The sequence below is a fragment of the Harpia harpyja genome, chromosome 23 (genome assembly GCF_026419915.1).
Source record: "Harpia harpyja isolate bHarHar1 chromosome 23, bHarHar1 primary haplotype, whole genome shotgun sequence".
Classification (NCBI taxonomy): Eukaryota; Metazoa; Chordata; class Aves; order Accipitriformes; family Accipitridae; genus Harpia; species Harpia harpyja.
In genome coordinates this window covers 1,663,981-1,724,467 of record NC_068962.1, presented here as the reverse complement: position 1 = coordinate 1,724,467, position 60,487 = coordinate 1,663,981, and the positions used below count along the sequence as shown (strand labels likewise).

Sequence of the window (60,487 nt, the reverse complement as noted above, 5' to 3'; positions counted from 1 at the left end):
GTCTGAAGATACCTTTGGTATTTTCCGAGAGCCGTTTTGGCTTTAGAGCCCGGACATGTGTTAGCATGTTGACGGCCGATTGGCCGGAGAGGAGGTGGAACGTTATTTCAGTTTGTCTTTGCCCAGCGTGCTTTGGCGTATTTATGAAGAGTGGTTTGTCAAGGCTGTAATGCCTAGCTAGCCGTCTCCTTGTGTTTGAAGAGGTGGGGACTGGGCCAGGTGGACCTCCCTAGCTGGCAGCTCCCACTGCTGCCCAGCCAGACTGGGAGTGTGATGGTTCTTTCCTAGTTCCAGCTCTCAAACTGGGGGCTGGAAGTCAACTAAGTCGACGTCGGCTAACTCGACGGCCGTTCTTCGCTGGTGGCATCACACCTCACGCCATGGCTGGGCGTCTGAGAAGGTCGTTGCCGTCTTTGTGCCCGGAGATGCTGGGTACAGTCTGCCGTCGTCTTTTGTCTGCTACGTGTAGCCCGAGGGAGACCACGGTTACAGCCGAGACGCGGTCAGACTCTGGCAAAAAGCTCACTGAAGCAGGCGGGAGGTCTGGCCGAAGCAAACGGGGCCCGCAGCGCGACATCCCCAGAGCGCCGAAAGCACGAGCGTCGTCGCGGCGGGAAGGGGCCTCGTCTCGTCTCCCCCCCCCCCCGCCCTGCTCAAAGCAGGGTCAGCCAGGGCCACGTCCAGGCGGGAGCGTCTCCAAGCACAGAGACCCTACAACCTCTCTGTGGCACAAAAAAGCCACCGGTGGGCTGAGCTGGAGCCTCCGGCCTCACCCCGGGGGCCTCCGGCGCGGGAGGCCCCCCGAGGCGGAGGCGGAGGCCTGCAGGCCCTGCCCGAGCTCCGTCATGGCGTCCCCGTCTCCAGCTCGGTCTCTCCCGGCCACGGACCCCAGCCCGCCGGCCGCCTCCCCGTGGCCCTGCTTGGCCACCACCGGGCTGTCTCCGACCCCACTGGCCGCCACCGGGCCTGAGCCCCGGCCCGGCCTGGCCCGGCTTCTCGGTTCGCCCTCGGCGCCGCCGCCTCCCCAGGCGCTCGTTCGTCCCTGCGGGCTCTCGGCTGCCTTCCCCGGGGACGGCCCCGCTCCCCTCGCTCGTGCGGGCCGAGGCTGGGTCTGCCCCGCTGGCTGCGGGGACCCCCTTCGGCTCCCCGTCCCTGAGGGAGCAGCGTGCCCGCGCTGCTCCCTGACAGCGGTCCCTGGCCGCCCTCGCAGGAGGAAAGGTTTTTCCTCGGGTCGAGGTGGGTTTCTCCCTGCTGCGGCTCGTGCCCGCTGCTTCCCGCCTTTCCCCTCGGCAGGCTGCAAATCCGCCAGGTCCCGGTGGGATCTGCAAAGCGTCCGTGGCTACCGGGAGCTCGCCCACCCCCTTCTGCCCAGACCGGCGGGAGGGTTGCTCTAGAAAGGAGTCTGGCGACCGATGATGAGCAGTCGCTCAGCGCTGGTCCCTGGTCTGAGCACCGCCACGGTTCAAGCCTCCGCAGAGGGAAAGGACACGGACGCGTGCTCCCCGTCGGAGATGTCTGCAGGACTGGGGGTCGTTCCGAGCGAGGGCAGGGAGAGGTGTGCTGACTGCCTGCGTGGGAAGGGAGCCTGAGCGAGCCTTCAGGAACAGGACTCTCCTCGTCCGGACGCGCTAGGTCCGAAGAGCTCCGGTTGTGCAGCAAAACTAAGACCCGTACGAGGTGGCAGAGTTTATTAAATACCAAACTGCGACAGAACACTTGTAATTAGGGGGGGGCGGGGAGGGGGTGGGGTGGGTGCACAGGGTGGAAGGCAAAGGTTTCCAGGCTTCACGCATCTCCCCTGGGAGCACTCTTTTCTGGCACTGGCACTTCCTCCGCTCTTTGTGCATCTTCTCATCGTTAACCGCGTTGGAGGTTCAGCTGTGACTGGAAATCCGTAAGGTGGGGGGCCATCGAGACTGCATTCGTCACCTGCAGACAGAGTATTGAAATGTATTAAAATCTCAGTGTGTGGTGACCAGCTCCGCTGTTCTTGCTCAGGGCCCCCGGCACTGCATGCTGGTCAGTGAGGCCATTGCTGGGACTCCTGGCTCGTGGTTTTTACCCATCACGACAACTACATCTGTGTTCATCAACATCATCATCATCTACTGCCACAACAGGAGCAGGAGCATCAAGAGCAGTCAATCACTTGCAAAATACAGCCAAGAGATAATTAGCAGCGCGGAAAAAAAGTATAGGAAAAGAATCACACGGGTTCTAGCAGAAAAGAATAATCGCCTCAAATCCACCAACCAAACCAGAGCTCAGCTTTCTTCTTAGTTTACCAATTTAGTTAGTCAATTCGGAACAACTTACTTCATCTCTCGCCAGAAACTGAGCTGGGACTTTCTCCTTCGCGCTGCAGACGCAGTCAGGGTTGTCGAAGACATCTGCAGAAGCATCTTCAACCTGCACAGCAAATTAGTAAGGAAAGCGTGAAGCAAAGCAGCAGTCGGCCTTTTGCACACACTCTTACCTAAGCAGCACAGCCCCGGATGGCTTGCTTCATCTGTAATGTGCTTGACAAGCCAGGAATTACTGAGAGCAGCCAGCTCCCCAGCACCACCCAACACTTGGAGGGCCCCAAATTTCTCTGAACAGAAGAGGACAAGACTTCCTTCCCACCCAGGAGAAGTGCAGGCAGCCTGCATTTGCAAGGCCTTTTGCAGCTTTTTAAAACCATAGGCTCATGCACAGAAGCACCTGGCAAGATCGAATGCGAGGCTTGAATTTGCTCGCAAACGGTTATGCACATGCTTTTACACTAGGGTTCAGTAAAGCTTGACTTCTCCTCAGTGTGTATTTCTTTAAAGCACTAAAAAGCCATGCCTGGTCTGTTCTTCCTCCAGCGCGGCGTTTCTTTTCCACGCTTCATCCGGAAGCGCTTCCGATCGGCATTGCGTCTTGCCCAGCTTCTTTACTTCCTTGCTTTCACTGCCACGCTTTCAAAATAGAAAAGATGCATCACACACAGAGCACAGGAACAGGATCCACACGCAGAATGTGCAGCCAGCCTTCTCCACAAAGGAGAAAACATGTATCTCCCAAGTCCAGTCTCCTCTCACAGCTCTCACCCACAGCTGTCCCTCCTGTCCACAGCACACAGCCTACCCATCAAAGGAATCGTGCTGATGAACGCAAGTGCCCGCATGTTGTCTACCGAGCAGATGCAAAACACAGTAGCACCAGGGGAATGAGGAAACGTATAGACTTTTCCCCTGAGGGTGTCCTGCCCAAAAACCTGGGGGATTCCCCGCAGCCCACCTGACCTTTTCATAAATTACCTGCCCACGAGAAATTCAAAGACTAAAACCAGTCGTTCCCAGAAGCTGTTCATATACCTGCCGACGTCGGTGTTCCTTTGCAGTCCGTGTTGTCCGAAAGCCGGTTACCGAGTCCTCCAGGCCATTATGAGACTACAGCAGCATTAAAAGAAGAAAAAAGAAGTCACACTAGGACTTCCCTGGCTGAAGGTCATACCTCACGGCAGCGCCAACCAAGCATACAAAATATGGCCTATGGAGGTGTCATTCCCTTATTAGTTGCAGCCTTTCATCTTTGGAGGTCTTCTCGTTGCATTACAGACCTACACCTTCTGGCCAAGGAATCCATGGCCACTAACATGGGAAGGTGCCCAGAGTACAGGCCACGGAAGAATTCCTGTCCCAGTCTGATGATGCCAGTCAGGCCTCCAGGACTACGTGCTCACCACCACCAGAGCCCAAGGAGTGTCCGCAACCGAAGGCACCAAACCCCTCTACCGCAGGACTGTCTGAAGTGCTGCCTGAGGTCTCAAGCTCACGACTGGTCTAAAGCAGAAAATACTTAAGCCAGTGCATTGCTGTCAAGTCCTTAACAAAGATGGCATTAAGAAGGACTTGCTATAGTCTCACGGAACAACTCTCAAAGCCAGAAAGCTGGGGGAATGGGCCAGCAGGACTTTCAGAGCAGCCTGTAGTCAGTAGAACAGAGAAACTGATCTCTCCTAGGCTCTCCAGGAAAACCTCATCTTAAAATTTCCCACACAGATACAGAACTAGGCTCTGTAGCTCACGAAAAGGGAAGGCTGTGAGTAGCTTACTAAGGCACAGGCTTGCAGTTTTTTCCAAAGGGCTTCGATGGTCTTTGCTTGTTGCTGGACTGTGGTTTCCAGCCTGGCCTTTTCACCTTGGAGCCTGGAAAAGAAGGACAGGCCTTATCACAGGAGGCCACAAGAGCACAAATCCCCAAAGAAGAATGTGAAAGAACCTCATCTAAAACAAAAGCGTCTTTGAAAATCGTGTATTATTATCTTGCTGGGATGCAAGAAGACAGTCCTGTTGTTTTCGCACAATCGCAGAAAGCGAAGCCTTGCTCCACTCTGTTACTTCCTTACCATCGTATGTGGTCTTCCAGCTCTGGGATAGCTGCAGTTCCAGAAGAAGTGGTCAGAAGGTCCTGCAGGTTCCTGGAAGTTAGTTCCCTCTCGTTCCTCCTGATGGCATCCTTCAGGTACTCGGCATAACGCTCAGTCCGGGTATGCCGTTCTTTTAATTCCTGCAGCTGTCAAACCACAAGAAGAATCGCCGGTAGTCAACTTAGGTTTGATAAAAAGGAGTGGACTGCTCTGACTCTCATGTCGACTCTCAAAACCCACGTTACTTCATCTTTTACACTGGCCCCTCTCCTACGTCTAAAATGATTTCCTAAAGCGTTTCCTAAACGCTGCCACAACGCTCCTCCTCCTCTCTCAAGGACTCCAAACACTCTTTGTAGCCGCTTGTTGGCTACTCCAACACGGTTAGCAGCTCCTCCTGCTCCTAAAGTGACTTTGCAGCTCCATAACAATGATGACGTGATGAGGAACTGCAAAAAAGCGTGAGCACAACACTCCAGCATGCCTACTCTTTCTCTGTCAGCACACACTCCGCTTTGCCGAGCCAAAGAGAAGCAGCAAATACACGTGATCCGTGAACCTTGAGAAGCAGCTGTTTGAAAGGAATACCCCCCCCCTTCTCCAATCAAGGACAAAGTGACTTCACGGTTAGTGGCCTTACTAATTGTAGGCGCCAGGCTTATAAAACAAGGCGAGTCAATTACATGTCACTCGGTCTGCTCCTGTTGCAAAGGTGTCTAGCGTACTAAGACCACCTCAGTGCAGCCCTCCGCTCTTACTTCAAGTGGTGCAAACAGGCAGGCACCCAAGGCAGCAGTGCTGTTCCCTCCCATCCCGCTCATCACAGCGAACCGCACACTGAACCACCCTGGGTTACACAAAACCCCCAAGAAAGGATCAGGTCCCCGCTCTGGTTTGCTACAAAAAAGGCCTGGGCCCCTGCCAAGAGACAAGAGACAGGCTTTCTCCATACCTTAGCTTTGGAACGGTACAGTTTCTTCTGCAACTGCAGTTTCTGTTCCTGCAGGTACACGCTGTAGCACTTCACAGCTTCAGGTGAAGCTTCTGTGAGGGAGCTCCTTTTGAGAGGGTTGGCGAGCTCCTGCCACGGCTGCTTGACCCATGTCTAAAGAAATGGTGTTCCATGAGCATGGAGAAATCAGTGAGAAGATGACAACACGAGAGATGCTTTTACTCATGGGATGATATCATTAGCTCGGCCTTCAGGGTGGCCAGCAGGTCGAGGGAGGTGATTCTGCCCGTCTACTCTGCTCTCATGAGACCCCACCTGGAGTAATGCATCCAGCTCTGGGGTCCCCAGCACAAGGAGGACATGGACCTGCTCAAGCAGGTCCAGAGGAGGGCCACAACAATGATCAGAGGGCTGGAACACCTCTCCCGTGAAGAAAGGCTGAGAGAGTTGGGGTTGTTCAGCCTGGGGAAAAGCGAGCTCTGGGGAGACCTTACTGCGGCCTTTCAAAATAGAAAGAGAGAGAGAGACTTTTTACTAAGGCCTGAAGTGACAGGACAAGGGGCAACTGTTTTAAACTGAAAGAGGGTAGATTTAGAGTGGGCATAAGGAAGACATTTTTTGCAATGAGGGTGGTGGGACACTGGACCAGGTTGCCCAGAGAAATTGTGGCTGCCCCATCTCTGGAAGTGTTCAGGCTGGATGGGGCTTTGAGCAAGCTGATCTAGTGGAAGGTGTCCCTGCCCATGGCAGGGGGGGTTGCACTAGATGATCTTTAAAGGACTCTTCCAACTCAAACCATTCTATGCTTCTGTGACTCAGTGAATTCAAACATAAGAGATTTTGGCCGCCACCAGCAGGCAACTGTCTCAGCTGAGCATATCTACAGGATCGCCAGCTCTTCGTGAGGCTTTCTCTTTCCTAATACACAGAAAAGGCTAAATATTCTTCTCCTTGGAATAGAGGATGAGAGTCTGCGCACGTGCTTTCGTCCAACCCACTGTTTTCCCTCTTTATGCAGCCCTTCGGCTTCACAAAGGGAACAAAATGAGGTGCGAAATACACCTCAGGTCCGGATTCAGTCACCTCCTCTCAGCAGCGTTCCAAAATGAACACAGTAGCAAGAACAGATCTCTGTACACTGACTGGTTCTATTTATGGATATCTGCATCAGCCTCTACTAGAGTCACCTGTCTGTCGCCTTGAAGGTCGGTTTGACATGAAGCATCCTTCTTTAGCTGAAGCTCTTCTCTCTCCGGTGCAGAAACCTGAGCAAGTGAGAACACGGACAGACAGACCGTGGGGAAAGGAATCCCCAGCAAGACTGCAGCATCGCACTGCATTGCAGCACCGGGGATACGGGAGCGTGACTTCGGCATTACCTCTGGAAAACAAAGTAACTTGCTCTCAGAAGAGTCAAAACCTCCCTCTTACCTGTGCTCCTGCTGCTGGGAAGACACCTACAAAGGAGGCAAGAAGCGAGACGCTGCTGTGAGTGCTTATTTCACTCTGCTTCTCCCCATCTGCTTCACCGCAGAGAAGCTTACAAAGGTAACCATTTAGTGCGTCAGGAAATTACCGTTGCCGCTCTCCTCTGCAACACGCTGCACCCATGCTTCACGTCTGCATACAGGTGGAAGCTGCACGACGGCCGACGCTTTCGCTGGAGCTTCGCAATCCGACTGCGTAATTGAAAAGACGTGCGTGAGAACTGGCACAGACTCCTCCTCAACCCGTTTCCACGCACAAAGCTCCCGCTTCAGCCAACACCCGTAACGTGGTATCAGATGATGGAAAGAACGGAAAGGGCAAACACCACCGGCGTGTTAGGCATCTCTGTTGAGCAGGGCTTTCAAAAGGGGCCGATGTACACCTGCCCAAGGCAGAGAGGACCTAGGCAGAAGCAGCTAAGCGTCTAGAGTGTAGGCCCTATGGGCAACCATTTGACACTGACTCTATGATTCTGTGAATCTACCTGTCACCATCCCTGGGGGTATTTAGCAGAGGTGTAGATGTGGCGCTGGGGTACACGGTTTAGGGCTGGGCTTGGCAGTGTTGGGTTTACGGTTGGACTTTTAAGGGTCTTTTCCAACCTAAACGACTCTATGAATCTACCTCAGAATCAAAAGGGGAGTCATCATCTAGCTGCTGTGCTCCTGCTGCTGGGAAGACACCTACAAAGGAGGCAAGAAGCGAGATGCTGCTGTGAGTGCTTATTTCACTCTGCTTTTCCCCATGTGCTTCACTGCAGAGAAGCTTACAAAGGTAACCATTTAGTGCGTCAGGAAATTACCGTTGCCGCTCTCCTCTGCAACGGGCTGCGCGCACGCTCCCTTTCCATCTGCAGCAGGAGGCAGCTCGTCGGCCGACGCTTTTGTTGGAGCTTCACAATCCGACTGCGTAATTGAAAAGACGTGCGTGAGAACTGGCACAGACTCCTCCTCAACCCGTTTCCACGCACAAAGCTCCCACTTCAGCCAACACCCGTAACGTGGTATCAGATGATGGAAAGAACGGAAAGGGCAAACACCACCGGCGTGTTAGGCATCTCTGTTGAGCAGGGCTTTCAAAAGGGGCCGATGTACACCTGCCCAAGGCAGAGAGGACCTAGGCAGAAGCAGCTAAGCGTCTAGAGTGTAGGCCCTATGGGCAACCATTTGACACTGACTCTATGATTCTGTGAATCTACCTGTCACCATCCCTGGGGGTATTTAGCAGAGGTGTAGATGTGGCGCTGGGGTACACGGTTTAGGGCTGGGCTTGGCAGTGTTGGGTTTACGGTTGGACTTTTAAGGGTCTTTTCCAACCTAAACGACTCTATGAATCTACCTCAGAATCAAAAGGGGAGTCATCATCTAGCTGCTGTGCTCCTGCTGCTGGGAAGACACCTACAAAGGAGGCAAGAAGCGAGACGCTGCTGTGAGTGCTTATTTCACTCTGCTTTTCCCCATGTGCTTCACTGCAGAGAAGCTTACAAAGGTAACCATTTAGTGCGTCAGGAAATTACCGTTGCCGCTCTCCTCTGCAACGGGCTGCACCCATGCTCCAAGTTTGTGTGCAGGTGGAATCCACACGCCGGCCGTCACATTCATTGGAGCTTCACAATCCGACTGTGTAATTGAAAAGACGTGCGTGAGAACTGGCACAGACTCCTCCTCAACCCGTTTCCACGCACAAAGCTCCTGCTTCAGCCAACACCCGTAACGTGGTATCAGATGATGGAAAGAACGGAAAGGGCAAACACCACCGGCGTGTTAGGCATCTCTGTTGAGCAGGGCTTTCAAAAGGGGCCGACTTACCCCTGCCCAAGGCAGAGAGGACCTAGGCAGAAGCAGCTAAGCGCCTAGAGTGTAGGCCCTATGGGCCACCATTTGACACTGACTCTATGATTCTATGAATCTACCTGTCACCATCCCTGGGGGTATTTAGCAGAGGTGTAGATGTGGCGTTCGGGGACACGGTTTAGGGGTGGGCTTGGCAGTGTTGGGTTTACGGTTGGACTTTTAAGGGTCTTTTCCCACCTAAACGACTCTATGATTCTATGAATCTACCTCAGAATCAAAAGGGGAGTCATCATCTAGCTGCTGTGCTCCTGCTGCTGGGAAGACACCTACAAAGGAGGCAAGAAGCGAGACGCTGCTGTGAGTGCTTATTTCACTCTGCTTTTCCCCATGTGCTTCACTGCAGAGAAGCTTACAAAGGTAACCATTTAGTGCGTCAGGAAATTACCGTTGCCGCTCTCCTCTGCAACGGGCTGCGCGCACGCTCCCTTTCCATCTGCAGCAGGAGGCAGCTCGTCGGCCGACGCTTTTCTTGGAGCTTCACAATCCGACTGCGTAATTGAAAAGACGTGCGTGAGAACTGGCACAGACTCCTCCTCAACCCGTTTCCACGCACAAAGCTCCCACTTCAGCCAACACCCGTAACGTGGTATCAGATGATGGAAAGAACGGAAAGGGCAAACACCACCGGCGTGTTAGGCATCTCTGTTGAGCAGGGCTTTCAAAAGGGGCCGATGTACACCTGCCCAAGGCAGAGAGGACCTAGGCAGAAGCAGCTAAGCGCCTAGAGTGTAGGCCCTATGGGCAACCATTTGACACTGACTCTATGATTCTATGAATGTACCTCAGAATCAAAAGAGGAGTCGTAATCTTCCTCTTCTTGTCCTCCTGCTGCTGGCAAGACACCTACAAAGGAGGTAAGATGTGAGACTCTGCTGTGAGTGCTTATTTCACTCTGCCTTTCCCCATCCCTCAAGCCCTGCATCCAATCAAGAGGTTATCATTCTTCTACAGGCCAGTGATTTGTCTTCATCACCTCCTCCACGGTGAAGGATCCTACCTGCTCCGGTCAGTGTAGGGGTGCCCAAGGGAGAGTCAGCAGTCTTCCCAGAGCAAGAGCTGTCAAGCACTGCTGGGCCTTCTGTGCCTCCTGCAGAACATTCTCCCCTCATTTCACAGCCGGTGTTTTGCTCCAGTTGCTTCTGAATACTATATACAGAAAGGAAGGAAATGCATTTGTTAAAAATACCCCCCCGCTTGCATACACTCTCTACTGGAAGAGCAACAGCCATTCATGAGCCATCCGAGCCATATTCATAGCCAGCTGGTAAAGGGTAACACCCACACCCAGCGACACCTTGCTGCACGACTACTGGAGGCTGAAATACTCACTACAGGCATGTTCGTGCTGCAGGTGCTTATTCTTGTCTATGGAGTATCTCAGCCCCACTGGTTACAGTCTCATCCGACAAACCCCCTCTCCATTTTGAGGGCCATTGAGATTAAGACAACCCTTGGCAGACTGACATCTCACTACAAGGCTTCTACCTCAGTGGGATGCTACACTAATGCTGCAGCTACTCTTCCCGTGAAGCTGGGGTAACGTCTCCTCAAACCCAGTCCTGACTTTGAAGGGCTTAAGAAATTCCCATGGTCAGCCAGAGGACCGGAGAGTTTAGAGAGCTCCTAGTTGGGATATCAAGAGGCCAACAAAGATTGTGGTTGCATGGCAAGCACTGCAGGCGCTAATACATTGTAGAGGTGTTATCTTCTAACAACCTTGGCTGAGGGTCAGGTGGGGCTCTGGAGAGAGACCACTTTCAGGTTTGCTGCATAAGCAGAACTAAAACCAAAAAAAACCCCCCAAACAAGAAAAGAAAATACTAGAAACGTGCTCCAGACCAAGGCTGCTATGCAAAGTGGTGCATTAGCACAACAGGGATGCTGTGCCAGAAGCCGGGAGGGAAGGAACGAGCATCTTGTTTTGCTAGAGCAATCCTCAGACGTGCTTTACTCCTAAAGGGGTTTTTACTCCACAGTTTACCCAGGCACCCTTCTCTCCTGCTTCCCATCGATCCAGGCTGACAGAAGGGGCAGGGGGAGAAGAAATGAAGTCAAGACCCAGTGACAAGAGGTCACGGGCAGCTGTTTTTGGCTAGAGAAGGCATGCTCGTAGGAAGAATGCCGTTCATTCACCCATCACTAGGCTACCGTCACTAGGAAAGTGGGCTCTTTCCTTCAGCCTAGCTGTTAAGCACACATAGCCACCTTAGTGAAGGAACGGCCAGTGGTGCAAAGCTACCCACGAGAGAAGGAAAACCGCTGAAGAGTTTACCTCAGGGGATATCAGTTAGATCCCCTCTGAAACAAAAGGCAAGTAGTTGCTAGTCAGTTGAGTGGAGTGGAGCTTGGCAGCACACAGGTGAATTCTCAGAGGGAACTGTGGGGGGAAGTTTTCCTCAACTTCCAAATCCAGTCTTGACACGGAAAGAGATGCATCAGAAGACATCACGGAGCCCAGCTTCAACAAAGGTCTCAATGCCTCACTAAACCCCAGCGATGTTACCAAAAAGGGCCGTACATCAGCACGCACATTCTGAGAACGCGGCCGCTCTAACGAGGATGTAAAACACTTACACAGCATGCTGAGACAGTCTGGCATAATGTAGAACTGTGCAGCCACACAGGTCTTCCTGAGAAAGATCAGCACCATACTGCAGGAGAATTTGTATTATATTCATATCCCCAGCAAGAGCAGCAACCATAAGGGTGGTCCTAAAGCATCCAAGAGAAGAAAGGAAATACATCAGCTTCTGCGGACATTGCATTGCCATTACTTCAGTCCCTCTTTGCTCCCCAAAGAATTCATTTCCCTTCTCCTACAGGCAGAGTGAAAGCACAGCCAAATACGTGGAAGCGTTGGAGAATTCAGGTTGGCAGGACCTCAGGAGGTCTCCAGGCCAACCACCTGCCCAGAGCAGGCTCGGGGCATGTGTGTGTGTGCGCGCGCGTGCGGCACCACAGCCAACACTTTCTTGCAGTCCTCAGGGCAGAAACTGTCCCCTGAGGTAAGAAAGCAGCCGAGTGTGGGTCTGCTTTCACAAGTCACACAGAAGGAGCTCCTTCTGGGCAGCTGCTGGTTCTTTTTCAAAGCTCATTCCTATGCCTCCCCCCGGTCCAACTTGAAGAATGCTAAAGGCGTCCCACGCGCACTTTTGACAAACCCTTCACCTTTTATGCTTATCTCGAGCATGCACGTCAGCTCCTTTTTGAAGAAGGAACTCCACCAACTCTTCAGAGCACTTGGTGATCGCAACAGTAAGCGGAGTGTATCCCAACTGAAAGGGGAAATCATCTCCCTTAGAATAACACAGAAAAGTCAAGCAAGTTTTGGGAAGAGGAACCTTACCCAAAGTCCAAGCTAACCTTATTCTGAGCTTCAATATCGGCTTTGTGCTCCAGTAACAGCTCGACTAGGGGTTTGCTAGCAGTGATGGCAGCCAGGTGAAGCGCAGTGTTGCCGCTAGCATCTCTGAGGTTAGGGTTGGCACCATGCTCCAGCAGAATAGCCACACAGTCTTTGTGCTGGTGCTCTACTGCCTGGAAATAAGACACAAAGGAGGAATAACTTCCAACATCTACATTTCTCACTGTCAGAACTCCCGCACCTTCCCAACAGTGGGAAGTATAAGCGCCTTCAAAGATTAGGCAACATACGCCCCTTCCCCGCTGACTGCAACATACCTGTTTCTACGCAGGCCTACGTAAAGAATCACGCAAGGTCCGTATCGTTCAGCGCATAATCGATAATCCCAACGCGCAACAGCATAACATATTCCACATACCTTCATCAGTGGTGATTTCTTAAAGCGGTCACGAGGGTTTAGCTGGCATTTCTCTCTTGCTAGGAATCGGACGACATCTGCCCGGCCTTTCGCACAAGCCAGATGCAGAGGCGTCCTAGAAACGAAACATATTCAGTCAACACGGACAGCTGAAGACACCGTTTCAGGCTGCGGTGCCCGCCGCGCGGGGCCACACGCCTCAACTGGCAAAAACCAAGCTGAAAGCAAGCTTCCGCGGTCCGGAGCTGGTGGCAGCAGTGGCACACCCGAAGCCTGGGGCTGGCCAGGAAAAATCCCCAGCACATCCCTGGAGTCGGGAGGCATTTCCTCAGCCGTGTCAATGAACCTGCGCCCGCACGGACGGACTCCTGTGCCCAGGCACTGGTCCCTGCCTCCAGCAGGACTGCCCAGCCACCCAGCCCAGCGAAGGAGACCGCATCTTGGCAGTCCGGAGGCTGCGGAGAGTGTGGAGTCTGCGGAAGCCCTGGGTTCCCCCCCCCACCCCCGAGCAGTCCCACGCCAGGCGTGTCCCAGAGACGGAGGGCACGGGGTTTCTAGCAGCGGCGGGACGGCCGTGCCCTGTCTTTCTGCGAGTCCATGCCCCCGCTCAAGCAAGCCGCTCCGTCGGGCAACAGGCAAGCAGCCGTCTCTGCTTGGACGAAGGGCTGCTGAGCTCCGCAGAAGACTCACTGCAGGGGCCGGGCCGGCGGGGGAGGGCAGGGGGGACGGGCAGGGGGTCGCCGCCTCCCGCCCCAGCCGGGGCAGGCCCCCGGTAAGGCCGGCGCCGCGGAGCCGGCCCGGCTCCTCAGGGCGCTTGCCACCGGGCTGGGCTCCGCCGGGGTGGCCGGCCGGAGGCTTTTGCTCCGGGCGCCGCCCGCCCCTTACTGCTTCTCCGCGTCCCGCCTGTTGATGCGGAATCTCTTCCTCCACCAGTGCCGCTGCAGCCGCGCCAGGTCACCTCCGGCGGCCGCGCCGTGCAGCCCGCCCCGGGGCTTCTCCCGGACCTCGGAGGGCTCGGCGGCGCAGGGTCCGGCATCGCCGTCGGAGGGCGGCGGCCGCCGCACCCTCCCCAGGCAGCACGAGAAGAGCCGCTGCATGCCGCCGCGGGGATGGCGCCCGGCGGGCTCTGCCGAGCCCCGGGCGGTCTCCCCGAGGCCCAACCGAGCGAAGCAGGGGCGAGAAGAGCCGAGCCCCGAGCGCCGGCCGCCGCTCGGCAGCTCCGGTCGCTCCCGCTCCGCACAGGACGCCGTCTGCGCCGGCAGGGGGCAGCCTAGCAACGGGGCGTCACACAGGGGGCGCGGCGGCCGGGGAGGAGGGGGCGGTTCCAAGGGGGGATTCCACGGGGGGCGGGCCCAAGGGGGGCGGCTCCCGGGGCGGCCCCGCCCCGCCCCGCCCCGCCCCGCCCGGCGCGGGCAATGGCGGCGGGCGGCAGGCGGCGGGTGCTGCCGGCCTGGCTGGAGGCGGCGGGGGACGAGCGGGTGGTCGCGGCGGGGACCCCCCCCGCCAAGGGCGGGCAGCGGCGGCGGCGGCAGGCGGCGGCAGGCGGCGGGTCCCAGGTAGCGCCGCTGGGGCGGGCGAGGCCGGGCCCGGTTCGCCCTGAGCGTCTTCCCCGTGCGGTTGGCAGGGCGGCGGTGTACTGCATGACCGAGGCGGAGCTGGTGGATGTGGCCCTGGCGGTCCTGGCGGAGGTGAGCGCGGACCCCCCGGGGCGGGGGCGGGGGCGGGGGCGGGGGACACACACACGCACACGGTCCTGGCAGCGGGGAGGGCTCGGGGGAGCGGGCAGGGAGCGCTGCCGGCGGCGGCGGCGGCTCCCTGGGGCCTGGCCGGGGGTGTCCCGCGGTGGGGGGGGCGGGCGGGCTGCTCCTTCTGCCCCTCGGGGTGCAATTCGCGCCCAGCCGGCTCTGGTTGTTTTTCCCTTTGGCTAGAACCTGCAGCGCGAGGAAGGTGAGGAGAAGGCCCGGTCCGGGAGCCGGGAGGAGCAGGAGCTCCAGCCGACGCCAAAGGAGGCTCCGGGAAGCACGGCCAGCAGCGGGGGAGGCAGCGGCCGCAGCCCGGCTCTCCCGTCCCCTGCCGGTGGCGCCGCGGGGAGGCCAGGCTGGGAGGACTCTGAGGACGATGCTCTGAAATACGTCAGGGAGATCTTTTTCAGCTGACGTTGCCTGCTCCGCCGCTGCCCAGGAGCCAAGGGGACACCCAGGACGGTGGGAGGAGGACCTGGAGCGGGCTGTGGAGCTGCTGTGTTGGTAGCCTGCGGAGCTGGTAGGAGGCCCGCGAAAGCCATGGGGGAGAGGAAGGGGGCACTGGCTTCTCCCGGTGTGTGCTGGCTTCAGCGGGCTTTGGCTCCGGGTTAGGTTGTGTTCAGTTTTGCTCGGCATCTCGGAGCACGGAGAGATGAAAGAGGAGGTGTGGGTTCCCGTGAGCGTCCCTTTGGTGGGTCGGTGTCGGGGCTCGAGGGGAGCAGGGAGTTGCTGGCCCTGGCAGGCTTTTGCTGGCTCTGCGGAGCCGAATAGTCGCGGTCCAGCCTTGGGGCTCCCTTGTCCTTGCGGTCCCTCCGTGACAGCTGCCGTGGGGCCTGGCAGGCTGTCCCCGTTGGGCCTGACGCTGGATTTGCCCGCAGGCTCGGGCAGGCCTCCCGTAGCTGGGGAGGACACGGGTGGGAGCAGACTGGCAGGGGCAGGGACCGTTCTGAGGGGGCTGACCCCATGGCAGGGTGCGCGGGGGTCTAGGGAGGGATAAGGATGGCTCAGTGGCAAGAGCCAGTCTGAAGCGGGGATGAACAAACCACACGAAGCCAGGGCAGGTGCGAGAGCCTTTCATGAAACGCAGAATCAGTCACAGCAGCGTCACCAGCCACACCCCCACCACGAGGGCAGCAGGGGAGAAAACGGCCCCTGGTGTCCCGAAGGGGATGGGGGGAAAGCAGGCGCTGCTTTGTGCGAGGTTAAGGGGATGGGGGGGGGAAGCAGGCGCTGCTTTGTGCGAGGTTACAGACGTGGCACGGAGCGGTGCTGTGCACCGCCGCTAAGGCGGAGAGACCCCATCCAGTGCGCTGGCTGCGATGGCCCAGCTGGGGCACTGCACCCCAGCCTTCGGCAGCCCTTGCGCTGCTCCCCGAGCACACGCTTGCACGGGGCGTGCGTTGGTGTGGGCTAGCTTTGCGGTGACCTGCCCTCGCGCAGAACCCGTTCTCCTGGAGTCTCAAAGGCTGCTGGACTGCTGGGCTCAGCCCCGTAATGTCAGTGGGGACAAACCTGGGGCTCTGCACCAAAATCCTCTGCTTCCTTGTGGAAACCCTCCTCCTCCTCAGAGCTGTGTTCAGTGCTCAGCAAGTTGTTGGGCTGCCCCTGCAGGGGCTCTGCTGCTGCTTGGGGTTGGATGTGGGCCACTTCACCCGAATGAACTAAAGCAGAGTCACTCCAGGTGTTATTCCAGCAGGTGAAGTACAGGTGCTCCTGCTGAAGAGTATTTCCAGTGCCCCTCTGGGGCTGCCACTGCTGTGGTGGCAGTGTGAAGCCACAGCTCCTCAAGTTGCTTCGAAGGCGTCCCTGGTTAGTTCGGGAGGTGGAGAAGGAGCAGAGTCTCTTTGGGCAACGCCAAGAAAGGAAGCCTGCTTGCTTCTCTGCCTGCTTATACTTAGGCTAGATATGGCCAGAGGGTTGTGTCCGCTGTGTGCTGGTTCTGATCCGTCCCCTTCGCTCTCCTCTGGGTCAGGGCCAGAAATGCTGTCGCTTATGATGCTGTGCCCCAGGCCGAGGGGCGTGTTGCACGCTGCTGTTCCCAGAAAGCTTCCACGCCGTGCTGCGGGTGTTGGTGTCTGCTGCCTGCTTGCTGCAGGAGCACTGCACGCAGCCGTTTGCCAGAGGCTGGAGATGGGCCTTTGGACTAAGGATCAAATTCCTACCAGTGACTAAAGCTGTAGCGGGATTACTGTTTTAAAGCATGTTATCAATAGCGCTTGCATCTTCTTCGCCCTCAAATGCCGACGGGCAGGGCCCCGTCAGGAAAAGGGCTTTGACCCGGGTGTGTGTTGCTTGGCCCAGCTGAGGTACATAGTGGCAGTGAGAATCTGGAGCAGTAGCAGAGCCTGAGTCCCAAGCAATGCCAGGAAGCCCCCAGTGAAATCAGAGAGGTGAATCCACTGCGAGGTTTGGAAAAGAAACGTACCCAGGCCTCCAGAGAGGATTATCATCTTGATGATGAGTATGATGAGGATCGCCTTCCAGCCCTCCCTCTCCTCTCTGCACTGCACGTGTGCAACAAAAACGGGGTAGAAGATGCTGAAGACCAGGCAGGCGTACACACAAACCCTGGCTAGCACCATTCCTGGTAGGCTGATGCCCATCACCTGCAGATGCTTGTACTCCAGGCACTGCAGCTCCCCAGCTGTCGCGTTCCACAGGCAGAAGTTGTAAAAGCCAATGCGTTTGTCAGGGCGGTCGACCAGGTTCCCGGCTTCCCACAGCAGCGCGTAGAGCATCAGGGCCAAGTTTCCAGCAGCCTCAAGGAAGGTCAGTGCACACAGCAGGTGCCCGGTGCACCGCTGCTGCAGCAGCAGACCCATCCTGGCGCCTGCGTGCTCTCTTGATACCGTGGTACAGCCTGCTGTGGGGACGCCTGCTGCCAAACACGAAGGGGGGGAACCCACTGGTGGTTGCGTCTCATGGCACCCTTCCCAAGGTGTGCTCTGAGCCTGTGGCCCTGAGGTCTCGGGACTCCCCTTGCAAGTAGAGCAGGAGCGTCTCTGACTGTGCTGTGCCTGTGTTACTGGGTGGGGGGGTGTGCATTTTTGGTCACAGCAAAGGTGGCTTTAATGATGTCCTGTGTGTGGACCATCACTGGGAGGACAGTATGGCTCCCTTAGCCCCACACGGGCCCTTTGCACCACGGCCTCATGTTGGACTGTCCGGGTTTCGGCTGGGATAGAGTTAACTGTCTTCCTAGTAGCTGGTACCGTGCTCCGTGCTCCGTTTTGAGTTCAGTATGCGAAGAATGTTGATAACACTGATGTTTTCAGTTGTTGCTCAGTAGTGTTCAGTCTAAAGTCAAGGATTTTTCAGCTTCTCCTGCCCAGCCAGCGAGAAAGCTGGAGGGGCACAAGAAGTCGGCACAGGACACAGCCAGGGCAGCTGACCCAAACTGGCCAAGGGTGTATTCCGTACCACGGGACGTCCCATCTAGTATAGGAACTGGGAAGGGGGCGCGGGGAACTGCCGCTCGGGGACTAGCTGGGTGTTGGTTGGCGGGTGGTGAGCAATTGCACTGCGCATCATTTGTACATTCCAATCCTTTCGTTGTTGCTGTTGTCATTTTATGAGTGTTATCATTATTAGTTTCTTCTTTTCTGTTCTATTAAACCGTTCGTATCTCAACCCACGGGTTTTGCTTCTTTTCCCGATTTTCTCCCCCATCCCACTGGGTGGGGGGGAGTGAGTGAGCGGCTGCGTGGTGTTTAGTTGCTGGCTGGGGTTAAACCACGACAAATATTCACAAAAGTGGCTTGAAGGTGCCTGAGTACGATCTTCCCAGCGAAGCTACGGGTCCTTTTGTTCTGTCCGGGTACAGTGGCTACAAGCAAGTCCAGTTCCCACGAGGGAGGCTTTTTGCTTTTGACTCTGAGGGCAACTATATGTTGACGTGTTCTTCTACTGGGGGAGTCCTTTTTAAGGTAAGTCTGAGAAGTGACGGGGAGTACTCTTACACATCCATACAAGCTCTTGTTGTTACAAGGCTGCAACAGCAGCTGCTGAAGTTCTCGAGCAGCACCTACCCATCCGTGCTCTGTGCAAGTTGCTGCTCAGTTTCATACAGCGTGCGTTTTAGCAGCGTGTGGTGCTTAGCAAGTGTTTGAACCCTCTGTAAGCGTTTGACTCTCTGTATGTAGCTAGAGTACGTGTGCTCCGTGTTCTTAAAGCTTAGCTGCAGCAGTTTTCCTTAGTACCCAAGTGCCTAGGACAAAGTTTTAAATTATTCTTTTTTAATATATTGATGCATGCCAGTTCAACGCAAAATGCGCGATTGTTGCCTGATGCTCGTCTTTAATCTGCCTTGTGTGCTTGCTCGTGCTATGTTAGTCCCAGCCTGATTCCCTCCTCTTGCTGTGTACTGAAATGGAATGAAGGGTAAGGCTGAATGGTTCCAAGCACCCCAATTTCTGTGCCGCAGTAACAAGCGGTTACTGATCGCTTGCCCCTTGCCTGCCTCCTCTTGAGTCAATACGCATCAGTATAAGCCATTGCAAGGCAGATTGGATGGAATTTTTACTTTGCATCTGGGGCATTCGGAGCACCCGCACTAACATGAGCTATAGGTTAGGCTTACGTGCTCTTCATCAGCGTGTGCTTTTAGCCTGCCCTGTTCAATTACTGCAGCTCAGCTGGTAGCAGACGCTGAGCTGCTTGAGACTGCGTGCTTCTGTTGTGAGACTGGAAATTTGCTTCCTCATGCGTGCTACGTACATCTCGACATGTCTCTGATTTTTCCGCTTAATTATGTATGCTGATGGGGATACGGAGTCTGTAGCAGGCTTTGGCTTCTCCTGTGGGTGCGCTGCCCCCACTGCAGAACCTTGCCTCCTTAAAACCTTATGCTTTCCTTCTTTCAGTTGAACGGTGAGGAAAAGGTTCTGGAGAGCTGCCTTTCCCTGGGAGGACACAGAGCTCCCGTTGTCACAGTGGATTGGAGCACGGCCATGGACTGCGGGACCTGCCTCACCGCCTCTATGGATGGGAAGATTAAATTAACAACCTTACTGGCTCGGAAGTCTTAACCTGGACGGTGCCGAAGGGAAAGAGCAAAAGACTTGACAAAACCAGCGTTAACTCCACAGGAACAAACTGCATGGGAGAGAAGGCAAACCACAGTCCCTCTTCTCATTGTAGCTTTTGCCTCTTGAGAAAAGTTAAATACGTTTGCCAAACCACTGTGCAGTAGAATGCTGGTATGGGACCGGATCAGTGGCAGCACTGAAAACTAAGTCTTCACTGATCCATAGTGGCAGCTGGACCCGCTCTGTTAGGGAGTCTTGAGTAGCATGTGGCTAGAAGGCTGCTGGGATCACGTCAGGGGTTCTGCAGAAGAAGGTGAGGTTGGGGGAGGCATGCATGAGGCAGCACAGTGCACGGTGGTAAGATGACTCAAACTGGAAAGGCCAGTGCAAAAGCAGAGTATTCTTTCAGTATAGCATTTGTTGTTGTGCTTTTATTTTTTTTGTTTGTGTGTGTGTTTGTTCGTTTGTTTTTTTCCCCCATAAAAAGAAAATACTCCCTTGCACTTGATTCCTGTGCTCTGTTCAGTTGTTGCTGCAAAACATGGGGAGGGTGGCTGGGGCAGGGATGTGCTAGGAAAGTCTCCTGCACGGCGAAAAGACCCTTGGGCTTTCACCAGGTGCTTCCAGCACTGACACCCACACACGGGGGGGAAGCGGTGCAAGACATCCAGGAACAAAAATAATTGCGTGCGTTTGGATGTATGGTGTTGCCTTGGGATAGATGCCTGCTACCAACTAGAGGAGAGATCCCTAGTCAGACTTTTTGAAAGGCTTGTGTCGGAGTTCAGAAGCTCCGTAAATGCCTGGCAGCTACCTGATGGTGGATAGGAGGAGGGGGGGCCAGAACCAGTCTGGTCATGTACAGTGCTCTCTGTCACTGGAGCTGTCTGTCCCCCTGCACCCCCCCAACATCAGGGGAGGTGCTGTGCTCGGGTGTTGCATAGTCTTTGAGTGGACGGCTAAGCAGCCAGCTCTCATCTGCTTGCCCATTGCCGTCGAGCTCACCGCTGCTTACGTTCTTGGCCTTTCTTGGGAGTCTGCGGTACTGTTGTTCCTCGGCAGAGCTCTCACTCTCGATTATGTGGAGAACGGGTCCAATTTGCCGTCTGAAGATACCTTTGGTATTTTCCGAGAGCCGTTTTGGCTTTAGAGCCCGGACATGTGTTAGCATGTTGACGGCCGATTGGCCGGAGAGGAGGTGGAACGTTATTTCAGTTTGTCTTTGCCCAGCGTGCTTTGGCGTATTTATGAAGAGTGGTTTGTCAAGGCTGTAATGCCTAGCTAGCCGTCTCCTTGTGTTTGAAGAGGTGGGGACTGGGCCAGGTGGACCTCCCTAGCTGGCAGCTCCCACTGCTGCCCAGCCAGACTGGGAGTGTGATGGTTCTTTCCTAGTTCCAGCTCTCAAACTGGGGGCTGGAAGTCAACTAAGTCGACGTCGGCTAACTCGACGGCCGTTCTTCGCTGGTGGCATCACACCTCACGCCATGGCTGGGCGTCTGAGAAGGTCGTTGCCGTCTTTGTGCCCGGAGATGCTGGGTACAGTCTGCCGTCGTCTTTTGTACGCGGTCAGACTCTGGCAAAAAGCTCACTGAAGCAGGCGGGAGGTCTGGCCGAAGCAAACGGGGCCCGCAGCGCGACATCCCCAGAGCGCCGAAAGCACGAGCGTCGTCGCGGCGGGAAGGGGCCTCGTCTCGTCTCCCCCCCCCCCGCCCTGCTCAAAGCAGGGTCAGCCAGGGCCACGTCCAGGCGGGAGCGTCTCCAAGCACAGAGACCCTACAACCTCTCTGTGGCACAAAAAAGCCACCGGTGGGCTGAGCTGGAGCCTCCGGCCTCACCCCGGGGGCCTCCGGCGCGGGAGGCCCCCCGAGGCGGAGGCGGAGGCCTGCAGGCCCTGCCCGAGCTCCGTCATGGCGTCCCCGTCTCCAGCTCGGTCTCTCCCGGCCACGGACCCCAGCCCGCCGGCCGCCTCCCCGTGGCCCTGCTTGGCCACCACCGGGCTGTCTCCGACCCCGCTGGCCGCCACCGGGCCTGAGCCCCGGCCCGGCCTGGCCCGGCTTCTCGGTTCGCCCTCGGCGCCGCCGCCTCCCCAGGCGCTCGTTCGTCCCTGCGGGCTCTCGGCTGCCTTCCCCGGGGACGGCCCCGCTCCCCTCGCTCGTGCGGGCCGAGGCTGGGTCTGCCCCGCTGGCTGCGGGGACCCCCTTCGGCTCCCCGTCCCTGAGGGAGCAGCGTGCCCGCGCTGCTCCCTGACAGCGGTCCCTGGCCGCCCTCGCAGGAGGAAAGGTTTTTCCTCGGGTCGAGGTGGGTTTCTCCCTGCTGCGGCTCGTGCCCGCTGCTTCCCGCCTTTCCCCTCGGCAGGCTGCAAATCCGCCAGGTCCCGGTGGGATCTGCAAAGCGTCCGTGGCTACCGGGAGCTCGCCCACCCCCTTCTGCCCAGACCGGCGGGAGGGTTGCTCTAGAAAGGAGTCTGGCGACCGATGATGAGCAGTCGCTCAGCGCTGGTCCCTGGTCTGAGCACCGCCACGGTTCAAGCCTCCGCAGAGGGAAAGGACACGGACGCGTGCTCCCCGTCGGAGATGTCTGCAGGACTGGGGGTCGTTCCGAGCGAGGGCAGGGAGAGGTGTGCTGACTGCCTGCGTGGGAAGGGAGCCTGAGCGAGCCTTCAGGAACAGGACTCTCCTCGTCCGGACGCGCTAGGTCCGAAGAGCTCCGGCTGTGCAGCAAAACTAAGACCCGTACGAGGTGGCAGAGTTTATTAAATACCAAACTGCGACAGAACACTTGTAATTAGGGGTGGGCGGGGAGGGGGTGGGGTGGGTGCACAGGGTGGAAGGCAAAGGTTTCCAGGCTTCACGCATCTCCCCTGGGAGCACTCTTTTCTGGCACTGGCACTTCCTCCGCTCTTTGTGCATCTTCTCATCGTTAACCGCGTTGGAGGTTCAGCTGTGACTGGAAATCCGTAAGGTGGGGGGCCATCGAGACTGCATTCGTCACCTGCAGACAGAGTATTGAAATGTATTAAAATCTCAGTGTGTGGTGACCAGCTCCGCTGTTCTTGCTCAGGGCCCCCGGCACTGCATGCTGGTCAGTGAGGCCATTGCTGGGACTCCTGGCTCGTGGTTTTTACCCATCACGACAACTACATCTGTGTTCATCAACATCATCATCATCTACTGCCACAACAGGAGCAGGAGCATCAAGAGCAGTCAATCACTTGCAAAATACAGCCAAGAGATAATTAGCAGCGCGGAAAAAAAGTATAGGAAAAGAATCACACGGGTTCTAGCAGAAAAGAATAATCGCCTCAAATCCACCAACCAAACCAGAGCTCAGCTTTCTTCTTAGTTTACCAATTTAGTTAGTCAATTCGGAACAACTTACTTCATCTCTCGCCAGAAACTGAGCTGGGACTTTCTCCTTCGCGCTGCAGACGCAGTCAGGGTTGTCGAAGACATCTGCAGAAGCATCTTCAACCTGCACAGCAAATTAGTAAGGAAAGCGTGAAGCAAAGCAGCAGTCGGCCTTTTGCACACACTCTTACCTAAGCAGCACAGCCCCGGATGGCTTGCTTCATCTGTAATGTGCTTGACAAGCCAGGAATTACTGAGAGCAGCCAGCTCCCCAGCACCACCCAACACTTGGAGGGCCCCAAATTTCTCTGAACAGAAGAGGACAAGACTTCCTTCCCACCCAGGAGAAGTGCAGGCAGCCTGCATTTGCAAGGCCTTTTGCAGCTTTTTAAAACCATAGGCTCATGCACAGAAGCACCTGGCAAGATCGAATGCGAGGCTTGAATTTGCTCGCAAACGGTTATGCACATGCTTTTACACTAGGGTTCAGTAAAGCTTGACTTCTCCTCAGTGTGTATTTCTTTAAAGCACTAAAAAGCCATGCCTGGTCTGTTCTTCCTCCAGCGCGGCGTTTCTTTTCCACGCTTCATCCGGAAGCGCTTCCGATCGGCATTGCGTCTTGCCCAGCTTCTTTACTTCCTTGCTTTCACTGCCACGCTTTCAAAATAGAAAAGATGCATCACACACAGAGCACAGGAACAGGATCCACACGCAGAATGTGCAGCCAGCCTTCTCCACAAAGGAGAAAACATGTATCTCCCAAGTCCAGTCTCCTCTCACAGCTCTCACCCACAGCTGTCCCTCCTGTCCACAGCACACAGCCTACCCATCAAAGGAATCGTGCTGATGAACGCAAGTGCCCGCATGTTGTCTACCGAGCAGATGCAAAACACAGTAGCACCAGGGGAATGAGGAAACGTATAGACTTTTCCCCTGAGGGTGTCCTGCCCAAAAACCTGGGGGATTCCCCGCAGCCCACCTGACCTTTTCATAAATTACCTGCCCACGAGAAATTCAAAGACTAAAACCAGTCGTTCCCAGAAGCTGTTCATATACCTGCCGACGTCGGTGTTCCTTTGCAGTCCGTGTTGTCCGAAAGCCGGTTACCGAGTCCTCCAGGCCATTATGAGACTACAGCAGCATTAAAAGAAGAAAAAAGAAGTCACACTAGGACTTCCCTGGCTGAAGGTCATACCTCACGGCAGCGCCAACCAAGCATACAAAATATGGCCTATGGAGGTGTCATTCCCTTATTAGTTGCAGCCTTTCATCTTTGGAGGTCTTCTCGTTGCATTACAGACCTACACCTTCTGGCCAAGGAATCCATGGCCACTAACATGGGAAGGTGCCCAGAGTACAGGCCACGGAAGAATTCCTGTCCCAGTCTGATGATGCCAGTCAGGCCTCCAGGACTACGTGCTCACCACCACCAGAGCCCAAGGAGTGTCCGCAACCGAAGGCACCAAACCCCTCTACCGCAGGACTGTCTGAAGTGCTGCCTGAGGTCTCAAGCTCACGACTGGTCTAAAGCAGAAAATACTTAAGCCAGTGCATTGCTGTCAAGTCCTTAACAACGATGGCATTAAGAAGGACTTGCTATAGTCTCACGGAACAACTCTCAAAGCCAGAAAGCTGGGGGAATGGGCCAGCAGGACTTTCAGAGCAGCCTGTAGTCAGTAGAACAGAGAAACTGATCTCTCCTAGGCTCTCCAGGAAAACCTCATCTTAAAATTTCCCACACAGATACAGAACTAGGCTCTGTAGCTCACGAAAAGGGAAGGCTGTGAGTAGCTTACTAAGGCACAGGCTTGCAGTTTTTTCCAAAGGGCTTCGATGGTCTTTGCTTGTTGCTGGACTGTGGTTTCCAGCCTGGCCTTTTCACCTTGGAGCCTGGAAAAGAAGGACAGGCCTTATCACAGGAGGCCACAAGAGCACAAATCCCCAAAGAAGAATGTGAAAGAACCTCATCTAAAACAAAAGCGTCTTTGAAAATCGTGTATTATTATCTTGCTGGGATGCAAGAAGACAGTCCTGTTGTTTTCGCACAATCGCAGAAAGCGAAGCCTTGCTCCACTCTGTTACTTCCTTACCGTCGTATGTGGTCTTCCAGCTCTGGGATAGCTGCAGTTCCAGAAGATGTGGTCAGAAGGTCCTGCAGGTTCCTGGAAGTTAGTTCCCTCTCGTTCCTCCTGATGGCATCCTTCAGGTACTCGGCATAACACTCAGTCCAGATATGCTGTTCTTTTAATTCCTGCAGCTGTCAAACCACAAGAAGAATCGCCGGTAGTCAACTTAGGTTTGATAAAAAGGAGTGGACTGCTCTGACTCTCATGTCGACTCTCAAAACCCATGTTACTTCATCTTTTACACTGGCCCCTCTCCTACGTCTAAAATGATTTCCTAAAGCGTTTCCTAAACGCTGCCACAACGCTCCTCCTCCTCTCTCAAGGACTCCAAACACTCTTTGTAGCCGCTTGTTGGCTACTCCAACACGGTTAGCAGCTCCTCCTGCTCCTAAAGTGACTTTGCAGCTCCATAACAATGATGACGTGATGAGGAACTGCAAAAAAGCGTGAGCACAACACTCCAGCATGCCTACTCTTTCTCTGTCAGCACACACTCCGCTTTGCCGAGCCAAAGAGAAGCAGCAAATACACGTGATCCGTGAACCTTGAGAAGCAGCTGTTTGAAAGGAATACCCCCCCCCTTCTCCAATCAAGGACAAAGTGACTTCACGGTTAGTGGCCTTACTAATTGTAGGCGCCAGGCTTATAAAACAAGGCGAGTCAATTACATGTCACTCGGTCTGCTCCTGTTGCAAAGGTGTCTAGCGTACTAAGACCACCTCAGTGCAGCCCTCCGCTCTTACTTCAAGTGGTGCAAACAGGCAGGCACCCAAGGCAGCAGTGCTGTTCCCTCCCATCCCGCTCATCACAGCGAACCGCACACTGAACCACCCTGGGTTACACAAAACCCCCAAGAAAGGATCAGGTCCCCGCTCTGGTTTGCTACAAAAAAGGCCTGGGCCCCTGCCAAGAGACAAGAGACAGGCTTTCTCCATACCTTAGCTTTGGAACGGTACAGTTTCTTCTGCAACTGCAGTTTCTGTTCCTGCAGGTACACGCTGTAGCACTTCACAGCTTCAGGTGAAGCTTCTGTGAGGGAGCTCCTTTTGAGAGGGTTGGCGAGCTCCTGCCACGGCTGCTTGACCCATGTCTAAAGAAATGGTGTTCCATGAGCATGGAGAAATCAGTGAGAAGATGACAACACGAGAGATGCTTTTACTCATGGGATGATATCATTAGCTCGGCCTTCAGGGTGGCCAGCAGGTCGAGGGAGGTGATTCTGCCCGTCTACTCTGCTCTCATGAGACCCCACCTGGAGTAATGCATCCAGCTCTGGGGTCCCCAGCACAAGGAGGACATGGACCTGCTCAAGCAGGTCCAGAGGAGGGCCACAACAATGATCAGAGGGCTGGAACACCTCTCCCGTGAAGAAAGGCTGAGAGAGTTGGGGTTGTTCAGCCTGGGGAAAAGCGAGCTCTGGGGAGACCTTACTGCGGCCTTTCAAAATAGAAAGAGAGAGAGAGACTTTTTACTAAGGCCTGAAGTGACAGGACAAGGGGCAACTGTTTTAAACTGAAAGAGGGTAGATTTAGAGTGGGCATAAGGAAGACATTTTTTGCAATGAGGGTGGTGGGACACTGGACCAGGTTGCCCAGAGAAATTGTGGCTGCCCCATCTCTGGAAGTGTTCAGGCTGGATGGGGCTTTGAGCAACCTGATCTAGTGGAAGGTGTCCCTGCCCATGGCAGGGGGGGTTGCACTAGATGATCTTTAAAGGACTCTTCCAACTCAAACCATTCTATGCTTCTGTGACTCAGTGAATTCAAACATAAGAGATTTTGGCCGCCACCAGCAGGCAACTGTCTCAGCTGAGCATATCTACAGGATCGCCAGCTCTTCGTGAGGCTTTCTCTTTCCTAATACACAGAAAAGGCTAAATATTCTTCTCCTTGGAATAGAGGATGAGAGTCTGCGCACGTGCTTTCGTCCAACCCACTGTTTTCCCTCTTTATGCAGCCCTTCGGCTTCACAAAGGGAACAAAATGAGGTGCGAAATACACCTCAGGTCCGGATTCAGTCACCTCCTCTCAGCAGCGTTCCAAAATGAACACAGTAGCAAGAACAGATCTCTGTACACTGACTGGTTCTATTTATGGATATCTGCATCAGCCTCTACTAGAGTCACCTGTCTGTCGCCTTGAAGGTCGGTTTGACATGAAGCATCCTTCTTTAGCTGAAGCTCTTCTCTCTCCGGTGCAGAAACCTGAGCAAGTGAGAACACGGACAGACAGATCGTGGGGAAAGGAATCCCCAGCAAGACTGCAGCATCGCACTGCATTGCAGCACCGGGGATACGGGAGCGTGACTTCGGCATTACCTCTGGAAAACAAAGTAACTTGCTCTCAGAAGAGTCAAAACCTCCCTCTTACCTGTGCTCCTGCTGCTGGGAAGACACCTACAAAGGAGGCAAGAAGCGAGACGCTGCTGTGAGTGCTTATTTCACTCTGCTTCTCCCCATCTGCTTCACCGCAGAAAAGCTTACAAAGGTAACCATTTAGTGCGTCAGGAAATTACCGTTGCCGCTCTCCTCTGCAACGGGCTGCACCCATGCTTCACGTCTGCATACAGGTGGAAGCTGCACGACGGCCGACGCTTTCGCTGGAGCTTCGCAATCCGACTGCGTAATTGAAAAGACATGCGTGAGAACTGGCACAGACTCCTCCTCAACCCGTTTCCACGCACAAAGCTCCAGCTTCAGGCAACACGCATAACGTGGTATCAGATGATGGAAAGAACGGAAAGGGCAAACACCACCGGCGTGTTAGGCATCTCTGTTGAGCAGGGCTTTCAAAAGGGGCCGACGTACCCCTGCCCAAGGCAGAGAGGACCTAGGCAGAAGCAGCTAAGCGTCTAGAGTGTAGGCCCTATGGGCAACCATTTGACACTGACTCTATGGTTCTGTGAATCTACCTGTCACCAACCCTGGGGGTATTTAGCAGAGGTGTAGATGTGGCATTCGGGGACACGGTTTAGGGGTGGGCTTGGCAGTGTTGGGTTTACGGTTGGACTTTTAAGGGTCTTTTCCAACCTAAACGACTCTATGATTCTATGAATCTACCTCAGAATCAAAAGGGGAGTCATCATCTTGCTGCTGTGCTCCTGCTGCTGGGAAGACACCTACAAAGGAGGCAAGAAGCGAGACGCTGCTGTGAGTGCTTATTTCACTCTGCTTTTCCCCATCTGCTTCACTGCAGAGAAGCTTACAAAGGTAACCATTTAGTGCGTCAGGAAATTACCGTTGCCGCTCTCCTCTGCAACGGGCTGCGCGCACGCTCCCTTTCCATCTGCAGCAGGAGGCAGCTCGTCGGCCGACGCTTTAGTTGGAGCTTCACAATCCGACTGCGTAATTGAAAAGACGTGCGTGAGAACTGGCACAGACTCCTCCTCAACCCGTTTCCACGCACAAAGCTCCCGCTTCAGGCAACACGCGTAACGTGGTATCAGATGATGGAAAGAACGGAAAGGGCAAACACCACCGGCGTGTTAGGCATCTCTGTTGAGCAGGGCTTTCAAAAGGGGCTGACGTACCCCTGCCCAAGGCAGAGAGGTCCTAGGCAGAAGCAGCTAAGCATCTAGAGTGTAGGCCCTATGGGCAACCATTTGACACTGACTCTATGATTCTATGAATCTACCTGTCACCATCCCTGGGGGTATTTAGAAGAGGTGTAGATGTGGCGTTCGGGGACACGGTTTAGGGGTGGGCTTGGCAGTGTTGGGTTTACGGTTGGACTTTTAAGGGTCTTTTCCAACCTAAACGACTCTATGAATCTACCTCAGAATCAAAAGGGGAGTCATCATCTTGCTGCTGTGCTCCTGCTGCTGGGAAGACACCTACAAAGGAGGCAAGAAGCGAGACGCTGCTGTGAGTGCTTATTTCACTCTGCTTTTCCCCATCTGCTTCACTGCAGAGAAGCTTACAAAGGTAACCATTTAGTGCGTCAGGAAATTACCGTTGCCGCTCTCCTCTGCAACGGGCTGCGCCCATGCTCCAAGTTTGTGTGCAGGTGGAATCCACACGCCGGCCGTCACATTCATTGGAGCTTCACAATCCGACTGCGTAATTGAAAAGACGTGCGTGAGAACTGGCACAGACTCCTCCTCAACCCGTTTCCACGCACAAAGCTCCCGCTTCAGGCAACACGCGTAACGTGGTATCAGATGATGGAAAGAACGGAAAGGGCAAACACCACCGGCGTGTTAGGCATCTCTGTTGAGCACGGATTTCAAAAGGGGCCGATGTACACCTGCCCAAGGCAGAGAGGACCTAGGCAGAAGCAGCTAAGCGCCTAGAGTGTAGGCCCTATGGGCAACCATTTGACATTGACTCTATGATTCTATGAATCTACCTGTCACCATCCCTGGGGGTATTTAGCAGAGGTGTAGATGTGGCGTTCAGGGACACGGTTTAGGGGTGGGTTTGGCAGTGTTGGGTTTACGGTTGGACTCGATGATCCTAAGGGTCTTTTCCAACCTAAACGACTCTATGAATCTACCTCAGAATCAAAAGGGGAGTCATCATCTTGCTCGTGTGCTCCTGCTGCTGGGAAGACACCTACAAAGGAGGCAAGAAGCGAGACGCTGCTGTGAGTGCTTATTTCACTCTGCTTTTCCCCACGTGCTTCACTGCAGAGAAGCTTACAAAGGTAACCATTTAGTGCGTCAGGAAATTACCGTTGCCACTCTCCTCTGCAACGGGCTGCGCGCACGCTCCCTTTCCATCTGCAGCAGGAGGCAGCTCGTCGGCCGACGCTTTAGTTGGAGCTTCACAATCCGACTGCGTAATTGAAAAGACGTGCGTGAGAACTGGCACAGACTCCTTCTCAACTTCTTTCCACGCACAAAGCTCCCGCTTCAGCCAACACCCGTAACGTGGCATCAGATGATGGAAAGAACGGAAAGGGCAAACACCACCGGCGTGTTAGGCATCTCTGTTGAGCAGGGCTTTCAAAGGGGCCGATGTACACCTGCCCAAGGCAGAGAGGACCTAGGCAGAAGCAGCTAAGCGTCTAGAGTGTAGGCCCTATGGGCAACCATTTGACACTGACTCTATGATTCTATGAATCTACCTGTCACCAACCCTGGGGGTATTTAGCAGAGGTGTAGATGTGGCGCTGGGGTACACGGTTTAGGGGTGGGCTTGGCAGTGTTGGGTTTACGGTTGGACTTTTAAGGGTCTTTTCCAACCTAAACGACTCTATGAATCTACCTCAGAATCAAAAGGGGAGTCATCATCTTGCTGCTGTGCTCCTGCTGCTGGGAAGACACCTACAAAGGAGGCAAGAAGCGAGATGCTGCTGTGAGTGCTTATTTCACTCTGCTTTTCCCCATGTGCTTCACTGCAGAGAAGCTTACAAAGGTAACCATTTAGTGCGTCAGGAAATTACCGTTGCCGCTCTCCTCTGCAACGGGCTGCGCCCATGCTCCAAGTTTGTGTGCAGGTGGAATCCACACGCCGGCCGTCACATTCATTGGAGCTTCACAATCCGACTGTGTAATTGAAAAGACATGTGTGAGAACTGGCACAGACTCCTCCTCAACCCGTTTCCACGCACAAAGCTCCCGCTTCAGGCAACACGCGTAACGTGGTATCAGATGATGGAAAGAACGGAAAGGGCAAACACCACCGGCGTGTTAGGCATCTCTGTTGAGCAGGGCTTTCAAAAGGGGCCGATGTACACCTGCCCAAGGCAGAGAGGACCTAGGCAGAAGCAGCTAAGCGTCTAGAGTGTAGGCCCTATGGGCAACCATTTGACACTGACTCTATGATTCTGTGAATCTACCTGTCACCATCCCTGGGGGTATTTAGCAGAGGTGTAGATGTGGCGCTGGGGTACACGGTTTAGGGGTGGGCTTGGCAGTGTTGGGTTTACGGTTGGACTTTTAAGGGTCTTTTCCCACCTAAACGAATCTATGAATCTACCTCAGAATCAAAAGGGGAGTCATCATCTTGCTGCTGTGCTCCTGCTGCTGGGAAGACACCTACAAAGGAGGCAAGAAGCGAGACGCTGCTGTGAGTGCTTATTTCACTCTGCTTTTCCCCATGTGCTTCACCGCAGAGAAGCTTACAAAGGTAACCATTTAGTGCGTCTGGAAATTACCGTTGCCGCTCTCCTCTGCAACGGGCTGCGCGCACGCTCCCTTTCCATCTGCAGCAGGAGGCAGCTCGTCGGCCGACGCTTTAGTTGGAGCTTCACAATCCGACTGCGTAATTGAAAAGACGTGCGTGAGAACTGGCACAGACTCCTCCTCAACCCGTTTCCACGCACAAAGCTCCCGCTTCAGCCAACACGCGTAACGTGGTATCAGATGATGGAAAGAACGGAAAGGGCAAACACCACCGGCGTGTTAGGCATCTCTGTTGAGCACGGATTTCAAAGGGGCCGACGTACACCTGCCCAAGGCAGAGAGGACCTAGGCAGAAGCAGCTAAGCGCCTAGAGTGTAGGCCCTAGGGGCAACCATTTGACACTGACTCTATGATTCTATGAATGTACCTCAGAATCAAAAGAGGAGTCGTAATCTTCCTCTTCTTGTCCTCCTGCTGCTGGCAAGACACCTACAAAGGAGGTAAGATGTGAGACTCTGCTGTGAGTGCTTATTTCACTCTGCCTTTCCCCATCCCTCAAGCCCTGCATCCAATCAAGAGGTTATCATTCTTCTACAGGCCAGTGATTTGTCTTCATCACCTCCTCCACGGTGAAGGATCCTACCTGCTCCGGTCAGTGTAGGGGTGCCCAAGGGAGAGTCAGCAGTCTTCCCAGAGCAAGAGCTGTCAAGCACTGCTGGGCCTTCTGTGCCTCCTGCAGAACATTCTCCCCTCATTTCACAGCCGGTGTTTTGCTCCAGTTGCTTCTGAATACTATATACAGAAAGGAAGGAAATGCATTTGTTAAAAATACCCCCCCGCTTGCATACACTCTCTACTGGAAGAGCAACAGCCATTCATGAGCCATCCGAGCCATATTCATAGCCAGCTGGTAAAGGGTAACACCCACACCCAGCGACACCTTGCTGCACGACTACTGGAGGCTGAAATACTCACTACAGGCATGTTCGTGCTGCAGGTGCTTATTCTTGTCTATGGAGTATCTCAGCCCCACTGGTTACAGTCTCATCCGACAAACCCCCTCTCCATTTTGAGGGCCATTGAGATTAAGACAACCCTTGGCAGACTGACATCTCACTACAAGGCTTCTACCTCAGTGGGATGCTACACTAATGCTGCAGCTACTCTTCCCGTGAAGCTGGGGTAACGTCTCCTCAAACCCAGTCCTGACTTTGAAGGGCTTAAGAAATTCCCATGGTCAGCCAGAGGACCGGAGAGTTTAGAGAGCTCCTAGTTGGGATATCAAGAGGCCAACAAAGATTGTGGTTGCATGGCAAGCACTGCAGGCGCTAATACATTGTAGAGGTGTTATCTTCTAACAACCTTGGCTGAGGGTCAGGTGGGGCTCTGGAGAGAGACCACTTTCAGGTTTGCTGCATAAGCAGAACTAAAACCAAAAAAAACCCCCCAAACAAGAAAAGAAAATACTAGAAACGTGCTCCAGACCAAGGCTGCTATGCAAAGTGGTGCATTAGCACAACAGGGATGCTGTGCCAGAAGCCGGGAGGGAAGGAACGAGCATCTTGTTTTGCTAGAGCAATCCTCAGACGTGCTTTACTCCTAAAGGGGTTTTTACTCCACAGTTTACCCAGGCACCCTTCTCTCCTGCTTCCCATCGATACAAGGGCGCTTGCCACCGGGCTGGGCTCCGCCGGGGTGGCCGGCCGGAGGCTTTTGCTCCGGGCGCCGCCCGCCCCTTACTGCTTCTCCGCGTCCCGCCTGTTGATGCGGAATCTCTTCCTCCACCAGTGCCGCTGCAGCCGCGCCAGGTCACCTCCGGCGGCCGCGCCGTGCAGCCCGCCCCGGGGCTTCTCCCGGACCTCGGAGGGCTCGGCGGCGCAGGGTCCGGCATCGCCGTCGGAGGGCGGCGGCCGCCGCACCCTCCCCAGGCAGCACGAGAAGAGCCGCTGCATGCCGCCGCGGGGATGGCGCCCGGCGGGCTCTGCCGAGCCCCGGGCGGTCTCCCCGAGGCCCAACCGAGCGAAGCAGGGGCGAGAAGAGCCGAGCCCCGAGCGCCGGCCGCCGCTCGGCAGCTCCGGTCGCTCCCGCTCCGCACAGGACGCCGTCTGCGCCGGCAGGGGGCAGCCTAGCAACGGGGCGTCACACAGGGGGCGCGGCGGCCGGGGAGGAGGGGGCGGTTCCAAGGGGGGATTCCACGGGGGGCGGGCCCAAGGGGGGCGGCTCCCGGGGCGGCCCCGCCCCGCCCCGCCCCGCCCCGCCCGGCGCGGGCAATGGCGGCGGGCGGCAGGCGGCGGGTGCTGCCGCCCTGGCTGGAGGCGGCGGGGGACGAGCGGGTGGTCGCGGCGGGGACCCCCCCCGCCAAGGGCGGGCAGCGGCGGCGGCGGCAGGCGGCGGCAGGCGGCGGGTCCCAGGTAGCGCCGCTGGGGCGGGCGAGGCCGGGCCCGGTTCGCCCTGAGCGTCTTCCCCGTGCGGTTGGCAGGGCGGCGGTGTACTGCATGACCGAGGCGGAGCTGGTGGATGTGGCCCTGGCGGTCCTGGCGGAGGTGAGCGCGGACCCCCCGGGGCGGGGGCGGGGGCGGGGGCGGGGGACACACACACGCACACGGTCCTGGCAGCGGGGAGGGCTCGGGGGAGCGGGCAGGGAGCGCTGCCGGCGGCGGCGGCGGCTCCCTGGGGCCTGGCCGGGGGTGTCCCGCGGTGGGGGGGGGCGGGCGGGCTGCTCCTTCTGCCCCTCGGGGTGCAATTCGCGCCCAGCCGGCTCTGGTTGTTTTTCCCTTTGGCTAGAACCTGCAGCGCGAGGAAGGTGAGGAGAAGGCCCGGTCCGGGAGCCGGGAGGAGCAGGAGCTCCAGCCGACGCCAAAGGAGGCTCCGGGAAGCACGGCCAGCAGCGGGGGAGGCAGCGGCCGCAGCCCGGCTCTCCCGTCCCCTGCCGGTGGCGCCGCGGGGAGGCCAGGCTGGGAGGACTCTGAGGACGATGCTCTGAAATACGTCAGGGAGATCTTTTTCAGCTGACGTTGCCTGCTCCGCCGCTGCCCAGGAGCCAAGGGGACACCCAGGACGGTGGGAGGAGGACCTGGAGCGGGCTGTGGAGCTGCTGTGTTGGTAGCCTGCGGAGCTGGTAGGAGGCCCGCGAAAGCCATGGGGGAGAGGAAGGGGGCACTGGCTTCTCCCGGTGTGTGCTGGCTTCAGCGGGCTTTGGCTCCGGGTTAGGTTGTGTTCAGTTTTGCTCGGCATCTCGGAGCACGGAGAGATGAAAGAGGAGGTGTGGGTTCCCGTGAGCGTCCCTTTGGTGGGTCGGTGTCGGGGCTCGAGGGGAGCAGGGAGTTGCTGGCCCTGGCAGGCTTTTGCTGGCTCTGCGGAGCCGAATAGTCGCGGTCCAGCCTTGGGGCTCCCTTGTCCTTGCGGTCCCTCCGTGACAGCTGCCGTGGGGCCTGGCAGGCTGTCCCCGTTGGGCCTGACGCTGGATTTGCCCGCAGGCTCGGGCAGGCCTCCCGTAGCTGGGGAGGACACGGGTGGGAGCAGACTGGCAGGGGCAGGGACCGTTCTGAGGGGGCTGACCCCATGGCAGGGTGCGCGGGGGTCTAGGGAGGGATAAGGATGGCTCAGTGGCAAGAGCCAGTCTGAAGCGGGGATGAACAAACCACACGAAGCCAGGGCAGGTGCGAGAGCCTTTCATGAAACGCAGAATCAGTCACAGCAGCGTCACCAGCCACACCCCCACCACGAGGGCAGCAGGGGAGAAAACGGCCCCTGGTGTCCCGAAGGGGATGGGGGGAAAGCAGGCGCTGCTTTGTGCGAGGTTAAGGGGATGGGGGGGGGAAGCAGGCGCTGCTTTGTGCGAGGTTACAGACGTGGCACGGAGCGGTGCTGTGCACCGCCGCTAAGGCGGAGAGACCCCATCCAGTGCGCTGGCTGCGATGGCCCAGCTGGGGCACTGCACCCCAGCCTTCGGCAGCCCTTGCGCTGCTCCCCGAGCACACGCTTGCACGGGGCGTGCGTTGGTGTGGGCTAGCTTTGCGGTGACCTGCCCTCGCGCAGAACCCGTTCTCCTGGAGTCTCAAAGGCTGCTGGACTGCTGGGCTCAGCCCCGTAATGTCAGTGGGGACAAACCTGGGGCTCTGCACCAAAATCCTCTGCTTCCTCGTGGAAACCCTCCTCCTCCTCAGAGCTGTGTTCAGTGCTCAGCAAGTTGTTGGGCTGCCCCTGCAGGGGCTCTGCTGCTGCTTGGGGTTGGATGTGGGCCACTTCACCCGAATGAACTAAAGCAGAGTCACTCCAGGTGTTATTCCAGCAGGTGAAGTACAGGTGCTCCTGCTGAAGAGTATTTCCAGTGCCCCTCTGGGGCTGCCACTGCTGTGGTGGCAGTGTGAAGCCACAGCTCCTCAAGTTGCTTCGAAGGCGTCCCTGGTTAGTTCGGGAGGTGGAGAAGGAGCAGAGTCTCTTTGGGCAACGCCAAGAAAGGAAGCCTGCTTGCTTCTCTGCCTGCTTATACTTAGGCTAGATATGGCCAGAGGGTTGTGTCCGCTGTGTGCTGGTTCTGATCCGTCCCCTTCGCTCTCCTCTGGGTCAGGGCCAGAAATGCTGTCGCTTATGATGCTGTGCCCCAGGCCGAGGGGCGTGTTGCACGCTGCTGTTCCCAGAAAGCTTCCACGCCGTGCTGCGGGTGTTGGTGTCTGCTGCCTGCTTGCTGCAGGAGCACTGCACGCAGCCGTTTGCCAGAGGCTGGAGATGGGCCTTTGGACTAAGGATCAAATTCCTACCAGTGACTAAAGCTGTAGCGGGATTACTGTTTTAAAGCATGTTATCAATAGCGCTTGCATCTTCTTCGCCCTCAAATCCCGACGGGCAGGGCCCCGTCAGGAAAAGGGCTTTGACCCGGGTGTGTGTTGCTTGGCCCAGCTGAGGTACATAAGTGGCAGTGAGAATCTGGAGCAGTAGCAGAGCCTGAGTCCCAAGCAATGCCAGGAAGCCCCCAGTGAAATCAGAGAGGTGAATCCACTGCGAGGTTTGGAAAAGAAACGTACCCAGGCCTCCAGAGAGGATTATCATCTTGATGATGAGTATGATGAGGATCGCCTTCCAGCCCTCCCTCTCCTCTCTGCACTGCACGTGTGCAACAAAAACGGGGTAGAAGATGCTGAAGACCAGGCAGGCGTACACACAAACCCTGGCTAGCACCATTCCTGGTAGGCTGATGCCCATCACCTGCAGATGCTTGTACTCCAGGCACTGCAGCTCCCCAGCTGTCGCGTTCCACAGGCAGAAGTTGTAAAAGCCAATGCGTTTGTCAGGGCGGTCGACCGGGTTCCCGGCTTCCCACAGCAGCGCGTAGAGCATCAAGGCCAAGTTTCCAGCAGCCTCAAGGAAGGTCAGTGCACACAGCAGGTGCCCGGTGCACCGCTGCTGCAGCAGCAGACCCATCCTGGCGCCTGCGTGCTCTCTTGATACCGTGGTACAGCCTGCTGTGGGGACGCCTGCTGCCAAACACGAAGGGGGGGAACCCACTGGTGGTTGCGTCTCATGGCACCCTTCCCAAGGTGTGCTCTGAGCCTGTGGCCCTGAGGTCTCGGGACTCCCCTTGCAAGTAGAGCAGGAGCGTCTCTGACTGTGCTGTGCCTGTGTTACTGGGTGGGGGGGTGTGCATTTTTGGTCACAGCAAAGGTGGCTTTAATGATGTCCTGTGTGTGGACCATCACTGGGAGGACAGTATGGCTCCCTTAGCCCCACACGGGCCCTTTGCACCACGGCCTCATGTTGGACTGTCCGGGTTTCGGCTGGGATAGAGTTAACTGTCTTCCTAGTAGCTGGTACCGTGCTCCGTGCTCCGTTTTGAGTTCAGTATGCGAAGAATGTTGATAACACTGATGTTTTCAGTTGTTGCTCAGTAGTGTTCAGTCTAAAGTCAAGGATTTTTCAGCTTCTCCTGCCCAGCCAGCGAGAAAGCTGGAGGGGCACAAGAAGTCGGCACAGGACACAGCCAGGGCAGCTGACCCAAACTGGCCAAGGGTGTATTCCGTACCACGGGACGTCCCATCTAGTATAGGAACTGGGAAGGGGGCGCGGGGAACTGCCGCTCGGGGACTAGCTGGGTGTCGGTTGGCGGGTGGTGAGCAATTGCACTGCGCATCATTTGTACATTCCAATCCTTTCGTTGTTGCTGTTGTCATTTTATGAGTGTTATCATTATTAGTTTCTTCTTTTCTGTTCTATTAAACCGTTCGTATCTCAACCCACGGGTTTTGCTTCTTTTCCCGATTTTCTCCCCCATCCCACTGGGTGGGGGGGAGTGAGTGAGCGGCTGCGTGGTGTTTAGTTGCTGGCTGGGGTTAAACCACGACAAATATTCACAAAAGTGGCTTGAAGGTGCCTGAGTACGATCTTCCCAGCGAAGCTACGGGTCCTTTTGTTCTGTCCAGGTACAGTGGCTACAAGCAAGTCCAGTTCCCACGAGGGAGGCTTTTTGCTTTTGACTCTGAGGGCAACTATATGTTGACGTGTTCTTCTACTGGGGGAGTCCTTTTTAAGGTAAGTCTGAGAAGTGACGGGGAGTACTCTTACACATCCATACAAGCTCTTGTTGTTACAAGGCTGCAACAGCAGCTGCTGAAGTTCTCGAGCAGCACCTACCCATCCGTGCTCTGTGCAAGTTGCTGCTCAGTTTCATACAGCGTGCGTTTTAGCAGCGTGTGGTGCTTAGCAAGTGTTTGAACCCTCTGTAAGCGTTTGACTCTCTGTATGTAGCTAGAGTACGTGTGCTCCGTGTTCTTAAAGCTTAGCTGCAGCAGTTTTCCTTAGTACCCAAGTGCCTAGGACAAAGTTTTAAATTATTCTTTTTTAATATATTGATGCATGCCAGTTCAACGCAAAATGCGCGATTGTTGCCTGATGCTCGTCTTTAATCTGCCTTGTGTGCTTGCTCGTGCTATGTTAGTCCCAGCCTGATTCCCTCCTCTTGCTGTGTACTGAAATGGAATGAAGGGTAAGGCTGAATGGTTCCAAGCACCCCAATTTCTGTGCCGCAGTAACAAGCGGTTACTGATCGCTTGCCCCTTGCCTGCCTCCTCTTGAGTCAATACGCATCAGTATAAGCCATTGCAAGGCAGATTGGATGGAATTTTTACTTTGCATCTGGGGCATTCGGAGCACCCGCACTAACATGAGCTATAGGTTAGGCTTACGTGCTCTTCATCAGCGTGTGCTTTTAGCCTGCCCTGTTCAATTACTGCAGCTCAGCTGGTAGCAGACGCTGAGCTGCTTGAGACTGCGTGCTTCTGTTGTGAGACTGGAAATTTGCTTCCTCATGCGTGCTACGTACATCTCGACATGTCTCTGATTTTTCCGCTTAATTATGTATGCTGATGGGGATACGGAGTCTGTAGCAGGCTTTGGCTTCTCCTGTGGGTGCGCTGCCCCCACTGCAGAACCTTGCCTCCTTAAAACCTTATGCTTTCCTTCTTTCAGTTGAACGGTGAGGAAAAGGTTCTGGAGAGCTGCCTTTCCCTGGGAGGACACAGAGCTCCCGTTGTCACAGTGGATTGGAGCACGGCCATGGACTGCGGGACCTGCCTCACCGCCTCTATGGATGGGAAGATTAAATTAACAACCTTACTGGCTCGGAAGTCTTAACCTGGACGGTGCCGAAGGGAAAGAGCAAAAGACTTGACAAAACCAGCGTTAACTCCACAGGAACAAACTGCATGGGAGAGAAGGCAAACCACAGTCCCTCTTCTCATTGTAGCTTTTGCCTCTTGAGAAAAGTTAAATACGTTTGCCAAACCACTGTGCAGTAGAATGCTGGTATGGGACCGGATCAGTGGCAGCACTGAAAACTAAGTCTTCACTGATCCATAGTGGCAGCTGGACCCGCTCTGTTAGGGAGTCTTGAGTAGCATGTGGCTAGAAGGCTGCTGGGATCACGTCAGGGGTTCTGCAGAAGAAGGTGAGGTTGGGGGAGGCATGCATGAGGCAGCACAGTGCACAGTGGTAAGATGACTCAAACTGGAAAGGCCAGTGCAAAAGCAGAGTATTCTTTCAGTATAGCATTTGTTGTTGTGCTTTTATTTTTTTTGTTTGTGTGTGTGTTTGTTCGTTTGTTTTTTTCCCCCATAAAAAGAAAATACTCCCTTGCACTTGATTCCTGTGCTCTGTTCAGTTGTTGCTGCAAAACATGGGGAGGGTGGCTGGGGCAGGGATGTGCTAGGAAAGTCTCCTGCACGGCGAAAAGACCCTTGGGCTTTCACCAGGTGCTTCCAGCACTGACACCCACACACGGGGGGGAAGCGGTGCAAGACATCCAGGAACAAAAATAATTGCGTGCGTTTGGATGTATGGTGTTGCCTTGGGATAGATGCCTGCTACCAACTAGAGGAGAGATCCCTAGTCAGACTTTTTGAAAGGCTTGTGTCGGAGTTCAGAAGCTCCGTAAATGCCTGGCAGCTACCTGATGGTGGATAGGAGGAGGGGGGGCCAGAACCAGTCTGGTCATGTACAGTGCTCTCTGTCACTGGAGCTGTCTGTCCCCCTGCACCCCCCCAACATCAGGGGAGGTGCTGTGCTCGGGTGTTGCATAGTCTTTGAGTGGACGGCTAAGCAGCCAGCTCTCATCTGCTTGCCCATTGCCGTCGAGCTCACCGCTGCTTACGTTCTTGGCCTTTCTTGGGAGTCTGCGGTACTGTTGTTCCTCGGCAGAGCTCTCACTCTCGATTATGTGGAGAACGGGTCCAATTTGCCGTCTGAAGATACCTTTGGTATTTTCCGAGAGCCGTTTTGGCTTTAGAGCCCGGACATGTGTTAGCATGTTGACGGCCGATTGGCCGGAGAGGAGGTGGAACGTTATTTCAGTTTGTCTTTGCCCAGCGTGCTTTGGCGTATTTATGAAGAGTGGTTTGTCAAGGCTGTAATGCCTAGCTAGCCGTCTCCTTGTGTTTGAAGAGGTGGGGACTGGGCCAGGTGGACCTCCCTAGCTGGCAGCTCCCACTGCTGCCCAGCCAGACTGGGAGTGTGATGGTTCTTTCCTAGTTCCAGCTCTCAAACTGGGGGCTGGAAGTCAACTAAGTCGACGTCGGCTAACTCGACGGCCGTTCTTCGCTGGTGGCATCACACCTCACGCCATGGCTGGGCGTCTGAGAAGGTCGTTGCCGTCTTTGTGCCCGGAGATGCTGGGTACAGTCTGCCGTCGTCTTTTGTACGCGGTCAGACTCTGGCAAAAAGCTCACTGAAGCAGGCGGGAGGTCTGGCCGAAGCAAACGGGGCCCGCAGCGCGACATCCCCAGAGCGCCGAAAGCACGAGCGTCGTCGCGGCGGGAAGGGGCCTCGTCTCGTCTCCCCCCCCCCGCCCTGCTCAAAGCAGGGTCAGCCAGGGCCACGTCCAGGCGGGAGCGTCTCCAAGCACAGAGACCCTACAACCTCTCTGTGGCACAAAAAAGCCACCGGTGGGCTGAGCTGGAGCCTCCGGCCTCACCCCGGGGGCCTCCGGCGCGGGAGGCCCCCCGAGGCGGAGGCGGAGGCCTGCAGGCCCTGCCCGAGCTCCGTCATGGCGTCCCCGTCTCCAGCTCGGTCTCTCCCGGCCACGGACCCCAGCCCGCCGGCCGCCTCCCCGTGGCCCTGCTTGGCCACCACCGGGCTGTCTCCGACCCCGCTGGCCGCCACCGGGCCTGAGCCCCGGCCCGGCCTGGCCCGGCTTCTCGGTTCGCCCTCGGCGCCGCCGCCTCCCCAGGCGCTCGTTCGTCCCTGCGGGCTCTCGGCTGCCTTCCCCGGGGACGGCCCCGCTCCCCTCGCTCGTGCGGGCCGAGGCTGGGTCTGCCCCGCTGGCTGCGGGGACCCCCTTCGGCTCCCCGTCCCTGAGGGAGCAGCGTGCCCGCGCTGCTCCCTGACAGCGGTCCCTGGCCGCCCTCGCAGGAGGAAAGGTTTTTCCTCGGGTCGAGGTGGGTTTCTCCCTGCTGCGGCTCGTGCCCGCTGCTTCCCGCCTTTCCCCTCGGCAGGCTGCAAATCCGCCAGGTCCCGGTGGGATCTGCAAAGCGTCCGTGGCTACCGGGAGCTCGCCCACCCCCTTCTGCCCAGACCGGCGGGAGGGTTGCTCTAGAAAGGAGTCTGGCGACCGATGATGAGCAGTCGCTCAGCGCTGGTCCCTGGTCTGAGCACCGCCACGGTTCAAGCCTCCGCAGAGGGAAAGGACACGGACGCGTGCTCCCCGTCGGAGATGTCTGCAGGACTGGGGGTCGTTCCGAGCGAGGGCAGGGAGAGGTGTGCTGACTGCCTGCGTGGGAAGGGAGCCTGAGCGAGCCTTCAGGAACAGGACTCTCCTCGTCCGGACGCGCTAGGTCCGAAGAGCTCCGGCTGTGCAGCAAAACTAAGACCCGTACGAGGTGGCAGAGTTTATTAAATACCAAACTGCGACAGAACACTTGTAATTAGGGGGGGGCGGGGAGGGGGTGGGGGGGGTGCACAGGGTGGAAGGCAAAGGTTTCCAGGCTTCACGCATCTCCCCTGGGAGCACTCTTTTCTGGCACTGGCACTTCCTCCGCTCTTTGTGCATCTTCTCATCGTTAACCGCGTTGGAGGTTCAGCTGTGACTGGAAATCCGTAAGGTGGGGGGCCATCGAGACTGCATTCGTCACCTGCAGACAGAGTATTGAAATGTATTAAAATCTCAGTGTGTGGTGACCAGCTCCGCTGTTCTTGCTCAGGGCCCCCGGCACTGCATGCTGGTCAGTGAGGCCATTGCTGGGACTCCTGGCTCGTGGTTTTTACCCATCACGACAACTACATCTGTGTTCATCAACATCATCATCATCTACTGCCACAACAGGAGCAGGAGCATCAAGAGCAGTCAATCACTTGCAAAATACAGCCAAGAGATAATTAGCAGCGCGGAAAAAAAGTATAGGAAAAGAATCACACGGGTTCTAGCAGAAAAGAATAATCGCCTCAAATCCACCAACCAAACCAGAGCTCAGCTTTCTTCTTAGTTTACCAATTTAGTTAGTCAATTCGGAACAACTTACTTCATCTCTCGCCAGAAACTGAGCTGGGACTTTCTCCTTCGCGCTGCAGACGCAGTCAGGGTTGTCGAAGACATCTGCAGAAGCATCTTCAACCTGCACAGCAAATTAGTAAGGAAAGCGTGAAGCAAAGCAGCAGTCGGCCTTTTGCACACACTCTTACCTAAGCAGCACAGCCCCGGATGGCTTGCTTCATCTGTAATGTGCTTGACAAGCCAGGAATTACTGAGAGCAGCCAGCTCCCCAGCACCACCCAACACTTGGAGGGCCCCAAATTTCTCTGAACAGAAGAGGACAAGACTTCCTTCCCACCCAGGAGAAGTGCAGGCAGCCTGCATTTGCAAGGCCTTTTGCAGCTTTTTAAAACCATAGGCTCATGCACAGAAGCACCTGGCAAGATCGAATGCGAGGCTTGAATTTGCTCGCAAACGGTTATGCACATGCTTTTACACTAGGGTTCAGTAAAGCTTGACTTCTCCTCAGTGTGTATTTCTTTAAAGCACTAAAAAGCCATGCCTGGTCTGTTCTTCCTCCAGCGCGGCGTTTCTTTTCCACGCTTCATCCGGAAGCGCTTCCGATCGGCATTGCGTCTTGCCCAGCTTCTTTACTTCCTTGCTTTCACTGCCACGCTTTCAAAATAGAAAAGATGCATCACACACAGAGCACAGGAACAGGATCCACACGCAGAATGTGCAGCCAGCCTTCTCCACAAAGGAGAAAACATGTATCTCCCAAGTCCAGTCTCCTCTCACAGCTCTCACCCACAGCTGTCTCTCCTGTCCACAGCACACAGCCTACCCATCAAAGGAATCGTGCTGATGAACGCAAGTGCCCGCATATTGTCTACCGAGCAGATGCAAAACACAGTAGCACCAGGGGAATGAGGAAACGTATAGACTTTTCCCCTGAGGGTGTCCTGCCCAAAAACCTGGGGGATTCCCCGCAGCCCACCTGACCTTTTCATAAATTACCTGCCCACGAGAAATTCAAAGACTAAAACCAGTCGTTCCCAGAAGCTGTTCATATACCTGCCGACGTCGGTGTTCCTTTGCAGTCCGTGTTGTCCGAAAGCCGGTTACCGAGTCCTCCAGGCCATTATGAGACTACAGCAGCATTAAAAGAAGAAAAAAGAAGTCACACTAGGACTTCCCTGGCTGAAGGTCATACCTCACGGCAGCGCCAACCAAGCATACAAAATATGGCCTATGGAGGTGTCATTCCCTTATTAGTTGCAGCCTTTCATCTTTGGAGGTCTTCTCGTTGCATTACAGACCTACACCTTCTGGCCAAGGAATCCATGGCCACTAACATGGGAAGGTGCCCAGAGTACAGGCCACGGAAGAATTCCTGTCCCAGTCTGATGATGCCAGTCAGGCCTCCAGGACTACGTGCTCACCACCACCAGAGCCCAAGGAGTGTCCGCAACCGAAGGCACCAAACCCCTCTACCGCAGGACTGTCTGAAGTGCTGCCTGAGGTCTCAAGCTCACGACTGGTCTAAAGCAGAAAATACTTAAGCCAGTGCATTGCTGTCAAGTCCTTAACAAAGATGGCATTAAGAAGGACTTGCTATAGTCTCACGGAACAACTCTCAAAGCCAGAAAGCTGGGGGAATGGGCCAGCAGGACTTTCAGAGCAGCCTGTAGTCAGTAGAACAGAGAAACTGATCTCTCCTAGGCTCTCCAGGAAAACCTCATCTTAAAATTTCCCACACAGATACAGAACTAGGCTCTGTAGCTCACGAAAAGGGAAGGCTGTGAGTAGCTTACTAAGGCACAGGCTTGCAGTTTTTTCCAAAGGGCTTCGATGGTCTTTGCTTGTTGCTGGACTGTGGTTTCCAGCCTGGCCTTTTCACCTTGGAGCCTGGAAAAGAAGGACAGGCCTTATCACAGGAGGCCACAAGAGCACAAATCCCCAAAGAAGAATGTGAAAGAACCTCATCTAAAACAAAAGCGTCTTTGAAAATCGTGTATTATTATCTTGCTGGGATGCAAGAAGACAGTCCTGTTGTTTTCGCACAATCGCAGAAAGCGAAGCCTTGCTCCACTCTGTTACTTCCTTACCGTCGTATGTGGTCTTCCAGCTCTGGGATAGCTGCAGTTCCAGAAGATGTGGTCAGAAGGTCCTGCAGGTTCCTGGAAGTTAGTTCCCTCTCGTTCCTCCTGATGGCATCCTTCAGGTACTCGGCATAACACTCAGTCCAGATATGCTGTTCTTTTAATTCCTGCAGCTGTCAAACCACAAGAAGAATCGCCGGTAGTCAACTTAGGTTTGATAAAAAGGAGTGGACTGCTCTGACTCTCATGTCGACTCTCAAAACCCATGTTACTTCATCTTTTACACTGGCCCCTCTCCTACGTCTAAAATGATTTCCTAAAGCGTTTCCTAAACGCTGCCACAACGCTCCTCCTCCTCTCTCAAGGACTCCAAACACTCTTTGTAGCCGCTTGTTGGCTACTCCAACACGGTTAGCAGCTCCTCCTGCTCCTAAAGTGACTTTGCAGCTCCATAACAATGATGACGTGATGAGGAACTGCAAAAAAGCGTGAGCACAACACTCCAGCATGCCTACTCTTTCTCTGTCAGCACACACTCCGCTTTGCCGAGCCAAAGAGAAGCAGCAAATACACGTGATCCGTGAACCTTGAGAAGCAGCTGTTTGAAAGGAATACCCCCCCCCTTCTCCAATCAAGGACAAAGTGACTTCACGGTTAGTGGCCTTACTAATTGTAGGCGCCAGGCTTATAAAACAAGGCGAGTCAATTACATGTCACTCGGTCTGCTCCTGTTGCAAAGGTGTCTAGCGTACTAAGACCACCTCAGTGCAGCCCTCCGCTCTTACTTCAAGTGGTGCAAACAGGCAGGCACCCAAGGCAGCAGTGCTGTTCCCTCCCATCCCGCTCATCACAGCGAACCGCACACTGAACCACCCTGGGTTACACAAAACCCCCAAGAAAGGATCAGGTCCCCGCTCTGGTTTGCTACAAAAAAGGCCTGGGCCCCTGCCAAGAGACAAGAGACAGGCTTTCTCCATACCTTAGCTTTGGAACGGTACAGTTTCTTCTGCAACTGCAGTTTCTGTTCCTGCAGGTACACGCTGTAGCACTTCACAGCTTCAGGTGAAGCTTCTGTGAGGGAGCTCCTTTTGAGAGGGTTGGCGAGCTCCTGCCACGGCTGCTTGACCCATGTCTAAAGAAATGGTGTTCCATGAGCATGGAGAAATCAGTGAGAAGATGACAACACGAGAGATGCTTTTACTCATGGGATGATATCATTAGCTCGGCCTTCAGGGTGGCCAGCAGGTCGAGGGAGGTGATTCTGCCCGTCTACTCTGCTCTCATGAGACCCCACCTGGAGTAATGCATCCAGCTCTGGGGTCCCCAGCACAAGGAGGACATGGACCTGCTCAAGCAGGTCCAGAGGAGGGCCACAACAATGATCAGAGGGCTGGAACACCTCTCCCGTGAAGAAAGGCTGAGAGAGTTGGGGTTGTTCAGCCTGGGGAAAAGCGAGCTCTGGGGAGACCTTACTGCGGCCTTTCAAAATAGAAAGAGAGAGAGAGACTTTTTACTAAGGCCTGAAGTGACAGGACAAGGGGCAACTGTTTTAAACTGAAAGAGGGTAGATTTAGAGTGGGCATAAGGAAGACATTTTTTGCAATGAGGGTGGTGGGACACTGGACCAGGTTGCCCAGAGAAATTGTGGCTGCCCCATCTCTGGAAGTGTTCAGGCTGGATGGGGCTTTGAGCAAGCTGATCTAGTGGAAGGTGTCCCTGCCCATGGCAGGGGGGGTTGCACTAGATGATCTTTAAAGGACTCTTCCAACTCAAACCATTCTATGCTTCTGTGACTCAGTGAATTCAAACATAAGAGATTTTGGCCGCCACCAGCAGGCAACTGTCTCAGCTGAGCATATCTACAGGATCGCCAGCTCTTCGTGAGGCTTTCTCTTTCCTAATACACAGAAAAGGCTAAATATTCTTCTCCTTGGAATAGAGGATGAGAGTCTGCGCACGTGCTTTCGTCCAACCCACTGTTTTCCCTCTTTATGCAGCCCTTCGGCTTCACAAAGGGAACAAAATGAGGTGCGAAATACACCTCAGGTCCGGATTCAGTCACCTCCTCTCAGCAGCGTTCCAAAATGAACACAGTAGCAAGAACAGATCTCTGTACACTGACTGGTTCTATTTATGGATATCTGCATCAGCCTCTACTAGAGTCACCTGTCTGTCGCCTTGAAGGTCGGTTTGACATGAAGCATCCTTCTTTAGCTGAAGCTCTTCTCTCTCCGGTGCAGAAACCTGAGCAAGTGAGAACACAGACAGACAGACCGTGGGGAAAGGAATCCCCAGCAAGACTGCAGCATCGCACTGCATTGCAGCACCGGGGATACGGGAGCGTGACTTCGGCATTACCTCTGGAAAACAAAGTAACTTGCTCTCAGAAGAGTCAAAACCTCCCTCTTACCTGTGCTCCTGCTGCTGGGAAGACACCTACAAAGGAGGCAAGAAGCGAGACGCTGCTGTGAGTGCTTATTTCACTCTGCTTCTCCCCATCTGCTTCACCGCAGAAAAGCTTACAAAGGTAACCATTTAGTGCGTCAGGAAATTACCGTTGCCGCTCTCCTCTGCAACGGGCTGCACCCATGCTTCACGTCTGCATACAGGTGGAAGCCGCACGACGGCCGACGCTTTCGCTGGAGCTTCGCAATCCGACTGCGTAATTGAAAAGACATGCGTGAGAACTGGCACAGACTCCTCCTCAACCCGTTTCCACGCACAAAGCTCCAGCTTCAGGCAACACGCATAACGTGGTATCAGATGATGGAAAGAACGGAAAGGGCAAACACCACCGGCGTGTTAGGCATCTCTGTTGAGCAGGGCTTTCAAAAGGGGCCGACGTACCCCTGCCCAAGGCAGAGAGGACCTAGGCAGAAGCAGCTAAGCGTCTAGAGTGTAGGCCCTATGGGCAACCATTTGACACTGACTCTATGGTTCTGTGAATCTACCTGTCACCAACCCTGGGGGTATTTAGCAGAGGTGTAGATGTGGCATTCGGGGACACGGTTTAGGGGTGGGCTTGGCAGTGTTGGGTTTACGGTTGGACTTTTAAGGGTCTTTTCCAACCTAAACGACTCTATGATTCTATGAATCTACCTCAGAATCAAAAGGGGAGTCATCATCTTGCTGCTGTGCTCCTGCTGCTGGGAAGACACCTACAAAGGAGGCAAGAAGCGAGACGCTGCTGTGAGTGCTTATTTCACTCTGCTTTTCCCCATCTGCTTCACTGCAGAGAAGCTTACAAAGGTAACCATTTAGTGCGTCAGGAAATTACCGTTGCCGCTCTCCTCTGCAACGGGCTGCGCGCACGCTCCCTTTCCATCTGCAGCAGGAGGCAGCTCGTCGGCCGACGCTTTAGTTGGAGCTTCACAATCCGACTGCGTAATTGAAAAGACGTGCGTGAGAACTGGCACAGACTCCTCCTCAACCCGTTTCCACGCACAAAGCTCCCGCTTCAGCCAACACCCGTAACGTGGTATCAGATGATGGAAAGAACGGAAAGGGCAAACACCACCGGCGTGTTAGGCATCTCTGTTGAGCAGGGCTTTCAAAAGGGGCCGATGTACCCATGCCCAAGGCAGAGAGGACCTAGCAGAAGCAGCTAAGCGCCTAGAGTGTAGGCCCTAGGGGCAACCATTTGACACTGACTCTATGATTCTGTGAATCTACCTGTCACCATCCCTGGGGGTATTTAGCAGAGGTGTAGATGTGGCGTTCGGGGACACGGTTTAGGGGTGGGCTTGGCAGTGTTGGGTTTACGGTTGGACTTTTAAGGGTCTTTTCCAACCTAAACGACTCTATGAATCTACCTCAGAATCAAAAGGGGAGTCATCATCTAGCTGCTGTGCTCCTGCTGCTGGGAAGACACCTACAAAGGAGGCAAGAAGCGAGACGCTGCTGTGAGTGCTTATTTCACTCTGCTTTTCCCCATCTGCTTCACTGCAGAGAAGCTTACAAAGGTAACCATTTAGTGCGTCAGGAAATTACCGTTGCCGCTCTCCTCTGCAACGGGCTGCGCCCATGCTCCAAGTTTGTGTGCAGGTGGAATCCACACGCCGGCCGTCACATTCATTGGAGCTTCACAATCCGACTGCGTAATTGAAAAGACGTGCGTGAGAACTGGCACAGACTCCTCCTCAACCCGTTTCCACGCACAAAGCTCCTGCTTCAGGCAACACGCATAACGTGGTATCAGATGATGGAAAGAACGGAAAGGGCAAACACCACCGGCGTGTTAGGCATCTCTGTTGAGCAGGGCTTTCAAAAGGGGCCGATGTACACCTGCCCAAGGCAGAGAGGACCTAGGCAGAAGCAGCTAAGCGTCTAGAGTGTAGGCCCTATGGGCAACCATTTGACATTGACTCTATGATTCTATGAATGTACCTGTCACCAACCCTGGGGGTATTCAGAAGAGGTGTAGATGTGGCGTTTGGGGACACGGTTTAGGGGTGGGCTTGGCAGTGTTGGGTTTACGGTTGGACTCGATTATCCTAAGAGTCTTTTCCAACCTAAACGACTCTATGAATCTACCTCAGAATCAAAAGGGGAGTCATCATCTTGCTCCTGTGCTCCTGCTGCTGGGAAGACACCTACAAAGGAGGCAAGAAGCGAGACGCTGCTGTGAGTGCTTATTTCACTCTGCTTTTCCCCATCTGCTTCACTGCAGAGAAGCTTACAAAGGTAACCATTTAGTGCGTCAGGAAATTACCGTTGCCGCTCTCCTCTGCAACGGGCTGCGCGCACGCTCCCTTTCCATCTGCAGCAGGAGGCAGCTCGTCGGCCGACGCTTTAGTTGGAGCTTCACAATCCGACTGCGTAATTGAAAAGACGTGCGTGAGAACTGGCACAGACTCCTCCTCAACCCGTTTCCACGCACAAAGCTCCCGCTTCAGGCAACACGCGTAACGTGGTATCAGATGATGGAAAGAACGGAAAGGGCAAACACCACCGGCGTGTTAGGCATCTCTGTTGAGCAGGGCTTTCAAAAGGGGCTGACGTACCCCTGCCCAAGGCAGAGAGGTCCTAGGCAGAAGCAGCTAAGCATCTAGAGTGTAGGCCCTATGGGCAACCATTTGACACTGACTCTATGATTCTATGAATCTACCTGTCACCATCCCTGGGGGTATTTAGAAGAGGTGTAGATGTGGCGTTCGGGGACACGGTTTAGGGGTGGGCTTGGCAGTGTTGGGTTTACGGTTGGACTTTTAAGGGTCTTTTCCAACCTAAACGACTCTATGAATCTACCTCAGAATCAAAAGGGGAGTCATCATCTTGCTGCTGTGCTCCTGCTGCTGGGAAGACACCTACAAAGGAGGCAAGAAGCGAGACGCTGCTGTGAGTGCTTATTTCACTCTGCTTTTCCCCATGTGCTTCACTGCAGAGAAGCTTACAAAGGTAACCATTTAGTGCGTCAGCAAATTACCGTTGCCGCTCTCCTCTGCAACGGGCTGCGCCCATGCTCCAAGTTTGTGTGCAGGTGGAATCCACACGCCGGCCGTCACATTCATTGGAGCTTCACAATCCGACTGTGTAATTGAAAAGACATGCGTGAGAACTGGCACAGACTCCTCCTCAACCCGTTTCCACGCACAAAGCTCCCGCTTCAGGCAACACGCGTAACGTGGTATCAGATGATGGAAAGAACGGAAAGGGCAAACACCACCGGCGTGTTAGGCATCTCTGTTGAGCACGGATTTCAAAAGGGGCCGATGTACACCTGCCCAAGGCAGAGAGGACCTAGGCAGAAGCAGCTAAGCGCCTAGAGTGTAGGCCCTATGGGCAACCATTTGACATTGACTCTATGATTCTATGAATCTACCTGTCACCATCCCTGGGGGTATTTAGCAGAGGTGTAGATGTGGCGTTCAGGGACACGGTTTAGGGGTGGGTTTGGCAGTGTTGGGTTTACGGTTGGACTCGATGATCCTAAGGGTCTTTTCCAACCTAAACGACTCTATGAATCTACCTCAGAATCAAAAGGGGAGTCATCATCTTGCTCGTGTGCTCCTGCTGCTGGGAAGACACCTACAAAGGAGGCAAGAAGCGAGACGCTGCTGTGAGTGCTTATTTCACTCTGCTTTTCCCCACGTGCTTCACTGCAGAGAAGCTTACAAAGGTAACCATTTAGTGCGTCAGGAAATTACCGTTGCCACTCTCCTCTGCAACGGGCTGCGCGCACGCTCCCTTTCCATCTGCAGCAGGAGGCAGCTCGTCGGCCGACGCTTTAGTTGGAGCTTCACAATCCGACTGCGTAATTGAAAAGACGTGCGTGAGAACTGGCACAGACTCCTTCTCAACTTGTTTCCACGCACAAAGCTCCCGCTTCAGCCAACACCCGTAACGTGGCATCAGATGATGGAAAGAACGGAAAGGGCAAACACCACCGGCGTGTTAGGCATCTCTGTTGAGCAGGGCTTTCAAAGGGGCCGATGTACACCTGCCCAAGGCAGAGAGGACCTAGGCAGAAGCAGCTAAGCGTCTAGAGTGTAGGCCCTATGGGCAACCATTTGACACTGACTCTATGATTCTATGAATCTACCTGTCACCAACCCTGGGGGTATTTAGCAGAGGTGTAGATGTGGCGCTGGGGTACACGGTTTAGGGGTGGGCTTGGCAGTGTTGGGTTTACGGTTGGACTTTTAAGGGTCTTTTCCAACCTAAACGACTCTATGAATCTACCTCAGAATCAAAAGGGGAGTCATCATCTTGCTGCTGTGCTCCTGCTGCTGGGAAGACACCTACAAAGGAGGCAAGAAGCGAGATGCTGCTGTGAGTGCTTATTTCACTCTGCTTTTCCCCATGTGCTTCACTGCAGAGAAGCTTACAAAGGTAACCATTTAGTGCGTCAGGAAATTACCGTTGCCGCTCTCCTCTGCAACGGGCTGCGCCCATGCTCCAAGTTTGTGTGCAGGTGGAATCCACACGCCGGCCGTCACATTCATTGGAGCTTCACAATCCGACTGTGTAATTGAAAAGACATGTGTGAGAACTGGCACAGACTCCTCCTCAACCCGTTTCCACGCACAAAGCTCCCGCTTCAGGCAACACGCGTAACGTGGTATCAGATGATGGAAAGAACGGAAAGGGCAAACACCACCGGCGTGTTAGGCATCTCTGTTGAGCAGGGCTTTCAAAAGGGGCCGATGTACACCTGCCCAAGGCAGAGAGGACCTAGGCAGAAGCAGCTAAGCGTCTAGAGTGTAGGCCCTATGGGCAACCATTTGACACTGACTCTATGATTCTGTGAATCTACCTGTCACCATCCCTGGGGGTATTTAGCAGAGGTGTAGATGTGGCGCTGGGGTACACGGTTTAGGGGTGGGCTTGGCAGTGTTGGGTTTACGGTTGGACTTTTAAGGGTCTTTTCCCACCTAAACGAATCTATGAATCTACCTCAGAATCAAAAGGGGAGTCATCATCTTGCTGCTGTGCTCCTGCTGCTGGGAAGACACCTACAAAGGAGGCAAGAAGCGAGACGCTGCTGTGAGTGCTTATTTCACTCTGCTTTTCCCCATGTGCTTCACCGCAGAGAAGCTTACAAAGGTAACCATTTAGTGCGTCTGGAAATTACCGTTGCCGCTCTCCTCTGCAACGGGCTGCGCGCACGCTCCCTTTCCATCTGCAGCAGGAGGCAGCTCGTCGGCCGACGCTTTAGTTGGAGCTTCACAATCCGACTGCGTAATTGAAAAGACGTGCGTGAGAACTGGCACAGACTCCTTCTCAACCCGTTTCCACGCACAAAGCTCCCGCTTCAGCCAACACCCGTAACGTGGTATCAGATGATGGAAAGAACGGAAAGGGCAAACACCACCGGCGTGTTAGGCATCTCTGTTGAGCACGGATTTCAAAGGGGCCGACGTACACCTGCCCAAGGCAGAGAGGACCTAGGCAGAAGCAGCTAAGCGCCTAGAGTGTAGGCCCTAGGGGCAACCATTTGACACTGACTCTATGATTCTATGAATGTACCTCAGAATCAAAAGAGGAGTCGTAATCTTCCTCTTCTTGTCCTCCTGCTGCTGGCAAGACACCTACAAAGGAGGTAAGATGTGAGACTCTGCTGTGAGTGCTTATTTCACTCTGCCTTTCCCCATCCCTCAAGCCCTGCATCCAATCAAGAGGTTATCATTCTTCTACAGGCCAGTGATTTGTCTTCATCACCTCCTCCACGGTGAAGGATCCTACCTGCTCCGGTCAGTGTAGGGGTGCCCAAGGGAGAGTCAGCAGTCTTCCCAGAGCAAGAGCTGTCAAGCACTGCTGGGCCTTCTGTGCCTCCTGCAGAACATTCTCCCCTCATTTCACAGCCGGTGTTTTGCTCCAGTTGCTTCTGAATACTATATACAGAAAGGAAGGAAATGCATTTGTTAAAAATACCCCCCCGCTTGCATACACTCTCTACTGGAAGAGCAACAGCCATTCATGAGCCATCCGAGCCATATTCATAGCCAGCTGGTAAAGGGTAACACCCACACCCAGCGACACCTTGCTGCACGACTACTGGAGGCTGAAATACTCACTACAGGCATGTTCGTGCTGCAGGTGCTTATTCTTGTCTATGGAGTATCTCAGCCCCACTGGTTACAGTCTCATCCGACAAACCCCCTCTCCATTTTGAGGGCCATTGAGATTAAGACAACCCTTGGCAGACTGACATCTCACTACAAGGCTTCTACCTCAGTGGGATGCTACACTAATGCTGCAGCTACTCTTCCCGTGAAGCTGGGGTAACGTCTCCTCAAACCCAGTCCTGACTTTGAAGGGCTTAAGAAATTCCCATGGTCAGCCAGAGGACCGGAGAGTTTAGAGAGCTCCTAGTTGGGATATCAAGAGGCCAACAAAGATTGTGGTTGCATGGCAAGCACTGCAGGCGCTAATACATTGTAGAGGTGTTATCTTCTAACAACCTTGGCTGAGGGTCAGGTGGGGCTCTGGAGAGAGACCACTTTCAGGTTTGCTGCATAAGCAGAACTAAAACCAAAAAAAACCCCCCAAACAAGAAAAGAAAATACTAGAAACGTGCTCCAGACCAAGGCTGCTATGCAAAGTGGTGCATTAGCACAACAGGGATGCTGTGCCAGAAGCCGGGAGGGAAGGAACGAGCATCTTGTTTTGCTAGAGCAATCCTCAGACGTGCTTTACTCCTAAAGGGGTTTTTACTCCACAGTTTACCCAGGCACCCTTCTCTCCTGCTTCCCATCGATACAAGGGCGCTTGCCACCGGGCTGGGCTCCGCCGGGGTGGCCGGCCGGAGGCTTTTGCTCCGGGCGCCGCCCGCCCCTTACTGCTTCTCCGCGTCCCGCCTGTTGATGCGGAATCTCTTCCTCCACCAGTGCCGCTGCAGCCGCGCCAGGTCACCTCCGGCGGCCGCGCCGTGCAGCCCGCCCCGGGGCTTCTCCCGGACCTCGGAGGGCTCGGCGGCGCAGGGTCCGGCATCGCCGTCGGAGGGCGGCGGCCGCCGCACCCTCCCCAGGCAGCACGAGAAGAGCCGCTGCATGCCGCCGCGGGGATGGCGCCCGGCGGGCTCTGCCGAGCCCCGGGCGGTCTCCCCGAGGCCCAACCGAGCGAAGCAGGGGCGAGAAGAGCCGAGCCCCGAGCGCCGGCCGCCGCTCGGCAGCTCCGGTCGCTCCCGCTCCGCACAGGACGCCGTCTGCGCCGGCAGGGGGCAGCCTAGCAACGGGGCGTCACACAGGGGGCGCGGCGGCCGGGGAGGAGGGGGCGGTTCCAAGGGGGGATTCCACGGGGGGCGGGCCCAAGGGGGGCGGCTCCCGGGGCGGCCCCGCCCCGCCCCGCCCCGCCCCGCCCGGCGCGGGCAATGGCGGCGGGCGGCAGGCGGCGGGTGCTGCCGGCCTGGCTGGAGGCGGCGGGGGACGAGCGGGTGGTCGCGGCGGGGACCCCCCCCGCCAAGGGCGGGCAGCGGCGGCGGCGGCAGGCGGCGGCAGGCGGCGGGTCCCAGGTAGCGCCGCTGGGGCGGGCGAGGCCGGGCCCGGTTCGCCCTGAGCGTCTTCCCCGTGCGGTTGGCAGGGCGGCGGTGTACTGCATGACCGAGGCGGAGCTGGTGGATGTGGCCCTGGCGGTCCTGGCGGAGGTGAGCGCGGACCCCCCGGGGCGGGGGCGGGGGCGGGGGCGGGGGACACACACACGCACACGGTCCTGGCAGCGGGGAGGGCTCGGGGGAGCGGGCAGGGAGCGCTGCCGGCGGCGGCGGCGGCTCCCTGGGGCCTGGCCGGGGGTGTCCCGCGGTGGGGGGGGCGGGCGGGCTGCTCCTTCTGCCCCTCGGGGTGCAATTCGCGCCCAGCCGGCTCTGGTTGTTTTTCCCTTTGGCTAGAACCTGCAGCGCGAGGAAGGTGAGGAGAAGGCCCGGTCCGGGAGCCGGGAGGAGCAGGAGCTCCAGCCGACGCCAAAGGAGGCTCCGGGAAGCACGGCCAGCAGCGGGGGAGGCAGCGGCCGCAGCCCGGCTCTCCCGTCCCCTGCCGGTGGCGCCGCGGGGAGGCCAGGCTGGGAGGACTCTGAGGACGATGCTCTGAAATACGTCAGGGAGATCTTTTTCAGCTGACGTTGCCTGCTCCGCCGCTGCCCAGGAGCCAAGGGGACACCCAGGACGGTGGGAGGAGGACCTGGAGCGGGCTGTGGAGCTGCTGTGTTGGTAGCCTGCGGAGCTGGTAGGAGGCCCGCGAAAGCCATGGGGGAGAGGAAGGGGGCACTGGCTTCTCCCGGTGTGTGCTGGCTTCAGCGGGCTTTGGCTCCGGGTTAGGTTGTGTTCAGTTTTGCTCGGCATCTCGGAGCACGGAGAGATGAAAGAGGAGGTGTGGGTTCCCGTGAGCGTCCCTTTGGTGGGTCGGTGTCGGGGCTCGAGGGGAGCAGGGAGTTGCTGGCCCTGGCAGGCTTTTGCTGGCTCTGCGGAGCCGAATAGTCGCGGTCCAGCCTTGGGGCTCCCTTGTCCTTGCGGTCCCTCCGTGACAGCTGCCGTGGGGCCTGGCAGGCTGTCCCCGTTGGGCCTGACGCTGGATTTGCCCGCAGGCTCGGGCAGGCCTCCCGTAGCTGGGGAGGACACGGGTGGGAGCAGACTGGCAGGGGCAGGGACCGTTCTGAGGGGGCTGACCCCATGGCAGGGTGCGCGGGGGTCTAGGGAGGGATAAGGATGGCTCAGTGGCAAGAGCCAGTCTGAAGCGGGGATGAACAAACCACACGAAGCCAGGGCAGGTGCGAGAGCCTTTCATGAAACGCAGAATCAGTCACAGCAGCGTCACCAGCCACACCCCCACCACGAGGGCAGCAGGGGAGAAAACGGCCCCTGGTGTCCCGAAGGGGATGGGGGGAAAGCAGGCGCTGCTTTGTGCGAGGTTAAGGGGATGGGGGGGGGAAGCAGGCGCTGCTTTGTGCGAGGTTACAGACGTGGCACGGAGCGGTGCTGTGCACCGCCGCTAAGGCGGAGAGACCCCATCCAGTGCGCTGGCTGCGATGGCCCAGCTGGGGCACTGCACCCCAGCCTTCGGCAGCCCTTGCGCTGCTCCCCGAGCACACGCTTGCACGGGGCGTGCGTTGGTGTGGGCTAGCTTTGCGGTGACCTGCCCTCGCGCAGAACCCGTTCTCCTGGAGTCTCAAAGGCTGCTGGACTGCTGGGCTCAGCCCCGTAATGTCAGTGGGGACAAACCTGGGGCTCTGCACCAAAATCCTCTGCTTCCTCGTGGAAACCCTCCTCCTCCTCAGAGCTGTGTTCAGTGCTCAGCAAGTTGTTGGGCTGCCCCTGCAGGGGCTCTGCTGCTGCTTGGGGTTGGATGTGGGCCACTTCACCCGAATGAACTAAAGCAGAGTCACTCCAGGTGTTATTCCAGCAGGTGAAGTACAGGTGCTCCTGCTGAAGAGTATTTCCAGTGCCCCTCTGGGGCTGCCACTGCTGTGGTGGCAGTGTGAAGCCACAGCTCCTCAAGTTGCTTCGAAGGCGTCCCTGGTTAGTTCGGGAGGTGGAGAAGGAGCAGAGTCTCTTTGGGCAACGCCAAGAAAGGAAGCCTGCTTGCTTCTCTGCCTGCTTATACTTAGGCTAGATATGGCCAGAGGGTTGTGTCCGCTGTGTGCTGGTTCTGATCCGTCCCCTTCGCTCTCCTCTGGGTCAGGGCCAGAAATGCTGTCGCTTATGATGCTGTGCCCCAGGCCGAGGGGCGTGTTGCACGCTGCTGTTCCCAGAAAGCTTCCACGCCGTGCTGCGGGTGTTGGTGTCTGCTGCCTGCTTGCTGCAGGAGCACTGCACGCAGCCGTTTGCCAGAGGCTGGAGATGGGCCTTTGGACTAAGGATCAAATTCCTACCAGTGACTAAAGCTGTAGCGGGATTACTGTTTTAAAGCATGTTATCAATAGCGCTTGCATCTTCTTCGCCCTCAAATGCCGACGGGCAGGGCCCCGTCAGGAAAAGGGCTTTGACCCGGGTGTGTGTTGCTTGGCCCAGCTGAGGTACATAGTGGCAGTGAGAATCTGGAGCAGTAGCAGAGCCTGAGTCCCAAGCAATGCCAGGAAGCCCCCAGTGAAATCAGAGAGGTGAATCCACTGCGAGGTTTGGAAAAGAAACGTACCCAGGCCTCCAGAGAGGATTATCATCTTGATGATGAGTATGATGAGGATCGCCTTCCAGCCCTCCCTCTCCTCTCTGCACTGCACGTGTGCAACAAAAACGGGGTAGAAGATGCTGAAGACCAGGCAGGCGTACACACAAACCCTGGCTAGCACCATTCCTGGTAGGCTGATGCCCATCACCTGCAGATGCTTGTACTCCAGGCACTGCAGCTCCCCAGCTGTCGCGTTCCACAGGCAGAAGTTGTAAAAGCCAATGCGTTTGTCAGGGCGGTTGACCGGGTTCCCGGCTTCCCACAGCAGCGCGTAGAGCATCAAGGCCAAGTTTCCAGCAGCCTCAAGGAAGGTCAGTGCACACAGCAGGTGCCCGGTGCACCGCTGCTGCAGCAGCAGACCCATCCTGGCGCCTGCGTGCTCTCTTGATACCGTGGTACAGCCTGCTGTGGGGACGCCTGCTGCCAAACACGAAGGGGGGGAACCCACTGGTGGTTGCGTCTCATGGCACCCTTCCCAAGGTGTGCTCTGAGCCTGTGGCCCTGAGGTCTCGGGACTCCCCTTGCAAGTAGAGCAGGAGCGTCTCTGACTGTGCTGTGCCTGTGTTACTGGGTGGGGGGGTGTGCATTTTTGGTCACAGCAAAGGTGGCTTTAATGATGTCCTGTGTGTGGACCATCACTGGGAGGACAGTATGGCTCCCTTAGCCCCACACGGGCCCTTTGCACCACGGCCTCATGTTGGACTGTCCGGGTTTCGGCTGGGATAGAGTTAACTGTCTTCCTAGTAGCTGGTACCGTGCTCCGTGCTCCGTTTTGAGTTCAGTATGCGAAGAATGTTGATAACACTGATGTTTTCAGTTGTTGCTCAGTAGTGTTCAGTCTAAAGTCAAGGATTTTTCAGCTTCTCCTGCCCAGCCAGCGAGAAAGCTGGAGGGGCACAAGAAGTCGGCACAGGACACAGCCAGGGCAGCTGACCCAAACTGGCCAAGGGTGTATTCCGTACCACGGGACGTCCCATCTAGTATAGGAACTGGGAAGGGGGCGCGGGGAACTGCCGCTCGGGGACTAGCTGGGTGTCGGTTGGCGGGTGGTGAGCAATTGCACTGCGCATCATTTGTACATTCCAATTCTTTCGTTGTTGCTGTTGTCATTTTATGAGTGTTATCATTATTAGTTTCTTCTTTTCTGTTCTATTAAACCGTTCTTATCTCAACCCACGGGTTTTGCTTCTTTTCCCGATTTTCTCCCCCATCCCACTGGGTGGGGGGGAGTGAGTGAGCGGCTGCGTGGTGTTTAGTTGCTGGCTGGGGTTAAACCACGACAAATATTCACAAAAGTGGCTTGAAGGTGCCTGAGTACGATCTTCCCAGCGAAGCTACGGGTCCTTTTGTTCTGTCCGGGTACAGTGGCTACAAGCAAGTCCAGTTCCCACGAGGGAGGCTTTTTGCTTTTGACTCTGAGGGCAACTATATGTTGACGTGTTCTTCTACTGGGGGAGTCCTTTTTAAGGTAAGTCTGAGAAGTGACGGGGAGTACTCTTACACATCCATACAAGCTCTTGTTGTTACAAGGCTGCAACAGCAGCTGCTGAAGTTCTCGAGCAGCACCTACCCATCCGTGCTCTGTGCAAGTTGCTGCTCAGTTTCATACAGCGTGCGTTTTAGCAGCGTGTGGTGCTTAGCAAGTGTTTGAACCCTCTGTAAGCGTTTGACTCTCTGTATGTAGCTAGAGTACGTGTGCTCCGTGTTCTTAAAGCTTAGCTGCAGCAGTTTTCCTTAGTACCCAAGTGCCTAGGACAAAGTTTTAAATTATTCTTTTTTAATATATTGATGCATGCCAGTTCAACGCAAAATGCGCGATTGTTGCCTGATGCTCGTCTTTAATCTGCCTTGTGTGCTTGCTCGTGCTATGTTAGTCCCAGCCTGATTCCCTCCTCTTGCTGTGTACTGAAATGGAATGAAGGGTAAGGCTGAATGGTTCCAAGCACCCCAATTTCTGTGCCGCAGTAACAAGCGGTTACTGATCGCTTGCCCCTTGCCTGCCTCCTCTTGAGTCAATACGCATCAGTATAAGCCATTGCAAGGCAGATTGGATGGAATTTTTACTTTGCATCTGGGGCGTTCGGAGCACCCGCACTAACATGAGCTATAGGTTAGGCTTACGTGCTCTTCATCAGCGTGTGCTTTTAGCCTGCCCTGTTCAATTACTGCAGCTCAGCTGATAGCAGACACTGAGCTGCTTGAGACTGCGTGCTTCTGTTGTGAGACTGGAAATTTGCTTCCTCATGCGTGCTACGTACATCTCGACATGTCTCTGATTTTTCCGCTTAATTATGTATGCTGATGGGGATACGGAGTCTGTAGCAGGCTTTGGCTTCTCCTGTGGGTGCGCTGCCCCCACTGCAGAACCTTGCCTCCTTAAAACCTTATGCTTTCCTTCTTTCAGTTGAACGGTGAGGAAAAGGTTCTGGAGAGCTGCCTTTCCCTGGGAGGACACAGAGCTCCCGTTGTCACAGTGGATTGGAGCACGGCCATGGACTGCGGGACCTGCCTCACCGCCTCTATGGATGGGAAGATTAAATTAACAACCTTACTGGCTCGGAAGTCTTAACCTGGACGGTGCCGAAGGGAAAGAGCAAAAGACTTGACAAAACCAGCGTTAACTCCACAGGAACAAACTGCATGGGAGAGAAGGCAAACCACAGTCCCTCTTCTCATTGTAGCTTTTGCCTCTTGAGAAAAGTTAAATACGTTTGCCAAACCACTGTGCAGTAGAATGCTGGTATGGGACCGGATCAGTGGCAGCACTGAAAACTAAGTCTTCACTGATCCATAGTGGCAGCTGGACCCGCTCTGTTAGGGAGTCTTGAGTAGCATGTGGCTAGAAGGCTGCTGGGATCACGTCAGGGGTTCTGCAGAAGAAGGTGAGGTTGGGGGAGGCATGCATGAGGCAGCACAGTGCACAGTGGTAAGATGACTCAAACTGGAAAGGCCAGTGCAAAAGCAGAGTATTCTTTCAGTATAGCATTTGTTGTTGTGCTTTTATTTTTTTTGTTTGTGTGTGTGTTTGTTCGTTTGTTTTTTTCCCCCATAAAAAGAAAATACTCCCTTGCACTTGATTCCTGTGCTCTGTTCAGTTGTTGCTGCAAAACATGGGGAGGGTGGCTGGGGCAGGGATGTGCTAGGAAAGTCTCCTGCACGGCGAAAAGACCCTTGGGCTTTCACCAGGTGCTTCCAGCACTGACACCCACACACGGGGGGGAAGCGGTGCAAGACATCCAGGAACAAAAATAATTGCGTGCGTTTGGATGTATGGTGTTGCCTTGGGATAGATGCCTGCTACCAACTAGAGGAGAGATCCCTAGTCAGACTTTTTGAAAGGCTTGTGTCGGAGTTCAGAAGCTCCGTAAATGCCTGGCAGCTACCTGATGGTGGATAGGAGGAGGGGGGGCCAGAACCAGTCTGGTCATGTACAGTGCTCTCTGTCACTGGAGCTGTCTGTCCCCCTGCACCCCCCCAACATCAGGGGAGGTGCTGTGCTCGGGTGTTGCATAGTCTTTGAGTGGACGGCTAAGCAGCCAGCTCTCATCTGCTTGCCCATTGCCGTCGAGCTCACCGCTGCTTACGTTCTTGGCCTTTCTTGGGAGTCTGCGGTACTGTTGTTCCTCGGCAGAGCTCTCACTCTCGATTATGTGGAGAACGGGTCCAATTTGCCGTCTGAAGATACCTTTGGTATTTTCCGAGAGCCGTTTTGGCTTTAGAGCCCGGACATGTGTTAGCATGTTGACGGCCGATTGGCCGGAGAGGAGGTGGAACGTTATTTCAGTTTGTCTTTGCCCAGCGTGCTTTGGCGTATTTATGAAGAGTGGTTTGTCAAGGCTGTAATGCCTAGCTAGCCGTCTCCTTGTGTTTGAAGAGGTGGGGACTGGGCCAGGTGGACCTCCCTAGCTGGCAGCTCCCACTGCTGCCCAGCCAGACTGGGAGTGTGATGGTTCTTTCCTAGTTCCAGCTCTCAAACTGGGGGCTGGAAGTCAACTAAGTCGACGTCGGCTAACTCGACGGCCGTTCTTCGCTGGTGGCATCACACCTCACGCCATGG

General features: G+C 55.4%; 7 protein-coding genes and 8 long non-coding RNA genes across 17 annotated transcripts; 6 read left to right on the top strand and 9 right to left on the bottom strand.

Annotated features, from left to right (window-relative positions):
• Nucleotides 1–2,835: 2,835 nt before the first annotated feature.
• On the bottom strand, nt 2,836–4,308 carry LOC128135603 (uncharacterized). The gene is made up of 3 exons (XR_008233154.1): nt 4,082–4,308; nt 3,342–3,416; nt 2,836–2,942 (listed from the first exon to the last, which is right to left on the bottom strand). It is a non-coding gene; the product is annotated as an uncharacterized LOC128135603 (long non-coding RNA).
• Nucleotides 4,309–10,976: 6,668 nt separating this feature from the next.
• Nucleotides 10,977–13,691, bottom strand: LOC128135732 (ankyrin repeat domain-containing protein 7-like). The gene is made up of 6 exons (XM_052774802.1): nt 13,357–13,691; nt 12,472–12,586; nt 12,053–12,226; nt 11,858–11,964; nt 11,264–11,401; nt 10,977–11,103 (listed from the first exon to the last, which is right to left on the bottom strand). The coding sequence occupies exons 1-6, from the start codon at nt 13,566–13,568 to the stop codon at nt 10,977–10,979; spliced, it is 873 nt and encodes a 290-aa protein (XP_052630762.1). The 5' UTR covers nt 13,569–13,691.
• Nucleotides 13,692–13,886: 195 nt separating this feature from the next.
• Nucleotides 13,887–15,408, top strand: LOC128135678 (cell cycle regulator of non-homologous end joining-like). The gene is made up of 3 exons (XM_052774746.1): nt 13,887–14,020; nt 14,096–14,159; nt 14,400–15,408. Exons 1-3 carry the CDS (start codon nt 13,887–13,889, stop codon nt 14,625–14,627), a joined length of 426 nt encoding a protein of 141 aa, XP_052630706.1. The 3' UTR covers nt 14,628–15,408.
• A 713-nt stretch (nt 15,409–16,121) lies between these two features.
• LOC128135731 (transmembrane protein 140-like) lies at nt 16,122–17,281 on the bottom strand (the record flags this gene model as incomplete). The annotated part of the gene is made up of 1 exon (XM_052774801.1): nt 16,122–17,281. A coding segment is annotated over one exon (810 nt), but the record flags the coding sequence as incomplete, so codon positions are not given.
• A 678-nt stretch (nt 17,282–17,959) lies between these two features.
• LOC128135539 (uncharacterized) lies at nt 17,960–19,394 on the top strand. The gene is made up of 2 exons (XR_008233108.1): nt 17,960–18,139; nt 19,076–19,394. It is a non-coding gene; the product is annotated as an uncharacterized LOC128135539 (long non-coding RNA).
• Nucleotides 19,395–23,137: 3,743 nt separating this feature from the next.
• Nucleotides 23,138–24,708, bottom strand: LOC128135614 (uncharacterized). The gene is made up of 4 exons (XR_008233168.1): nt 24,678–24,708; nt 24,384–24,477; nt 23,644–23,718; nt 23,138–23,244 (listed from the first exon to the last, which is right to left on the bottom strand). It is a non-coding gene; the product is annotated as an uncharacterized LOC128135614 (long non-coding RNA).
• An 854-nt stretch (nt 24,709–25,562) lies between these two features.
• On the bottom strand, nt 25,563–27,126 carry LOC128135554 (uncharacterized). 2 transcript variants are annotated; one of them, XR_008233120.1, is made up of 3 exons: nt 27,082–27,126; nt 26,838–26,915; nt 25,563–26,150 (listed from the first exon to the last, which is right to left on the bottom strand). It is a non-coding gene; the product is annotated as an uncharacterized LOC128135554 (long non-coding RNA). The 2 variants fall into 2 exon arrangements; XR_008233119.1 differs by having other exon boundaries at nt 25,563–25,803.
• Nucleotides 27,127–33,048: 5,922 nt separating this feature from the next.
• On the top strand, nt 33,049–34,571 carry LOC128135681 (cell cycle regulator of non-homologous end joining-like). The gene is made up of 3 exons (XM_052774747.1): nt 33,049–33,182; nt 33,258–33,321; nt 33,563–34,571. Exons 1-3 carry the CDS (start codon nt 33,049–33,051, stop codon nt 33,788–33,790), a joined length of 426 nt encoding a protein of 141 aa, XP_052630707.1. The 3' UTR covers nt 33,791–34,571.
• A 713-nt stretch (nt 34,572–35,284) lies between these two features.
• Nucleotides 35,285–36,445, bottom strand: LOC128135729 (transmembrane protein 140-like; the record flags this gene model as incomplete). Its single annotated transcript, XM_052774800.1, has 1 exon — nt 35,285–36,445. A coding segment is annotated over one exon (876 nt), but the record flags the coding sequence as incomplete, so codon positions are not given.
• Nucleotides 36,446–37,188: 743 nt separating this feature from the next.
• LOC128135577 (uncharacterized) lies at nt 37,189–38,558 on the top strand. Its single transcript, XR_008233142.1, has 2 exons — nt 37,189–37,303; nt 38,240–38,558. It is a non-coding gene; the product is annotated as an uncharacterized LOC128135577 (long non-coding RNA).
• A 3,741-nt stretch (nt 38,559–42,299) lies between these two features.
• LOC128135592 (uncharacterized) lies at nt 42,300–43,871 on the bottom strand. 2 transcript variants are annotated; one of them, XR_008233149.1, is made up of 4 exons: nt 43,841–43,871; nt 43,547–43,640; nt 42,807–42,881; nt 42,300–42,407 (listed from the first exon to the last, which is right to left on the bottom strand). It is a non-coding gene; the product is annotated as an uncharacterized LOC128135592 (long non-coding RNA). The 2 variants fall into 2 exon arrangements; XR_008233148.1 differs by having other exon boundaries at nt 42,807–43,640.
• Nucleotides 43,872–44,725: 854 nt separating this feature from the next.
• Nucleotides 44,726–46,289, bottom strand: LOC128135548 (uncharacterized). Its single transcript, XR_008233114.1, has 3 exons — nt 46,245–46,289; nt 46,001–46,078; nt 44,726–45,313 (listed from the first exon to the last, which is right to left on the bottom strand). It is a non-coding gene; the product is annotated as an uncharacterized LOC128135548 (long non-coding RNA).
• Nucleotides 46,290–53,645: 7,356 nt separating this feature from the next.
• Nucleotides 53,646–55,167, top strand: LOC128135683 (cell cycle regulator of non-homologous end joining-like). Its single transcript, XM_052774749.1, has 3 exons — nt 53,646–53,779; nt 53,855–53,918; nt 54,159–55,167. Exons 1-3 carry the CDS (start codon nt 53,646–53,648, stop codon nt 54,384–54,386), a joined length of 426 nt encoding a protein of 141 aa, XP_052630709.1. The 3' UTR covers nt 54,387–55,167.
• A 713-nt stretch (nt 55,168–55,880) lies between these two features.
• LOC128135728 (transmembrane protein 140-like) lies at nt 55,881–57,040 on the bottom strand (the record flags this gene model as incomplete). Its single annotated transcript, XM_052774799.1, has 1 exon — nt 55,881–57,040. A coding segment is annotated over one exon (810 nt), but the record flags the coding sequence as incomplete, so codon positions are not given.
• Nucleotides 57,041–57,718: 678 nt separating this feature from the next.
• LOC128135550 (uncharacterized) lies at nt 57,719–59,153 on the top strand. The gene is made up of 2 exons (XR_008233117.1): nt 57,719–57,898; nt 58,835–59,153. It is a non-coding gene; the product is annotated as an uncharacterized LOC128135550 (long non-coding RNA).
• The last annotated feature ends 1,334 nt before the right edge of the window (nt 59,154–60,487 follow it).

Excerpts from the sequence above, each read along its gene's own strand:
- LOC128135681 (XM_052774747.1), top strand. The coding sequence starts at position 33,049 with ATGGCGGCGGGCGGCAGGCGGCGGGTGCTGCCGCCCTGGCTGGAGGCG. Across the intron at positions 33,183-33,257 it reads CAGGCGGCGGCAGGCGGCGG|GGCGGCGGTGTACTGCATGA; the intron begins GTCCCAGGTAGC and ends TGCGGTTGGCAG. Across the intron at positions 33,322-33,562 it reads CCCTGGCGGTCCTGGCGGAG|AACCTGCAGCGCGAGGAAGG; the intron begins GTGAGCGCGGAC and ends CCCTTTGGCTAG.
- LOC128135678 (XM_052774746.1), top strand. The coding sequence starts at position 13,887 with ATGGCGGCGGGCGGCAGGCGGCGGGTGCTGCCGGCCTGGCTGGAGGCG. Across the intron at positions 14,021-14,095 it reads CAGGCGGCGGCAGGCGGCGG|GGCGGCGGTGTACTGCATGA; the intron begins GTCCCAGGTAGC and ends TGCGGTTGGCAG. Across the intron at positions 14,160-14,399 it reads CCCTGGCGGTCCTGGCGGAG|AACCTGCAGCGCGAGGAAGG; the intron begins GTGAGCGCGGAC and ends CCCTTTGGCTAG.
- LOC128135732 (XM_052774802.1), bottom strand. The coding sequence starts at position 13,568 with ATGCAGCGGCTCTTCTCGTGCTGCCTGGGGAGGGTGCGGCGGCCGCCG. Across the intron at positions 12,227-12,471 it reads AGAAATCACCACTGATGAAG|GCAGTAGAGCACCAGCACAA; the intron begins GTATGTGGAATA and ends TCTTATTTCCAG. Across the intron at positions 11,402-11,857 it reads GCTCGAGATAAGCATAAAAG|GACCACCCTTATGGTTGCTG; the intron begins GTGAAGGGTTTG and ends TGGATGCTTTAG.
- LOC128135683 (XM_052774749.1), top strand. The coding sequence starts at position 53,646 with ATGGCGGCGGGCGGCAGGCGGCGGGTGCTGCCGGCCTGGCTGGAGGCG. Across the intron at positions 53,780-53,854 it reads CAGGCGGCGGCAGGCGGCGG|GGCGGCGGTGTACTGCATGA; the intron begins GTCCCAGGTAGC and ends TGCGGTTGGCAG. Across the intron at positions 53,919-54,158 it reads CCCTGGCGGTCCTGGCGGAG|AACCTGCAGCGCGAGGAAGG; the intron begins GTGAGCGCGGAC and ends CCCTTTGGCTAG.